The sequence below is a fragment of the Triticum aestivum genome, chromosome 7B (genome assembly GCF_018294505.1).
Source record: "Triticum aestivum cultivar Chinese Spring chromosome 7B, IWGSC CS RefSeq v2.1, whole genome shotgun sequence".
In the NCBI taxonomy this organism is placed as follows: domain Eukaryota; kingdom Viridiplantae; phylum Streptophyta; class Magnoliopsida; order Poales; family Poaceae; genus Triticum; species Triticum aestivum.
This window is the reverse complement of record NC_057813.1, coordinates 496471944-496544032: the sequence shown is the minus strand read 5'-3', so window position 1 is coordinate 496544032 and position 72089 is coordinate 496471944.

Below are 72089 nucleotides of genomic sequence, written 5' to 3'. Positions count from 1 at the left end.
ATTTGCACGCGCCTTGCGGACATGACTATCTTCGATCCCACAAAATTTCAGATTTTTTTGATTTTTTTGCTATTTTTTCTGGGTGGTCAAAGTTCTTTGACCAGGCGGTAACGTCGCAAAAGGGCATTTCTATAAGTGACACTAACGGCAGAGGGGCAAAACTGAGCATACCTAAAAATTAGGGGCAAAACTGAGTAGTGGGTTCGAGTTAAGGGCATAGATGTAAATGTCCCAATAAACTTTATATGTAAATGGGGTGAAAAAATGCCTAGTTCAACATGGTGCACTTTATGTTGCTATTTAACAACATTAAAATTGTGTTTAGGGTAGAACAGTAGCAAATTAAAAATATGGACATGAGGATTTTCCGGAATTGTTGTTTGTTGTTCCGGCCTCATTTAAACTTGTCTAAATAGTTAGTTTATTTATGCTTCACCCTCTTGCCATGTTTAATAATATTGAATATTGTTGGGTACATAAACGAGAGAGAACTAAATAATTGATGTGGTGTTTTGTCAATATGCAACTCGTTGCATATTGAGCTCCACTTATTTTGTAGTGTTGTTTGTTGCACTTTGCCATGCCATGCCTCATTAAACCGGACATGCATCATACTTGATTGTGCATCATGCCATGATTATGCTTGGTTGTTTACCATGATGTTTCCTTCTTTGCGGTTGTGCTTCTTCTCGTTAGTTCCTGTCTTGTTGTGATTGTGAGGATTCGTTCGACTACGCTTGGTTCGTCTTCGCCCGCTCGTCTTCTTCATGGACTTGTTCTTCTTCCTAGCGGGATTTCAGGCAAGATGACCGTCACCTTGGATCACATTACTATCATTGCCATGCTAGTTGCTTCGTTCTATTGCTATGCTGCACTACCTATCACTTGCTCTTCAAGCCTCCCAAATTGCCATGTCAGCCTCTAACCTTTTTCACCCTTCCTGGCAACCCGTTGCTTGGCTATGTTACCGCTTTGCTCAGCCCCTCTTATAACATTGTTAGTTGCAGGTGAAATTGAAGATTGCTCCATGATGGACAGGATTATGTTTGGATATCACAATATCTCTTATTTAATTAATGCATCTATATACTTGGTAAAGGGTGGAAGACTCGACCTTATGCCTAGTGTTTTGTTCCACTCTTGCCGCCCTAGTTTCCGTCATACCGGTGTTATGTTCCTTGATTTTTGTGTTCCTTAAGCGGTTGGGTGATTTATGGGACCCCCTTGACAGTTCGCTTTGAATAAAACTCCTCCAGCAAGGCCCAACCTTGGTTTTACCATTTGTCTCACCTAAGCCTTTTTCCCTTGGGTTTCCGGAGCCCGAGGGTCATATTTATTTACCCCCCCCCAGGCCAGTGCTCCTCCGAGTGTTGGTCCAACCGGAGCGATGTCCGGCGCCCCCTGGGCAACCAGGGTCTATGCCAACCCGACGTCTGGCTCATCCGGTGTGCCCTGAGAACGAGATATGTGCAGCTCCTATCGGGATTTGTCGGCACATCGGGCAGCCTTGCTGGTCTTGTTTTACCATTGTCAAAATGTCTTGTAAACCGGGTTTCCAAGACTGATCGGGTCTTCCTAGGAGAAGGAATATCCTTCATTGACCATGAGAGCTTGTGATGGGCTAAGTTGGGACACCCCTGCAGGGTTTAAACTTTCGAGAGTCGTGCCCGCGGTTATGTGGCAGATGGGAATTTGTTAATGTCCGGTTATAGATAACTTGACACTTGACTTAACTAAAACGCATCAACTGCGTGTGTAGCCATGATGGTCTCTTTTCGGCGGAGTCCGGGAAGTGAACACGGTTTTGGGTTATGTTTGACGCAAGTAGGAGTTCAGGATCACCACTTGATCATTGCTAGCTTCACGACCGTTCTGTTGCTTCTCTTCTCGCTCTTATTTGCGTATGTTAGCCACCATATCATGCTTAGTCGCTGCAACCTCACCACTTATCCATTCCTTTACCCATTAAGCTTTGCTAGTCTTGATACCCATGGTAATGGGATTGTTGAGTCCTCGTGGCTCATAGATTACTACAACAATAGTTGAAGGTGAAGGTTATGCGATGATCATGACGCGAGAGTGATGCTTGCTTATTTTGGAGTTCTTCTTCTGCTTCTTCTTTGATCAGGGGATAGGTTCTAGGTCGGCAGCCTGGGCTAGCAGGGTGGATGTCATTTGAGCTTCTGTTTGTGTTTCATCCGTAGCCGGATGTTGATGTTGTGTATGATGTATTATTGTATTCGTGTGGCATTGTATGCCTCTTGTTTGTAACCCCATATATTTATGTAATGTTGATGTAATGATATCCACCTTGCAAAAGCGTATCAATATGCGGTTCTATCCTTGGTGGGACCTTCGAGTCTCTTTAGGATAGTATTGTTGGAAATATGCCCTAGAGGCAATAATAAATTAATTATTATTATTATATTTCCTTGTTCATGATAATCGTTTATTATCCATGCTATAATTGTATTGATAGGAAACTCAGATACATGTGTGGGTACATAGACAACACCAAGTCCCTAGTAAGCCTCTAGATGACTAGCTCGTTGATCAATAGATGGTTACGGTTTCCTGACCATGGACATTGGATGTCGTTGATAACGGGATCACATCTTTAGGAGAATGATGTGATGGACAATACCCAATCCTAAGCCTAGCACAAAGATCGTAGTTCGTATGCTAAAGCTTTTCTAATGTCAAGTATCATTTCCTTAGACCATGAGATTGTGCAACTCCCGGATATCGTAGGAATGCTTTGGGTGTACCAAACGTCACAACGTAACTGGGTGGCTATAAAGGTGCACTACAGGTATCTCCGAAAGTGTCTGTTGGGTTGGCAGGAATCGAGACTGGGATTTGTCACTCCAGTTGATGGAGAGGTATCTCTGGGCCCACTCGGTAGGACATCATCATAATGTGCACAATGTGACCAAGGGGTTGATCACGGGATGATGTGTTACGGAACGAGTAAAGAGACTTGCCGGTAACGATATTGAACAAAGGTATCGGGATACCGACGATCGAATCTCGGGCAAGTATAATACAGCTGGACAAAGGGAATTGTATACGGGATCAATTGAGTCCTTGACGTCATGGTTCATCTGATGAGATCATCGTGGAACATATAGGAGCCAACACGGGTATCCAGATCCCGCTGTTGATTATTGACCGGAGAACGTCTCGGTCATGTCTGCATGGTTCCCGAACCCGTAGGGTCTACACACTTAAGGTTCGATGATGCTAGGGTTATAAAGGAAGTTTGTATGTGGTTACCGAATGTTGTTCGGAGTCCCGGATAGATCCCGGATGTCACGAGGAGTTCCGGAATGGTCCGGAGGTAAATATTTATATATGGGAAGTCCTATTTTGGTCACCGGAAAAGTTTCGGGTTTTATCGGTAACGTACCGGGACCACCGGGAGGGTCCCGGGGGTCCACCAAGTGGGGCCACCGGCCCCGGAGGGCTGCATGGGCCAAGTGTGGGAGGGGACCAGCCCCAGGTGGGCTGGTGCGCCCCCCCACAAGGGCCCAAGGTGCCTAGGATTGGGGGAGGGGGCGCACCCACCTAACTTGGGGGGCAAGTTTCCCCTCTCCCCCCCTTGGCCGCACCCTAGATGGGTTTTGGGGGCAGCCGTGTCGGTGTACTAGAATAGGGGTACCCTAGTACCCCGAACTTGTGCACAGGCAGTTGCAGCAACCCGCGGCAAAGGCTTGCCGGGCGAATGCCAAGATCCCCCAAGGTTCCCTTGGAGCCATCCAAGAACAAAGTATTTAAGCTAAGGAGACAAGACCCCGGCAAGAGGAGCTTGTCGGGAAGGCCAACCAAGGCGCTCCAAGGAACTTGCCGCGACGCGCCATGCGCTCCGGCAAGGCAACAAGGCCCCGGGAAGAGGAGCTTGCCGGGAAGACTAACCAAGGTACCTCGAAGCCCGGTGAGCGACAAGCCTCTGGGCCCGACAAGATAGTAGCAGCGGCAAGGCGCTTGCCGCGGCAGGCGGCCACTCTGCGCCCACGCTCCAGCGCATCCACCAACGTGTCGCTCTGGGGGCCTCTCCAGGCGCACATGGCGGGAGGCTGTGCAGCCAGTGGTGCGCAGTGGCAAGCGAAGCTGACAAGATCGCCATCGTGGCGAACGGTGGCGCCCCTAACGGTCCTTTTCTGCACTGTTCGGGCGACTCAGACGGGCATGTAATGCCCTTGTCCCCTGCCGTCAGAGTTAGGTAGGGTGCACTGTACAAGAAACTGTATCAACTACCTCGCTTTTTACGTTTTTACCCTCCTCTGCGATGCCACCTGTTGGTGACCCCTTTAGCATATAAAAGGAGGCCCATGCGCAACATAGAGGGGGTTCGGAGGTTCGGAAGTTCGATCACTTCGACTCATTTGTAAACCAGAAAGACACCACGCTCTCTGGAGGGCAAGAACACAAGATAACACAACCAGACAAGCAGCAATAGGAGTATTATCTCTCCGGAGAGCTCCGAAGCTGGGTAAATCGCTCGTGTGCCTCGCCTCGATCTGCTCTTCGTGCGACCTCCGCCCCCCGCCAAACCGAAAGGGGCCCGGTCCGCCGGCCCCATAGGTGTTCGTGGGTCAGTCTCCCCCGACATCTTTGGTACGCCAGGTAGGGGGCGTCGAGATTGTGTGAACCTGATCCAGTGTTCACACGAGCTAGATCTTCATTCCCTTCATCAACATGCCACCGAAGAAGAAGGCTTCGGAGGCAGCAGTTCCGTCCGCGTCGATTCCACCGCCACCGGAGCAAACGGGTGGTGGAGTGGACGCCGACGGAAGAACATGCGTCGATGAGGGTGCTCACAGTGCTGCCAAGTCCAAGGACAAGGCAGCACAGACCTCGGCGTCCGTACGCGCACCGCGCCCGTCTCAGGAGGCACGTGACCAACAGCATCATGGTGTTTGCAACACCATGCGCATGATAGACCAAGGCCAAGCTGGTGGATCTCGGGGCGCTCAAGACCAGCATGCACGCCAGCATGCTGGCACGAGTGGGGCACGGTCGCCTAGACGGGATACTGCTCCTTCTAACATAGTTAGAAGTTCGAGCACGTCTCGCTCCTCGCGCCGTCCGCCACTACCACCCACCACTCCAGCATAAGCTTTGGCGCGAGCTCAACTTCTCCTAGATTACCCTCCGACGTCGGACAAGATCGACGAATGGAGGGCCACCATTCAGAGTCTCATCGGCTATGCTAACGGCGACACTCCACGGCGGCCGAGCACGTCACCGCCGCAGCAGGGTTGCCAGGCGCGAGCCGGTGGCGATGAAACGGGTGGAGGTGCAACTACCATGCAATCACCGCCCCGAAGGCCAAGATCGCCGACTCGCCGGATCCACCTCGACAGTGACTCCACCGCATCATCGGATCCGCGAGCTCGTCGCGATCAGCGCCAAGTTCTTCATGATCGACAACAAGAAGACGCTCGAACCCGCATCGAGCGCCGAAGAGAAGCGCGACGTCAATCCGACAGGCGCGCTGGGCCCTCTGTTGACATGCATGCGCCAGGGGAACCAGGCGATCTGCCGTACGCGGTAGGTTGTCCTGCGTTCACTCGTGAGCTGCGGCAAGTCCAGTGGCCCAGCACAAAGAACTTCAAGCCAGACGTACCGGAGAGGTACGACGGCAAGACGCATCCGTCAGAGTTCCTCAGCATCTACACCATTGCGGTACAAGCTGCCGGGGACGAGATGACAAGATCCTTGCCAACTACTTCCTGCTGGTGCTCAAGCCCAACATCAGATCCTGGCTCATGCACTTGCCGGACAACTCCATATCCTCTTGGGCTGATCTGTGCCATCAGTTTGTCGGCGCCTTTACCGGCGGACACAAGCCTCATGGCCAGGAGAGTGATCTTCATTTGCTCGCCCAGAAGGAAGGAGAGCCCCTGCGCAAGTACATTCAGAGATTCAGCAGTGTGCAGCACAACATCCCAGATGTCCACCCTGCCATGGTGATCAGCGCGTTCCATCAGAATGTGCGAAACCGCAGGATGCGGGAAGAAATGGCGATGTGCAAGATCAGGGACGTCAGCGAGTTATATGCACTAGCCGACAAGTGTGCACGTGCTGAAGAAGGGAGGAGGCTCCCCGGAGAGAATGTAGGAGCGGGAGGATCTAACAGTGAAGATGCTGCCCCGTCGAGGAAAAACCGGCGGCGGAACAACAGAAGGAGAAAAGGTAAAGAGGTGCTAGTTGTTGAGTAGTCTGGCAACGGTGGTGGCGCCAAGGAGGCCAAAGCTGGTGACTCCGGCAAGGAGGTTGCCGCGGAGGTGGCGGTCGCCGACAAGCAGGACGGCACCAACAAGCAGTATTGCAAGATTCACCGCACCAAGGGCCATGATCTCCAGAACTGTAAGAAAGTCGAGAAGCTTGTTGAGCAACAGAAAGCTGAATATGAGCAGCGCGACAAGGAGAAGGCCCAGGAAGGAGCTGGTGGATCCGGCAAGAAACGTCCCGGCCGAGGAGGACGCCGCGGCAAGGCAAAGCAGCGGCAAGGGGACAGACCTCCTCGCGGCCGCGACAAGGATGAAGATGACGACGATGATGAAGACATGGATGATGAGGAGACTGATGAGCAGGAGTTCCAGAAAGCCACAGAGATCCTGTGCGTTGACGGTGGTGCTTCTCTGCATGCCTCACACCGCCAGCTCAAGCAGTGGGTGCGGGAAGTTAATGCAGCAGAACCACCCGTCGAGTCACGCAAGCCTCTGAAATGGTCCAGCACGCCTATCATCTTTGATATTGAGGACCACCCTGATCGCATAACCGCGGTCGGGTGTTTGCCGATGTTGGTTTCACCAACAATCCGCAACCTCAAGGTCACAAAGATGCTAGTTGACGGCGGGGCCGGCTTAAATCTGATCTCCTCCGCGGTGCTCCAGAAACTCCAAATCCCTGACAGCGAGCTCGAAGAGACCGGTACATTTCAAGGAATCAACCCGGGAAGGAGCAAGCCAAAGGGAAAGATCACGTTGCCGGTAACATTTGGTAGTGAGCTGAACTTCAGGACTGAGAGGGTCACGTTTGACGTTGCCGACTTTCCATTACCTTACAATGGAATCCTTGGCCGTCCAGCACTCGCCAGGTTCATGGCAGCCTCTCACTATGCGTACAACATACTGAAAATGCCAGGCCCAATAAGTGTCATCTCCGTCCCTGGCGACAAGAAGGATGCTCTTATCTGCGCCGACAAGATCTACCGGGAAGCAGCAGCCGCAGCAGAACACAAGACCCTTGCCGCTGGAGCTCCCAGGGGGAAGAAGAAGACCAAGTCCGGCAAGAGCTCTGATGCCCACTCCGGCAAGCGCACCTCTTCGGAGTGCTGCGCTACCATCGAGGATGCACCATCGAGCTCCACCGGCAAGTGTAAGAAGGCAATGGAAGCTCCACCTGAGACCAAGAAGGTGTCCGCCAAGGAGGATGGCACTGGTGGTACATTTACCACCAGCACCACTCTTGACCCCAATTAGGAAAGCGCGCTCGTTGCTTTCCTGCGGGCGAATGTCGACGTGTTTGCATGGCAACCGTCTGATATCCCCGGTGTTCCCAGGAAAGTAATTGAGCACCACCTTGCCGTCTGTCCTCATGCACGGCCCGTCAAGCAGAGAGTTAGGAAGCAAGCAGTGGAGCGCCAAGAATTCATAGCAAAAGAAATCAAGAAGTTGGAAGCAGCAGGCCTTGTCAGAGGAGTGCTCCATCCCACGTGGTTGGCCAATCCTGTTGTTGTGCGCAAGGCTAACGGGAAATGGAGACTTTGTATTGACTTCACTGATGTTAATAAAGCTTGTCCCAAAGACCCATTTCCCTTGCCGCGTATTGACCAGATTGTTGACTCCACAGCCGGATGTGATTTGCTTTCATTTCTTGATGCATACTCAGGATACCATCAGATCTTCATGGCAAAAGAAGATGAAGAGAAAACCGCATTTATCATCCCATGTGACACGTACTGCTTCGTACGGATGCCTTTCGGTTTGAAGAATGCTGGTTCAACATTCGCAAGGGTAGTCCACCACGCTTTTGAACCACAGATGCACAGAAATGTGGAAGCCTACATGGATGACATAGTGGTCAAGAGCAAGAACAGGGCGACCCTAATTCAAGATTTAGACGAGACATTTGCAAATCTGCGCAAGATCAACCTCAAGCTTAACCCCGAGAAGTGCGTGTTTGGAGTCCCCTCCGGCAAGCTTCTCGGGTTCTTCGTGTCTCAGCGGGGAATTGAAGCCAATCCCGACAAGATCAAGGCCATTGAGCAGATCGAAGCACCAAAGCGCGTCAAGGATGTACGAAGGCTTGCCGGTTGCGTGGCTGCTCTCAGCAGGTTTATCTCTAGATCTGCTGAACGCGCCCTGCCATTTTTCAAAATTTTGAAGAAGGCAGGTCCAATGAAATGGACTCCGGAGGCGGATGCTGCGCTGCAGGACTTGAAGAGATACCTGTCCTCCACTCCAACACTTGTCGCACCTAAGCCGCAAGAGAAGTTGCTGCTGTATATAGCGGCAACCAATCAAGTGGTTAGTGCTGCGTTAGTGGCAGAGAGGGAGGCAGACGATGAGCCAGCAACCCCGGCAGATGCATCCAGCGACAAGCAGGGGGTTTCGCCGACAAGCTCTGGTCCCGACAAGGATGGATCTGCGCAGGAGCACGACAAGATGCAGAAAAGAATGGTGCAGCGCCCAGTTTACTTTGTCAGTTCCCTTCTGCAGGGGGCTAGGTCAAGGTACTCCGGTGTGCAGAAACTGCTTTTCGGCCTTCTCATGGCCTCAAGAAAGCTGCGTCATTACTTCCAAGCACATGAGATCACAGTCGTCACTCGCTTTCCGCTGAAAAGGATACTACAGAATCCAGAAGCAGCGGGCAGGATTGTCGAGTGGGCGCTAGAATTGTCAAGCTTTGGCCTCAAGTTTGAGAGCACTTCAACTATCCAAAGCAGAGCATTGGCAGAGTTCATAGCAGAATGGACGCCAACCCCAGATGAAGAAATTCCAGAGACAAGCATCCCCGTCAAAGAAGCAAGTAAAGAGTGGCTGATGTACTTTGATGGTGCCTTTTCGCTTCAAGGCGCCGGTGCGGGCGTGCTGCTTGTCGCACCCACCGGAGAGCACCTCAAGTACGTAGTCCAGATGCACTTTCCCAAAGAGCAAGCAACCAACAATACTGCAGAGTATGAAGGATTGCTTGCCGGTCTCAGAATTGCAGCAGACCTTGGTATCAAGAAGCTTATTGTCAGGGGTGACTCACAGCTTGTCGTCCGACAAGTGAACAAGAACTACCAGAGTCCGTTGATGGAAGCATATGTCGATGAAGTGAGGAAGCTAGAAGAGCACTTTGACGGCCTACAAATGGAGTATATCCCAAGAGCTCAGAATGATATTGCTGACGGCCTGTCAAAGTGCGCCGCACTAAAGTTACCTGTGGAACCAGGGATCTTTGTGCTTAAGTTGACTCAACCATCCGTAACACCATCAACTGGACAAAGCAAGAAGAGGAAGTTGGTTTCTGGTGACTACTTTCCAGCAGAGCTCCCCGAAGCCGCTGGCAAGAAAGTCCCCAAGATCAACACCAAGGAAGCTGAGGGGCAGTCTGCTCCGGCAAGCCTTATGGTTTGTTCCGTTGAAGCAGACGCTCCCGACAAGTTTTGCTCCGGCAAGCTTGCCGGGGAACATCAAGCTCCGGCAGGACCACAAGTCCTTGCCGTGGAAGCGGATGTTCCCGCAGCAACAGATGTGCCTTTAGTCCTTGTTGTCGAGCCACAAGCTCCAGCATGGGCACAACAGATTGTCCACTTCCTTCAGACAGGAGAACTTCCTGAAGAGCAAGAAGAAGCGGAAAGGGTAGCCCGGCAGTCAAGTATGTACCAGTTTGTCGATAGCATACTGTACAGAAGAAGACTCAACGGTGTGAAATTGAAGTGTATTCACCGGGAAGATGGACAAAAGCTATTGGCGGAGATACATGGAGGCATATGTGGCCACCACATTGGCGTAAGAGCACTTGCCGGCAAAGCTTTCCGGCAAGGTTTCTTTTGGCCGACAGCCCTCCAGGATGCAACTGCACAAGTAACCAAGTGTGAAGCGTGCCAGTTCCACTCCAAACAGATACACCAGCCAACTCAAGCTCTTTAGACAATCCCTTTATCTTGGCCATTTTCGGTCTGGGGGCTCGATATCCTCGGCCCCTTCCCCCGAGCAGTCGGGGGCTTTGAGTACTTGTACGTTGCAATCGACAAGTTCACAAAGTGGCCGGAAGTGCAGCCAGTGAGGAAGGTGACAGCACAGTCAGCAGTCAAGTTCTTCAGGTCGATTGTTTGCCGCTTCGGGATCCCTAACAGGATCATCACCGACAACGGCACACAATTTATGAGCCGCACCTTCATGCAGTACGTCCAAGACCTTGGCGCCAAGGTCTGCTTCGCTTCTGTTGCTCATCCGAGAAGCAACGGTCAAGCAGAGAGGGCGAATGCTGAAGTGCTACGCGGGCTCAAGACCAGAACTTTCGACAGGCTGCGCAAGTGCGGAAGAAACTAGATCGAGGAGCTGGCGGTGGTTCTTTGGTCGATCAGAAGGACGCCAAATCGAGCCACTTGCCAGACACCTTTCGCTCTAGTCTATGGAGCAGAGGCAATTCTCCCCACGGAACTCGTATACGGATCACCTCGAGTGCTCGCTTATGATGAGCTTGAGCAAGAACAGCTGCGGCAAGACGACGTGCTGCTCCTTGAGGAAGATCGTCTTCAGGCTGCTGTACGAGCTGCTCGATACCAGCAAGCTTTGCGCCGCTATCATAGCCGCAAAGTTAAAGCCAGAAGCTTCGAGGAAGGCGACCTTGTTCTTCGGCGCGTTCAGTCCGCCAAGAATTCCAACAAGTTGACGCTAAAGTGGGAAGGCCCTTATCGGGTGAGACGAGTCACGAGGCCTGGTGCTGTCCGCCTTGAGACCGAAGATGGCATTCCGGTGAGCAACTCCTGGAACATAGAACATATTCGTAAGTTTTTCCCATAAGGCGCGGTTGCCGGAACCTGTTCCGGCAACCACCTTTTGTACAAGTCTTGCCGCTGTTGCATGTAATCCTTTGTACAAAGCCGGGCGCAGATCCCGTGCATAAGTAAAACCCCATGTGCTCCGCACAGCTTGTCCATTTCATGCATTAATTCCTTTCTTGCATGCGATTATCTGACACTTTGTGCAGCACCTACATCCGGTAAGCAGTAACGAGCCGAAGAGCTCCATATTATTATTTTCTCTCCTTTCTTTTTCTTTTAAAGGAAAAGAAGGTTCCCTCGCACACATGTTTGCCGGAGGGAAGGATAAGAGGTATGGACCAGGCGTCGTTCAAGTGAAGTCCTGCCTTGCCGGGAAGCAAACGACAGAAAAGCTAAGTTGCCAAAGTTTGAGCAATCAGTTTTTAAATTTTTGAGTTATCTTCCTCGAACGACCCTGCTTTGTATGGAAAACCTGTGCGCGGAGGAACCAACTCGTGGCTAGTTGCGCCCTTACTTTGTTTCGAGTCCGCTCAATAGCTTAAGTGTGCTGCATCTAGTCGCGACAAGGTTTCTTGTCGGAAGCAGCGCCGCCAGCAGGCTGCTGAAGTTCCGCACTCAGCGCTCGCGGCTCGGGTTCTTGCGCCGACAAGTTCCCTAGAAGCATAGGGTAATAATATACAAAGGAAGAAATCTAGTAGAGGAAATAACATAGCAATTGATAACAGAAATCAAGTTATATTACAAGATAACTTGTCGCAGCTCTAATAGAATGTTTTCATAACATGACTAGCAGCGACAAGGGAAAAGAAGAAATGGGCGGCCTAATCTATGCGTCCGCCCTCGACTCTCTTGATCTCGCTCACCTTGTCCACCATGGGTGCGACAAGGGCCTTGAGTGCATCCAGATCGGCGTCAGGCGGCAAGGACCTGAGGACGTTGGTGAAGCTGAGGCCTGGATTGCGGAAGGCTACCTTCATCAGCACCTTCTGGAGAACCACGACGCAGGTTTTGCGCGACTCGTCGGCCAGCTGCTTCGGGATCCTCTCCCGGAGCCGCTGGAGTGCCGTCGCCACGCCCTGGAAGAATAGGCTGAGCTTGGCGCTGGATTGAAGACTCTCGTCGGAAGGATACCCAAAGTCCTCCATCCCCAGCTGTGCCAGCTCCTCGTTGATGACTGCGGCAATGTTCACCAGACCCTCGGTCCAGTGCTCCACAGTGTCTCTGAACGAGTTCTGGGTAACTGCGATGCTCTTCAGCAACACCACGTCAGCCTTGACCTTCTCCAACAAGGTCTTCTCCCGCTCCTTGGCGGCCTCCAGCGTCTGCGTCAGCGTGGACAGCTTCAGCTCCAGGTCTGCTTTGGAATCCTTGGCGGCACAGAGCTCCTTGCCCCTCTCAGCGAGAAGACCTTGCAGCTCGCCGTGGGCGGCATCATCCTTCTCGCGCTCACGCTTGAGCGCGGCAAGCTCCTCGCCGCTCTTCCCAATATCGGCCTCCAGCTGCGCCACCTTCTCCTCCAGCTCTTTCTTGGCGGCCTCTGCAGTTGCCGCAGCATCCTTTGCCTCCTTGAGCACCCCGCCAAGTGCCTGCTCGTGCTCGGCAAGCTCTTCCTCGTAGCTGTCGAGGTTGTCCTTCTGCTGCACTAGTTCACCTTCCCGCGCGGACTGCTTCTCGGCGGCCAACCTTTGCTCCTCCTCAGCTTCGGCCTTCTCGAGAAGGAAGGCCATGCGCTCCTCGTCGAGTCGCTCTCGCTCCTGCGCTAGAGACTGGAGAGCTTCTTGATTTTGGCCCCGGAGCTCCTCCACGCGCTTCTCCATGTCCACTCCCGCCTTCGCGACAAGCGCTTCCCGGGAAGCCAGCTTGGCTTGCCGGGCGCGGTAGAGTGACAACAGCTTCCGCAGCAGCTGCTCCTCCTCGGGCTCGCCACTGCTGCTGCCGGGCGCGTCAATCAATGACAGCCCAGCAGAGGCGAGCACCTCCCCATCAAAAGCTTCCCCCTCGACTGGCGCCCTGGAGCTCAATGCCCAGGGTAGCTTGATGAAGATGTCGTCGCCGGCCTTCAAGTAGGCGCCGGACTGGGGCTCCTCGGAGCCCGGCTCCGCAGAAGCGGCAGAGGGTTCGGCGGTCGGCGCAGCGCCCGGCGCTCCTGCGGCCTCAGGGTCGTCAGTGCAATCGCCCGACCCCTCGCCGGCTTCCGCAGCAGCAGCCCCGGCGGCCTCCTCACCGGCGGTCTCATCAGCACCGGCACCTTCCTCGCCGGCGCCCTCTGTCTCCATTAGCTCAGCCATAGATGGGTCTGAAGAACGAAGAAGGGAGGAAAATCAATCAAAAATCCAAGAAAGGAAAAACGGAAGAAGCAGAACCCAAAGGAAAGTTTCTGGGCAAGTGGATTACCTGCGCCAAGATCCTCAGTTGCAGCCTCGGTCGCCGCAGGATCAGCAGTGCCGTCCCTTGCCGGAGAGTTCTCCCTTGCCGGAGAGCGCTCCCTTACCGGGAACTCCTCCCTTGGCGGCGCAGTCGAAGCAGGTGGCACTTCGGGACCAGCCTCCGGGCGCTCCTGATGAGACTGTTCTGCTCCTGCACAAGTCAACAAATAAGATATCAGCAAAGGAAAAAGCACTCAAGCGCGCCCGGCAGCAGAAGGCTAAACTATGAACTTACGCTGGGGGCTGCGCTGGGGGCTGCTTTGAGGAGTGATTGCCGGGTCCGTCAAGGTGATCTCGGACCCACCCCCTATCGACAAGGTGGGGTCATCTTCGATGATGATCACCGCGGCCTTGGCCCTCTTCGCCGCTCTCTGGGCCAGCGTTCTGAAAAGAAAGGAGTCCAGATTGGAGCAAGTCAGATACAAGATATAAACAGCAAGATTGAAGAACTACAAGAGCACCAAAGAAACTCACTCTTCTTCCTCCTCGTCGGAGCTGAGCGCGGAAAGATCAAAGTCCGGCCCTCCTCCGGTGCGGCGAGGTGGAGGAGTAGGATCCCTTGCCCGCTTGGCGGGGGCAGTGGCAGTGGCCCGGGAAGATCCCGCTCCAGTTGCGTGAGGCGCTCCCGCGGCAACATTGCTTGCCGCGGTAGAGCGCATCGCGCGGCTCGGTGGCTGTGGAGCCGGCTGCCGCCCCGCTGCGTCCCCGGCCCTGCGAAGGCGCCTCCTTGGCGGGGCCGGGGGCTCCGCCTGCGGCAAGTTCTCTGAAGGCTCAGCCTCCTCCTCGCCGGCCTTGCTCGGCTCGGCTTCGGAACCGGCAGGCTCCTCCTTGCCCATGAACTCCGCGCGTTCGGCAAGGTTTACTGCCTCTGCAGCCTCCGCCTCCTCCACGGTGAACCCGAATGCACCCGCGGCAGCTGCGGCCGCAGCCTCTTCCGCCCTAGTGGCGATGAGCTGCAGCTCCTCGTCGGTGGTGTCACAGGTGAGGCTCTTCTGCTCGTCATCGCGGACCGGCACTTCCTCCAAGGTGTCGAAGAACGCTCGCACAATGTCATCCGCAGGCTCTTGCCAAGTTGGGACGATGCCGTGTGAATCACACAACGGCATCATGGCGCGGATCCGGTCAAGCGAAGAGTTATTGCACAAAGGAACTACGCCCCTCGGCAGTGTGAATGGGTGCTGGGGGTCGCGTTTGAATAATTCCAAGAGCATTACATCCAACTCCAAGATGGTGAAGTTGTAGTTGAGGCCCGGCCGCAGCCTCATGATGTCCGCCAAATTCTTGAATTCCCAGGCGGGCCTCCCCCTCTCCTGCAGGGGGGCAATGCGGTGGCGGAGGAAATCTGCCCCGACAGCACCTACGGTGAGCCCGGCAAGCCTGAGGCGAAGAATCCTAGTGATGGCGATCTTCAGCCTCTCATCTTCCGGGGCCACGTTGCTCCAGTCATTGCCGCGCACTATTGGAGTTTGGCGCACGGCGGTGAAGGGCTGCGGATTCTCCTCGATGACCCAGCACCACTCCGCTCTCCACTCCTTCCACTTGCTGCGGAGCTCACCATCCAAGTACGCCTCCTTCTTGCCGACTCTCGAGACCTAGGAAATCCCTCCGGCAAGCGGCTGTCCTCTCTCTACCCGAGGAATGTAGTAGTGGCGGAAAAGGGCAACACTAGGGTGGACTCCGACAAAGTTTTCGCACAAATGTGCGAAAACTGCCATGGTCAGGACAGCGTTGGGGGTGAAATCAAGGAGGTGGAAGCCATATGTGTTCATAATGTCACAGAAGAACTCCGAGAAGGGCGGGCAGAGCCTGCAATAGAAGAATAGCGGGAAGAACGGGTACCCATTTGGAGCCAACTCCGAGGCAGTGGCCGGGAGTACCCTCGTGCGCGGATGCGCACGCGTCTCCGTCGCCCAAAAGAGGTAGAAGTACTCCCTCGGCTCCTGCACGCCGAGCTGGGGGGTGAAGATCGCCCGCTCCTTCCGCAGCGCCGCGAGCCGCTGCGCCTCGGCGGACTTCACACCCTTTCCCTTGTCGGCTTTTGGGGCCATGGCGGAGGTGGTGGGGAAGGTCGACGGCGTGGTGATACTGGTGGCAATGGGGGGCAGAGCGCTGCTCTCTCGGCTTCGAGAAGAAGGGGGGAGCGGCGGAGTTTGTGAAGAAGGAATAGCAGCAACCAGCGAGGGGGAACGAACTGCCCCTGTTTCCTCTGCTTATAAAGAGGGACGGGGCGGACGTTTTGCCCTTCCCAATAAACGACCACCCATGATCTCCTCCACGATGCCGCATTCAAGCGTGCCGTTATGGGGGAGCGCGGTGGATACGGAGCGAGATTTGGCGTGGCCCAGCCCGCGTGTGCCCGTGCCCTGTCTTGGTCCTGGCCCAACAGCGCTCGGCACCGTGTCTGGCCCAGGCCCGGGGGCTCCTGTCGGTGTACTAGAATAGGGGTACCCCGAACTTGTGCATGGGCAGTTGCAGCACCCCGCGGCAAAGGCTTGCCGGGCGAACGCCAAGATCCCCCAAGGTTCCCTTGGAGCCATCCAAGAACAAAGTATTTAAGCTAAGGAGACAAGACCCCGGCAAGAGGAGCTTGCCGGGAAGGCCAACCAAGGCGCTCCAAGGAACTTGCCGCGACGCGCCATGCGCTCCGGCAAGGCAACAAGGCCCCGGGAAGAGGAGCTTGCTGGGAAGACTAACCAAGGTACCTCGAAGCCCGGTGAGCGACAAGCCTCCGGGCCTGACAAGATAGCAGCAGCAGCAAGGCGCTTGCCGCGGCAGGCGGCCACTCTGCGCCCACGCTCCAGCGCATCCACCAACGTGTCGCTCTGGGGGCCTCTCCAGGCGCGTGTGGCGGGAGGCTGTGCAGCCAGCGGTGCGCAGTGGCATGCAAAGCTGACAAGATCGCCATCGTGGCGAATGGTGGCGCCCCTAACGGTCCTTTTCTGCACTGTTCGGGCGACTTAGACGGGCATTTAATGCCCTTGTCCCCTGCCGTCAGAGTTAGGTAGGGTGCACTGTACAAGCAACTGTATCAACTACCTCGCTTTTTACGTTTTTACCCTCCTCTGCGTTGCCACCTATCGGTGACCCCTTTAGCATATAAAAGGAGGCCCATGCGCAGCGTAGAGGGGGTTCGGAGGTTCGGAGGTTCGGAAGTTCGATCACTTCGACTCATTTGTAAACCAGAAAGACACCACGCTCTCTGGAGGGCAAGAACACAAGATAACACAACCAGACAAGCAACAGTAGGAGTATTATCTCTCCGGAGAGCTCCGAAGCTGGGTAAATCGCTCGTGTGCCTCGCCTCGATCTGCTCTTCGTGCGACCTCCGCCCCCCGCCGAACCGAAAGGGGCCCGGTCCGCCGGCCCCATAGGTGTTCGTGGGTCAGTCTCCCCCGACAAGCCGCACCCCTTGGGGTGGGAACCCTAGGGGAGGCGCAGCCCCCTCCCTCTCCCCTATATATAGTTGAGGTATTTGGGGATGCATACACATGAGTTTGACCTCTCCCTGGCACAGCCCTACCTCTCTCCCTTCTCCTCTCCCGCGGTGCTTGGCGAAGCCCTGCAGGATTGCCACACTCCTCCATCACCACTACGACGTTGTGCTGCTGCTGGACGGAGTCTCCCTCAACCTCTCACTCTCTCCTTGCTGGATCAAGGCATGGGAGACGTCACTGGGCTGTACGTGTGTTGAACGCGGAGGTGCCGTCCGTTCGGCACTTGGATCATCGGTGATTTGGATCACGACGAGTACGACTCCATCAACCCTGTTCACTTGAACGCTTCCGCTTAGCGATCTACAAGGGTATGTAGATGCACTCTCCTTCCCCTCGTTGCTGGTTTCTCCATAGATAGATCTTGGTGACAGGTAGATTTTTTTTGAATTTCTGCTACATTCCCCAACAGTGGCATCATGAGCTAGGTCTATTGCGTAGATTCTTTGCACGATTAGAACACAAAGTAGTTGTGGGTGTTGATTTTGTTCAATATGCTTACTGTTACTAGTCCAATCTTGTTTCGACGGTATTGTGGGATGAAGCGGCCCAGATCGACCTTACATGTACACTTACGTGAGACAGGTTCCACCGACTGACATGCACTTGGTGCATAAGGTGGCTAGCGGGTGCCAGTCTCTCCCATTTTAGTCGGAACAGATTCGATGAAAAGGGTCCTTATGAAGGGTAAATAGCAATTGGCATATCACGTTGTGGTTTTGCTAGGTAAGAAACGTTCTTGCTAGAAACCCATAGCAGCCACGTAAAACATGCAAACAACAATTAGAGGACGTCTAACTTGTTTTTGCAGGGTATGCTATGTGATGTGATATGGCCAAGAAGAATGTGATGAATGATATGTGAAGTATGAGATTGATCATGTTCTTGTAATAGGAATCATGACTTGCATGTCGATGAGTATGACAACCGCAGGAGCCATAGGAGTTGTCTTAATTTATTGTATGACCTGTGTGTCATTGAACAACGCCATGTAATTACTTTACTTTATTGCTAACCGGTAGCCATAGTAGTAGAAGTAATAGTTGGCGAGACAACTTCATGAAGACACGATGATGGAGATCATGATGATGGAGATCATGGTGTCATGTGGTGACGATGATGATCATGGAGCCCCGAAGATGGAGATCAAAAGGAGCAAAATGATATTGGCCATATCATGTCACTACTTTGATTGCATGTGATGTTTATCATGTTTATGCATCTTATTTGCTTAGAACGACGGTAGTAAATAAGATGATCCCTCATTAAAATTTCAAGAAAGTGTTCCCCCTAACTGTGCACCGTTGCAAAAGTTCGTCGTTTCGAAGCACCACGTTATGATCGGGTGTGATAGATTCTTATGTTCCATACAACGGGTGTAAGCCAGATTTACACACACGAAACACTTAGGTTGACTTGACGAGCCTAGCATGTACAGACATGGCCTCGGAACACAAGAGACCGAAAGGTCGAGCATGAGTCGTATAGTAGATGCGATCAACATAAAGATGTTCACCGATGATGACTAGTCCGTCTCACGTGATGATCGTACACGGCCTAGTTGACTCGGATCATGTAATCACTTAGATGACTAGAGGGAGGTCTATCTGAGTGGGAGTTCATTAGATGAACTTAATTATCATGAACAAGGTCAAAAGCCCTTTGCAAATTATGTCATAGCTCGCGCTATAGTTCTACTATTTTAGATATGATCCTAGAGAAAATATAGTTGAAAGTTGACAGTAGCGATTATGTGATCAGTAGATAGCTTATGTCCTTAATGCACCGCTCAGTGTGCAGAACCCCAAACATCGTCTGTGGATGTTGCGAACATCGGACATACACGTTTTGATAACTATGTGATAGTTCAGTTAAACGGTTTAGAGTTGAGGCACCAAAGACGTTTTCGAAACGTCGCGGAACATATGAGATGTTTCGAGGGCTGAAATTGGGATTTCAGGCTCGTGCCCACGTCAAGAGGTATAAGACCTCCGACGATTTTCTTAGCCAGCAAACTAAGGGAGAAAAGCTCAATCGTTGAGCTTGTGCTCAGATTGTCTGAGTGCAACAATCACTTGAATCGAGTGGGAGTTGATCTTCCAGATGAGATAATGATGTTTCTCCAAAGTCATTGCCACCAAGCTGCTAGAGCTTCGTGATGAACTATAACAAATCAGGGATAGATATGATGATCCTTGAGATATTCCCGATGTTTGACACCGCAAAAGTAGAAATCAAGGAGGAGCATCAATTGTTGATGGTTGGTGAAACCACTAGTTTCAAGAAGGGCAAGGGCAAGAAGGGATACTTCATGAAACGGCAAATCAGTTGCTGCTCCAGTGAAGAAACCCAAGGTTGAACCCAAACCCGAGACTAAGTGCTTCTGTAATAAGGGGAACAGCCACTGGAGCAGAATTACCCTAGATACTTGGTAGATGAGAAGGCTGGCGAGGTCGATAGAAGTATATTGGATATACATTATGTTAATGTGTACTTTACTAGTACTCCTAGTAGCACCAGGGTATTAGATACCGGTTCGGTTGCTAAGTGTTAGTAACTCGAAATAAAAGAGCTACGGAATAAACGGAGACTAGCTAAAGGTGAGATGACGATGTGTGTTGGAAGTGTTTCCAAGGTTGATGTGATCAAACATCGCACACTCCCTCTACCATCAAGATTAGTATTAAACCTGAATAATTGTCATTTGCTGTTTGCTTTGAGCATAGACATGATTGGATTATGTCTATCGCAATACTGTTATTTTTTAAGGAGAATAATGGTTACTCTATTTATTTGAATAATACCTTCAATGGTCTTGCACCTAAAGGAATGGTTTATTAAATCTCGATCGTAGTCGTACACATTTTCATGCCAAAAGATATAAGATAGTAATGATAGTACCACGTACTTGTGGCATTGCCATGTAATTCATATTGGTATAAAACGCACGAAGAAGCTCCATGTTGATGGATCTTTGGACTCACTCGTTTTTGAAAAGTTTGAGACATGCGAACCATGTCTATTGGTGTATACGCATGAAGAAACTCCATGCAGATGGATCGTTTGGACTCACTTGATTTTGAATCACTTGAGATATGCAAATCATACCACATGGGCAAGATGACTCAAAAGCCTTGTTCCCAGTAAGATGGAACAAGATAGCAACTTGTTGGAAGTAACACATTTTGATGTGTGCAGCCCAATGAGTGCTGAGGCATGCAATGAATATCGTTATGTTCTTACTTCACGGATGATTTAAGTAGATACTGAGTATATTTACTTGATGAAAAACAAGTCTGAATTATTGAATGGTTCAAGTAATTTCAGAGTGAAGTTGAAGATCATCGTGACAAGAGGATAAAATATCTATGATATGATCATAGAGATGAGTATCTGAGTTACGAGCTTTGGCACGCAATTAACACATTGTGGAAATTGTTTCACAATTAATACCGCCTGGAACACCATAGTGTGATGGTGTGTCCGAACATCATAGTTGCACCCTATTGGATATGGTGCGTACCATGATGTCTCTTATCGAATTACCACTATCGTTCATGGGTTAGGCATTAGAGACAACCACACTCACTTTAATAGGGCACCACGTAATTCCGTTGAGACAACACCATTTGAACTATGGTTTGGAGAAACCTAAGTTGTCGTTTCTTAAAAGTTTGGGGCTGCGATGCTTATGTGAAAAAAAAGTTTTAGGTTGATGAGCTCGAACCCAAAGCGGATAAAAATGATCTTCATAGGACACTTAAAACAGTTGGGTATACCTCCTATCTCAGATCCGGAAGCAAAAGTAATTGTTTCTAGAAACGGGTCCTTTCACGAGGAAAAGTTTCTCTCGAAAGAATTGAGTGGGAGGATGGTGGAGACTTGATGAGGTTATTGAACCATCACTTCAACCAGTGTGTAGCAGGGTACAGGAAGTTGTTCCCGTGGCGCCTGCACCAATTGAAGTAGAAGTTTATGATAGTGATCATGAAACTTCGGATCAAGTCACTACCAAACCTCGTAGGACGACAAGGACAGGTACTGCTTCAGAGTAGTACGGTGATCCTGTCTTGAAGGTCATGTTGCTGGACAACAATGGACCTACGAGCTATGGAGAAGCGATGGTGGGCCCGGATTCCGACGAATGGCTCGAGGCCATAAAATCCAAGAAAGGATCCATGACTTTGGAAGAAATACTTGATGGTCGTAAGGCCGTTGGGTACATATGGATTTTAAAAGGAAGACGGACAATGATGGTAACTATCACCATTAAGAAAGCTTGACTTGTCGTTAAGATGTTTTCCGACAAGTTCAAGGAGTTGACTATGATGAGACTTTCTCACTCGTAGCGATGCTAAGAGTCTGTTGGAATTATATTAGCAGTTACTGCATGATTTATGAAATCTTGCAGATAGGATGTCAAAACATTGTTTCCTTGACGATATCCTTGAGGAAAGGTTGTATGTGATACAACCAGAAGGTTTTGTCAATCCTGAAGAATGCTAACAAATATGCAAAGCTCTAGCAGTCCTTTTAAGGACTGGAGTAAGCATCTCGGAGTTGGAATGTACGCTTTGATGAGATGATCAAAGATTTTGGGTTTATACAAAGTTTATGAGAAACTTGTATTTCCAAAGAAGTGAGTGGGAGTACTATAGTATTTCTGATGAGTATATGTTGTTAACATATTGTTGATCGGAAATGATGCAGAATTTCTGGAAAGCATATAGGGTTGTTTGAAAGGTGTTTTTCAATAGAGAACCTGGATTAAGCTGCCTGAACATTGAGCATCAAGATCTATGAGGATAGATCAAAAACCGCTCAATGGTACTTTCAAATGAGCACATACCTTGACATGATCTTGAAGGTGTTCGAGATGGATCAGTCAAAGAAGGAGTTCTTGCCTGAGTAGTAAGGTATGAAGTTAAGAGTTAAAGCTCGACCACGGCAGAAGAGAGAGAAAGGACGAAGGTCGTCCCCTATGCTTTAGACGTAGGCTCTATAGTATGCTATGCTGTGTACCGCACCGGAAGTGTGCCTTGCCATCAGTCAGTCAAGGGGTACAAGAATGATCCAGGAATGGATCATTGGACAGCGGTCAAAGATTGTCCTTGGAGTAAATAAGGACATGTTGCTCGATTATGGAGGTGATAAAGAGTTCGGCGTAAAGGGTTACGTCGATGCAAGCTTTTACACCTATCCGAATAACTCTGAGTAGCAAACCGGATACGTATAGTGGAGCAACCATTTGGAATAGCTCCAAGTGGAGCGTGGAAGCAGCATTTACAATATGACCTAGAGATTTGCGAAGTACATACGGATCTGAATGTTGCAGACCCGTTGACTAAACATCTCTCAGAAGCAAAACATGATCAAACCCCAGAACTCATTGAGTCTTAATCACATGGTGATGTGAACTAGTTTAGTGACACTAGTAAACTCTTTGGATGTTGGTCACATGGCGATGTGACCTATCAGTGTTAATCACATGGCGATGTGAACTAGATTATTGGCTCTAGTGCAAGTGGGAGACTGTTGGAAATAAGCCCTAGAGGCAATAATAAATTAGTTATTATTATTATATTTCCTTGTTCATGATAATCGTTTATTATCCATGCTATAATTGTATTGATAGGAAACTCAGATACATGTGTGGGTACATAGACAACACCAAGTCCCTAGTAAGCCTCTAGATGACTAGCTCGTTGATCAATAGATGGTTACGGTTTCCTGACCATGGACATTGGATGTCGTTGATAACAATATCACATCATTAGGAGAATGATGTGATGGACAAGACCCAATCCTAAGCCTAGCACAAAGATCGTAGTTCGTATGCTAAAGCTTTTCTAATGTCAAGTATCATTTCCTTAGACCATGAGATTGTGCAACTCCCGGATACCGTAGGAATGCTTTGGGTGTACCAAACGTCACAACGTAACTAGGTGGCTATAAAGGTGCACTACGGGTATCTCCGAAAGTGTCTGTTGGGTTGGCACGAATCGAGACTGGGATTTGTCACTCCGGTTGACGGAGAGGTATCTCTGGGCCCACTCGGTAGGACATCATCATAATGTGCACAATGTGACCAAGGGGTTTATCACGGGATGATGTGTTACGGAACGAGTAAAGAGACTTGCCGGTAAAGAGATTGAACAAAGGTATCGGGATACCGACGATCGAATCTCAGGCAAGTATAATATCGCTGGACAAAGGGAATTGTATACGGGATCGATTGAGTCCTTGACATCGTGGTTCATCCGATGAGATCATTGTGGAACATGTGGGAGCCAACATGGGTATCCAGATCCCGCTGTTGGTTATTGACCGGAGAATGTCTCGGTCATGTCTGCATGGTTCCCGAACCCGTAGGGTCTACACACTTAAGGTTCGATGACACTAGGGTTATAAAGGAAGTTTGTATGTGGTTACCAAATGTTGTTAGCAGTCCCGGATGAGATCCCGGACATCACGAGGAGTTCCGGAATGGTCCGGAGGTAAAGATTTATATATGGGAAGTCCTGTTTTGGTCACCGGAAAAGTTTCGGGTTTTATCGGTAACGTACCGGGACCACCGGGAGGGTCCCGGGGGTCCACCAAGTGGGGCACCGGCCCCGGAGGGCTGCATGGGACAGTGTGGGAGGGGACCAGCCCCAGGTGGGCTGGTGCGCCCCCCCCACAAGGGCCCAATGCGCCTAGGGTTGGGGGAGGGGGTGCACCCACCTAACTTGGGGGGCAAGTTTACCCTCTCCCCCCCTTGGCCGCACCCTAGATGGGTTTTGGGGGCAGCCGCACCCCTTGGGGTGGGAACCCTAGGGGAGGCGCAGCCCCCTCCCTCTCCCCTATATATAGTTGAGGTATTTGGGGCTGCATACACATGAGTTTGACCTCTCCCTGGCGCAGCCCTACCTCTCTCCCTTCTCCTCTCCCGCGGTGCTTGGCGAAGCCCTGCAGGATTGCCACGCTCCTCCATCACCACCACGCCATTGTGCTGCTGCTGGACGGAGTCTCCCTCAACCTCTCCCTCTCTCCTTGCTTGATCAAGGCATGGGAGACGTCACCGGGCTGTACGTGTGTTGAACGCGGAGGTGCCGTCCGTTCGGCACTTGGATCATCGGTGATTTGGATCACGACGAGTACGACTCCATCAACCCCGTTCACTTGAATGCTTACGCTTAGCGATCTACAAGGGTATGTAGATGCAATATCCTTCCCCTCGTTGCTAGTTTCTCCATAGATAGATCTTGGTGACACGTAGGAATTTTTTTGAATTTCTGCTACGTTCCCCAACAAGTATCGCATATTGGGCGTGACTGTTAGTCATAAAAATAATATAAAAGTGTATGATAAAGCCCATTAAACATCCAAATCAGATAATATAATAGCATGGAACAATCAAAAATTATAGATACGTTGGAGACGTATCAAGCATCCCCAAGCTTAATTGCTGCTCGTCCTCGAGTAGGTAAATGATAAAAACAGAATTTTTGATGTGGAATGCTACCTAGAATATTTCTCAATGTAATTTTATTTATTGTGGCATGAATATTCAGATCCAAAAGATTCAAGATAAAAGTTTAATATCGACATAAAAATAATAATACTTCAAGCATACTAACTAAGCAATTATGTCTTCTCAAAATAACATGGCCAATGTAAGTTTATCCCTACAAAATCATATAGTTTGTCTATGTCCCATCTTCATCACACAAAATATTCAAATCATGCACAACCTTGGTTTCAGCCAAGCAATTGTTTCATACTTAAGAATTTTGAAACTTTTTCAACTTTCACGCAATACATGAGCGTGAGCCATGGACATAACACTATGGATGGAATAGAATATAATGATGGGGGTTGTGTGGAGAAGACAAAAAAGGAGAAAGTCTCACGTTGATGAGGCTAATCAACGGGCTATGGAGATTCCCATCAATTGATGTCAACGCAAGGAGTAGGGATTGCCATGCAACGGATGCACTAGAGCTATAAATGTATGAACGCTCAACAAATGAAACTAAGTGGGTGTGCATCCAACTTGCTTGCTCACGAAGACCTAAGGCATTTGAGGAAGCCCATTGTTGGAATATACAAGCCAAGTTCTATAATGAAAAATTCCCACTAGTATATGAAAGTGAAAAAACAAGAGACTCTCTATCATAAAGATCATGGTGCTAGTTTGAAGCACAAGTGTGGAAAAAGAGATAGTAGCATTGTCCCTTTTTTATTTCTTTTTTTGGGCCTTCCTTTTTTTTATTTGGCCTTTTTTTGGGGACAATTCTCTATGAATAATGATCATTCACACTTCTATTTATTTACAACTCAATGATTACAACTGATACTAGAACAAAATATGACTCTATATGAATGCCTCCGGCGGTGTACCGGCATGGGCAATGAATCAAGAGTGACATGTATGATAAATTATGCACGGTGGTTGAGGGAGTCCTGGATTAGGGGGTGTCCGGATGGCCGGACTATGACCTTTGGCCGGACTCCCGGACTATGAAGATACAAGATTGAAGACTTCGTCCCGTGTCCGGATAGGACTTTCCTTGGCGTGGAAGGCAAGCTTGGCGATACGATATGTAGATCTCCTCCCATTGTAACCGACTCTGTGTAACCCTAGCCCTCTCCGGTGTCTATATAAACCGGAGAGTTTTAGTCCGTAGGATGAACAACAATCATACCCAAGGTTGGAAAAAGCGGTAGGCGGAAGCGAGGCGGTTGGCCTTCGCCTAATGCCTAAGCGGTGCTTAAGCGCCCTAGGCGCAGCCTAGGCGATTATATAATTTTTACTATTAGGTTGTATGTGTTGTTATTATATGTGTATTAATTAATTAAGGGCATATAAGTATGTTAATGACGAGCTACTACGATTGGAATATGGCCCTTTTGGCATATCAGTGCAATATGGCATGATTTCCTTCTTGGGTAGACAATTTCTTACTTGCTCTGCCTAGACTTCTGCTTATGCCCTAGGCGAGGCGTTGGGTCATTGCCTAGCGCCTGGGCGTGCCTAAGCGCCTCCTAGGCACTGCCTTTTCCAACAGAGATCATACCATAGGCTAGCTTCTAGGGTTTAGCCTCTCTGTTCTCGTGGTAGATCAACTCTTGTACTGCCCATATCATCAATATTAATCAAGCAGGAGTAGGGTTTTATCTCCATCGAGAGGGCCCGAACCTGGGTAAAAACATCGTGTCCCTTGTCTCCTGTTACCATCTGCCTAGACGCACAGTTCGGGACCCCCTACCCGAGATCCGCCGGTTTTGACACCGACATTGGTGCTTTCATTGAGAGTTCCTCTGTGTCGTCACCTTTAGGCCCGATGGCTTCTTCGATCATCAACCACGACGTGGTCCAGGGTGAGACTTTTCTCCCCGGACAGATCTTCATATTCGGCGGCTTCGCACTACAGGCCAATTCGCTTGGCCATCTGGAGCAGATCGAAAGCTACGCCCCTGGCCATCAGGTCAGGTTTGGAAGCTTAAACTACATGGTCGACATCCGTGGGGACTTGATCTTCGACGGATTCGAGCCACGGCCGAGTGCACTGCACTGTCACGATGGGCATGATTTAGCTCTATCGTCGGACAACGCCCAGAGCGTCGCTCAGGTGCCCGCTCCGACCATTAGCTCGGAGCCGACTGCGCCAGTTGGGGGCGGACGGTTGGACCGCCCCAGGAGCCGCACTCTCTACAGCGATAGAGCCGAACACCAGCCTAGTCCTTTGTGAGGCCTATGACTTTGGGGTGCCGGACTCCATTCCGAACTCCGAATCTTCCGCACCTCTTCCGATCGAACCCGATTGGGCTCCGATCATGGAGTTCACCACCGCGAACGTCTTTCAGCACTCGCCCTTTGGTGATATCCTGAATTCACTAAAGTCTCTCTCTTTGTCAGGAGAGCCCTGGCCGGACTATGGTCAGCATGGTTGGGATGCGGACGACGAAGAAATTCGAAACCCACCCACCACCCACTTTATAGCCACTGTCGATGATTTAACCGACATGCTCGACTTCGACTCCGAAGACATCGACGGTATGGACGCCGATGAAGGAGACGACCAAGAACCAGCACCTATAGGGCACTGGAAAGCCACCTCGTCATATGACATATACATGGTGGACACCCCCAAAGCAGGGGATGGCGATGAAAAAACGGAGGATGATCCCTCCAAGAAGCAACCCAAGCGCCGACGTGAGCAGAGCCGCTCTAAATCCTGCCAAAGAAAAACAGCGAGTCTGGCACTAGAGACAACAACACCCCTTACAGTACCGAAGACAACCCCCTCCAGCAGGATTCAGCACAGGAGAACGAGGGAGCCAGCCCTCATGAGAGAGTTGCGGACAGGGAGGTCGAGGACGACAATTATATGCCTCCCTCCGAAGACGAGGCAAGCCTCGACGACGACGAATTCGTCGTGCCAGAGGATCCCGTCGAACAAGAGCGTTTCAAACACAGGATTATGGCCACGGCAAGCAGCCTCAAGAAAAAACAGCAGCAGCTTAGAGCTGACCAAGACTTGCTAGCTGACAGATGGACTGAAGTCCTGGCGGCCGAAGAGTATAAACTCAAACGCCCCTCCAAGAGCTACCCAAAGCGCAGGCTGCTACCCCAACTTGAGGAGGAAGCAACTAAACCTACATCACCAGCATACGATGCGCCCGATCGGCCACCCCGTGGCGGCGACAGAGAGGCCTTCCGGCCCTCGACCCAAGCCGCACCCCGGCACCGCTCAAAAAATACTAGAGCGCGGGGAGACGCAACAGAACCACGAGACATATTGGAGAATAAGGCAAGGCAAACAAGATCGATCTACGGATCGCGTGGGCGCCCCACGTCACGTGACGATAACCGTCACGCCGGATATGATAAATACGGCCAGGCCGAACACAAAAGACAAAGCTCATCCGAGCTGCGTCGCGATATAGCCCAGTACAGGGGCGCCGCACACCCACTATGCTTCACAGATGAAGTAATGGATCATCAAATCCCCGAGGGTTTTAAACCTGTAAACATCGAATCATATGATGGCACAACAGATCCTGCGGTATGGATCGAGGATTATCTCCTTCATATCCACATGGCCCGTGGTGATGATCTACACGCCATCAAATACCTCCCGCTCAAGCTTAAAGGACCAGCTCGGCATTGGCTTAACAGCCTGCCAGCAGAGTCAATTAGTTGCTGGGAGGACCTGGAATCCGCGTTCCTTGACAACTTCCAGGGCACTTATGTGCGACCACCAGACGCCGATGACCTAAGCCACATAATCCAGCAGCCAGAGGAATCGGCCAGACAATTCTGGACACGGTTCCTAACCAAGAAAAATCAAATAGTCGACTGTCCGGACGCCGAGGCCCTTGCAGCCTTCAGGCACAACATCCGAGACGAATGGCTTGCCCGACACCTAGGACAGGAAAAGCCGAAATCTATGGCAGCCCTCACGACACTCATGACCCGCTTTTGCGCGGGAGAAGACAGCTGGCTAGCTCGTAGCAATAACATAACCAAGAGCCCTGGCAATTCGGATACCAAGGACAACAACGGCAGGTCACGTCGCAACAAGCACAAGCGCCGCATTAACAGCGACAACACTGAGGATACGGCAGTTAATGCCGGATTCAGAGGCTCTAAACCCGGTCAGCGGAAGAAGCCATTCAAAAGAAACCCTCCGGGCCCATCCAGTTTAGACCGGATACTCGATCGCTCGTGCCAGATACACGGCACCCCCGAACAACCAGCCAACCACACCAACAGGGATTGTTGGGTGTTCAAGCAGGCAGGCAAGTTAAGTGCTGAAACCAGAGACAAGGGGCTGCATAGCAAGGACGAGGAGGGGCCCCGGCCGCCGAACAACAGAGGACAGAAGGGCTTCCCCCCGCAAGTGCGGACGGTGAACATGATATACGCAACCCATATCCCCAAAAGGGAGCGAAAGCGTGCTCTCAAGGACGTCTATGCGTTGGAGCCGGTCGCGCCAAAGTTCAACCCATGGTCCTCCTGCCTGATCACTTTTGATCGAAGGGACCACCCCACTAGCATCCGTCACGGCGGATTCGCTGCATTGGTCCTAGACCCAATCATTGACGGATTTCACCTCACTAGAGTCCTCATGGACGGCGGCAGCAGCCTGAACCTGCTTTATCAGGATACAGTGCGGAAAATGGGTATAGATCCCTCAAGGATTAAACCCACAAAGACAACCTTTAAAGGAGTCATACCAGGTGTAGAAGCCAGTTGTACAGGCTCGGTTACACTCGAAGTGGTCTTCGGATCCCTGGATAATTTCCGAAGCAAAGAGTTAATCTTCGACATAGTCCCATTCCACAGTAGCTATCATGCCCTGCTCAGACGAACCACATTTGCAAAATTCAATGTGGTGCCGCACTATGCATATCTCAAGCTCAAGATGCCAGGCCCTCGCAGAGTCATTACGGTAAATGGAAACACCGAACGCTCCCTCCGAACGGAGGAGCACACGGCAGCCCTGGCGGCGGAAGTTCAAAGTAGCCTATCAAGACAATTCCCCAATCCGGGTGTTAAGTGTCCGGACAACGTCAAGCGCGCTCGAAGTAACCTACAACAAAACCGGCTGGCACGCTCAGAGCAAGCATAGCAGTGCGGCCCCAACCCCAGCCCTCGCCAGATGGCGATAGCGGTACCACACGTACATAATTACGCTTTGGAAATACCATGGGCATAAGGGGAGGGGCACAACTACGACACTCCTAGAATGCGGCTTAACCGCACTAGGGGCTCCCTATTCTGCCGTTTCCTTTTTTTATTACTTTCAGGACCCAATTATTCGGAAAGCCTATCCGGCAATACAGTCGCCGAACACACGATGCAACAGCCAAGGAGAGCACAAGCCACGTCAAATGTACAGGTGGTCTATATAACGAGCTAAATACCCGTTTTACTTAAAAGTCTCACAGCTTGCCCATGGAGGGGGATATGTCAAATAATCCCATCTCTTGCCTACCGCACTATTTGTATCGTTCTGCTTTCATAGCAGCCCCCTTTAATAAACAACATATAGCTCTTATCTATTATTGTATTCATCTTTTTTTTACAAATATGTCCAGTCATGACATTTCGCAACCATACACTTTGGTACGGCCAATACACCAGGGGCTTCAGTACCCCATAACACGGTGTGAGAAGACTGAACACTCTGATGACTGCGGCACCCCGAACTTATAGCACTATTGCATCGGCTCCGAATCATGTCTTGGGTCAATAGTTGGGTTTGCCCGGCTCCCATGTTTTGGTACCTTATGTTCCGCAATGTTGGCTAAGGTAGCGCTAGGAGAACTACTGCGATTGTGCCCCAGTTGAGCTGGGTTAACACCTCAGTAGAGAAAGCTAAAACCGACCGTCATGATAATGCGAGAGACCGGTCGCTGTTCGCGAGGTTTTTCGAGTCCCTAAAGACTTATGCCGCTTCGAGCGATGAGCCGGATTTATCTAGCCCAGGCATGGATAGCGCCCCGAACTCGGTCTTCCGAATACTAGGGGCTTTGCTGAAATTTAAAATTATAGAATTCTATGGCTAAGTGAGAGTGATAAAGCACTATAAGCCCGATGGCCTTGTTCATTGTGCTGAGCGCCTCCCTAGATGGACCCAAGAATGGGAACAAGAGCGCTCAGGTTTATCCCGAACACCCCAACACTCGTGGCATGGGGGCAGAAGCCGACGGCTTGCATCTCTCAGATTTGATAAACAGCCACACAGAAGGTAATATTTTAAATTAACAAGCGTTGCTTAGCGCATATGAACAAAGTTTCCACCGTACAGGATAACAGATGTGAGTCTACTAAAAAATTACATCTTTGGAGCATTCACCCGCTATAATACGGGCACCCTTCAGGACGCCCTCATAATACATCTCGGGCTTGCGATACTCCTTGCCCAGCGGTGGCGGGTCCGTCACAAGCTTCTTGGCGTCCATCTTCCCCCAGTGCACTTAAGCACGGGCAAGGGCCCGACGGGCACCTTGAATGCAGACAGAGCGCTTGATGACTTCAATCCAGGGACACACGTCCACCAGCCGCCACACCAAACCGAAGTATCTCCCAGGCATGGCTTCACCTGGCCACAGCGGAACTATGAGGCCCTTCATGGCCTGTTCGGCCACCTTGTGGAGCTCGACCAGCTGCTTCAGCTGGTCGCTCAGGGGCACCGAATGTCCGGCCTTAGCATATTGAGACCAGAACACCTTTTCCGTCGAGCTCCCCTCCTCGGTGCGGTAGAACGCGGCAGCATCAGACACACTACAGGGCAGATCGGCGAATGCTCCTGGAGAGCTCCGGATTCGCGTAAGTAATAGATATTTCACTTTTATATGCTTGCTTTGCATAAAGAAAGCCTTACCCGCCGCTATCTTCTTTATCGCCTCGATCTCTTGCAGGGCCTTCTGGGCTTCGGCCTTAGTGGTTTTGGCACTCTCAAGAGCCAAGGCAAGCTCGGACTCTCGAGTCTTTGAGTCACGCTCCAAACTCTCGTGTTTCTCCACGAGAGCCTGGAGCTCTAGCCGCACCTCCGCCACCCGCGCCTCCTGTTTCTCTCGCTCGGTGCGCTCCAAGACCGCACTGTTTTCAGCCTTGGACACCACTTCCTTCAGGGTCACCACCTCGGTCGTGGTCCCTGCAACATTCATGTTGGTCCTGTTATTATTTGCAACCAAGTATTTCTATATACATTTACATACGGTATTACATACCCTCCTTGTCCTCGAGCTGCTTCTTGGCACGGCCGAGCTCGTTCTCGGACCGCTCGAGGCTCTTCTTCAATGTATCGACCTCCACAGTCAGTGCGGCAGAGGTCAGCAGCGCAGCCTGCATTCCCATATCGACACATTTATGTTAGACTCCTGTGTTTATCTTTTTAGATCCTCAGCTCGGCTTTTCTTTTCGAATGCCGAACTAAGCATCAGGGGCTACTGTCTATGCGGTAACATTTTTATATGTTTTACATACCTCGAAGCCTGTTAGCAGGCTGGTACAGGCTTCTGTCAGTCCGCTCTTAGCAGACTGAACCTTCTGAATCACCACACTCATAACAGTGCGGTGCTCCTCGTCGATGGAGGCGCAGTTAAGCACCTCCAGCAAATTGTCCGGCGTCTCCGGTTGGACGGAGGCCGCCGGAGTTGTAGCCACGCCTTTCTTATGAAGGCGCCGCCTGCCGGACTCTGGAACCATTGTCGGTTCCGGAGCGGTGTCCGGCCCAGGGCCGGACTTAGATCCCTCTGGGGTTTTACCCCCTTTGGGCCTGGAGTCCAGGAGGCCGCCTTGTGGCGCCTCCAGGACCACCTCCTCCTGGTTTAGCCCCTTTTGGGACTCCACCTCAGCGTCGCCTGTAGGGAGAGGGGAGGAGGCCGTCGGAAGTGAAGCTCTATTCACATCCGACGAGTCCAGGGAGCCACTCGACGAATCGCTGAGCTGAGCCCGGGGCGGACTGCATAATTGAATTCGGCGTGAGAAGGTACCATGCATCAGGGGAGCACCGTAAGTTATTCTGGTATCCGGATACTTACGATTTTGCTAGGGGCTTGACCCTAGATGGCCATCCCTCCCTGCCGTCTTCGGCATCGGAGGCGTAGTCCGGCAGAAGGGTCCTCCCCTTCTTGGACCCTCCGGCCCCCTAGTCGGGGCGGCCTTCCTTTTCTTTCCTCCCCTTGCTGGAGGGGGAGAGGCTTCTTCTTCTTCTTCTTCTTCTTCCTGCTCGTCCTCAGAGGCGGAGGGTGCTTCGGGTTTGTCAGGCGATGAATCCGACACCACCAGGCGCCGGGAACTCTTTCGGGTCCCCGTGGCCTTCTTCTTGGCCTTCTTTTTGGCACCACGTGAGGTGCCGGAACCAGCAGCTTCATCAAACACGCGTCTGCTGGGCCTTCGGGCAAAGGGGCCGGGCAGTCAAACTGCCCGGATGTCCTCTTCCAGTCCTGTCAAAGGAGCAGGAGTTTAGATCCTCCATGGAATCAAACCATGAAAATCAAGTGTCCCGAGGAATACTAAAGGCAAGCTTACTTCGGTGGCTTGGCGCTTGGCGCAAAATCCGCGATCCTTGCTGACGGGTGGGGAGACCTCGGAGCTCTTGAATAGCACCTTCCAAGCATCCTCGTGCTTTGTGTTGAAAAGCCGGGACAAAGTCTGGTGCTGGGCCGGGTCGAACTCCCACAGGGTGAAGGCCCGTCGTTGACACGGGAGAATCTGGCGGAAGAGCATGACCTGGACTACGTTGACAAGCTTAACCTTATTGTTCACCAGGTCTCGGACGCACGTTTGGAGTCCGGTCACCTCTTCCGGACTACCCCACAACAAGCCCGTCTCCTTCCAAGATGTGAGCCGAGTGGGGATGCCGGATCGAAATTCGGGGGCCGCTGCCCATTCAGGGTCACGCGGCTCGGTGATATAGAACCACCCCGATTGCCATCCTTTGATGGTCTCTACGAAGGCGCCCTCGAGCCATGTGACATTGGCTATCTTGCCCACCATGGCCCCTCCGCACTCCGCTTGACATCCGCCCACGACCTTCGGCTTGACGCTGAAGATCTTCAGCCGTAGGCCAAAGTGAGGCCGGATGCGGAGGAAGGCCTCACATACGATGATGAACACCAAAATGTTGAGGATGATGTTCGGGGCAAGATCGTGGAAGTCCAGGCCGTAGTAGAACATGAGCCCCCGGACGAACGGGTGAAGAGGAAAGCCCAGTCCATGAAGGAAATGGGGGAGAAACACGACCCTCTTATGGGGCCTAGGGGTGGGGACGAGTAGCCCCTCCTCGGGAAGCCGGTGCGCGATGTCATCAGACAAGTATCCGACCTTCCTCAACTTTTTGATTTGCCCCTCCGTGACGGAGGAGGCCATCCATCTGCCTCCCGCTCCGGACATGATTAGAGAAGGGTCGAGGTAGGAAGTGCGGACTTGGGCGCTGGAGTTCGAGTGCGCGGGGATGGACAAGCAAGGGAGGAAGAAGGCATGAATGGAAAGGGTGGATCCTTATCCCCTTATATGGGCGGCCGAGACTATGAGCCCCCACCAGCCCAATAAAACTCGCTTATCTCCCAAGCGCCACGGTTAATGCCGCGGTTGGGTTACCCACACCCGTATTGATGAGAATCCCGGAATAAGGGGACACGATCTCTGCTTTGACAAGACGTGCCAAGGAAACCGCCTCGCTAAACACGCTGAGGTGGAATAGTAAAGCGATTCGAATAAAGGCCTGGCCGTGGCATGATGTCACGCTGCGGAACACGTCAGCAGATTAGATTTGTGCAGATATTATTCTCTCTACGGTGGCATGTGGAACTTATTTTACAGAGCCGGACACTATCCTTGTGTTCAACATCTTCTATGAGGTATTCGGAGGAGGAACCCGCCTTGCAATGCCGAAGACAAATTTGCGCGCCGGACTCGTCGTCATTGAAGCCTGGTTCAGGGGCTACTGAGGGAGTCCTGGATTAGGGGGTGTCCGGATGGCCGGACTATGACCTTTGGCCGGACTCCCGGACTATGAAGATACAAGATTGAAGACTTCGTCCCGTGTCCGGATAGGACTTTCCTTGGCGTGGAAGGCAAGCTTGGCGATACGATATGTAGATCTCCTCCCATTGTAACCGACTCTGTGTAACCCTATCCGGCTATCCCTCTCCGATATCTATATAAACCGGAGAGTTTTAGTCCGTAGGACGAACAACAATCATACCATAGGCTAGCTTCTAGGGTTTAGCCTCTCTGATCTCATGGTAGATCAACTCTTGTACTACCCATATCATCAATATTAATCAAGCAGGAGTAGGGTTTTATCTCCATCGAGAGGGCCCGAACCTGGGTAAAAACATCGTGTCCCTTGTCTCCTGTTACCATCTGCCTAGACGCACAGTTCGGGACCCCCTACCTGAGATCCGCCGGTTTTGACACCGACATTGGTGCTTTCATTAAGAGTTCCTCTGTGTCGTCACCTTTAGGCCCGATGGCTTCTTCGATCATCAACCACGACGCGGTCCAGGGTGAGACTTTTCTCCCCGGACAGATCTTCATATTCGGCGGCTTCGCACTGCGGGCCAATTCGCTTGGCCATCTGGAGCAGATCGAAAGCTACGCCCCTGGCCATTAGGTCAGGTTTGGAAGTTTAAACTACACGGCCGGCATCCGCGAGGACTTGATCTTCGACGGATTCGAGCCATGGCCGAGCACGCCGCACTGTCACGATGGGCATGATTTAGCTCTGCCTCCGGACAACGCCTAGAGCGTCGCTCAGGTGCCCGCTCCGACCATTAGCGCGGAGACGACTGCGCCGGTTGGGGCCGGACAGCTGGACGCCGCCCCAGGAGCCGCAATCTCTACGGCGATAGAGCCAAACACCAGCCTAGTCCTTTGCGAGGCCTATGACTCCAGGGTGCCGGACTCCATTCCGAATTCCGAACCTTCCGCACCTCTTCCGATCGAACCCGATTGTGATCCGATCAAGGAGTTCACCGCCGAGGATATCTTTCAGCACTCGCCCTTTGGCGATATCCTGAATTCACTAAAGTCTCTCTCTTTGTCAGGAGAGCCCTGGCCGGACTATGGTCAGCATGGTTGGGATGCGGACGACGAAGAAATTCAAAGCCCACCCACCACCCACTTCGTAGCCACTGTCGACGATTTAACCGACATGCTCGACTTCGACTCCGAAGACATCGTCGGTATGGACGCCGATGAAGGAGACGACCAAGAACCAGCACCCATAGGGCACTGGAAAGCCACCTCGTCATATGACATATACATGGTGGACACCCCCAAAGCAGGGGATGGCGATGAAAAAATGGAGGATGATCCCTCCAAGAAGCAACCCAAGCGCCGACGTCAGCGGCACCGCTCTAAATCCCGCCAAAGCAAAAACGGCGAGTCCGGCACCGGAGACAACAACATCCCGGACAGTGCCGAAGACAACCCCCTCCAGCAGGATTAAGCGCATGAGAACGACGGAGCCAGCCCTCATGAGAGAGCTGCGGACAGGGAGGTCGAGGACGACAATTATATGCCTCCCTCCAAAGACGAGGCAAGCCTCGACGACGACGAATTCGTCGTGCCAGAGGATCCCGTCGAACAAGAGTGTTTCAAACGCAGGCTTATGGCCACGGCAAGCAGCCTCAAGAAAAACAGCAGCAGCTTAGAGCTGACCAAGACTTGCTAGCCAACAGATGGACTGAAGTCCTGGCGGCCGAAGAGTATAAACTCGAACGCCCCTCCAAGAGTTACCCAAAGCGCAGGCTGCTACCCCAACTTGAGGAGGAAGCAACCAAACCTACATCACCAGCGTACGACTCGCCTGATCAGTCACCCCGTGGCCGTGACAAAGAGGCCTTCCGGCCCTCGACTCAAGCCGCACCCCGGCACCGCTCAAAAAATACCAGAGCGCGGGGAGACACAACAGACCTGCGAGACATATTGGAGAATAAGGCAAGGCAAACAAGATCAATCTACGGATCGCGTGGGCGCCCCACGTCACGTGACGATAACCGTCACGCCGGATATGATAAATACGGCCAGGCCGAACACAAAAGACAAAGCTCATCCGAGCTGCGTCGCGATATAGCCCTGTACAGGGGCGCCACACACCCACTATGCTTCACAGGCGAAGTAATGGATCATCAAATCCTCGAGAGTGCATGAGAGATCAATAATTTCTATAATATAAGTGAAACATGAGAGATCAATAATTTCTATAAAATAAAACCACCACCATGCTGTAAAAAGATATAAGCGAAGCACTAGAGCAAAATTATCTAGCTCAAAAGATATAAGTGAAGCACACAGAGTATTCTAATAAATTCTGAATCATGTGCATCTCTCCCAAAAGGTGTTTACAGCAAGGATGATTGTGGTAAACTAAAAATAAAAGACTTGAATCATACAAGTCGCTCCAAGCAAAACACATATCATGTGGTGAATAAAAATATAGCATCAAGTAAAGTTACCGATGGACGAAGACGAAAGAGGGATGCCTTCCAGGGCATCCCCAAGCTTAGGCTTTTGGTTTTCCTTGAATTTTACCTTGGGGTGCCTTGGGCATCCCCAATCCTAGGCTCTTGCCACTCCTTATTTCATAATCCATCAAATCTTTACCCAAAAACTTGAAAACTTCACAACACAAAACTCAACAGAAAATCTCATGAGCCCCGTTAGCGAAATAAAACAAACCACCACTTTAAGGTACTGTAATGAACTCATTATTTATTTATATTGGTGTTAAACCTACTGTATTCCAACTTATCTATGGTTCATAACCTCCGATACTAGCCATAGATTCATCAAAATAAGCAAACAACACACAAAAAACAGAATATGTCAAAAACAGAACAGTCTGTAGCAATCTGTAACAAAAGCAAACTTCTGGAATCCCAAAAATTCTACAAAATTAGGAAGTCCTATATAAGTTGTTTATTAATCTACTTCAAAACGAATCAACTGAAAATCATGTTCCTTTAATTTATGAAAACTAATCCCGTGCGCTCAAAGTTTCTGTTTTTTACAGCAAGATCAAATAACTATCACCATAGGTTATCCTAAAGGTTTTACTTGGCACAAACACTAATTAAAACACAAAAAACACAATCATAGCAGTAGCATGATGTATTATTTATTACTAAACAGAACCAAAAAGAAAGAAACAAAAATAAAATTGGGTTGCCTCCCAACAAGCGCTATTGTTTAACGCCCCTAGCTAGGCATAAAAACAAAGATAGATCTAGGTATCATCATCTTTACAATCCATACGTGGCTATCATAATAGATTCATCAGGTAATTTAATTTTCTTCCTAGGAAAGTGTTCCATGCCTTTCCTTAACAGAAATTGGAATCTAATATTCCCTTCCTTCATATCAATAATTGCACCAATCATTCTAAGGAAGGGTCTACCAAGAATAATAGGACATGTAAGATTACAATCTATATCAAGAACAATAAAATCTACGGGCACATAATTCCTATTGGCAACAATAATAACATCATTAATCCTTCCCATAGTATTCTTAATGGTGGAATCCGCAAGGTGCAAGTTTAAAGAACAATCATCAAAATCACGGAAACCTAACACATCACACAAAGTTTTTGGAATCGTGGAAACACTAGCACCCAAATCACATAAAGCATAACATTCATGATATTTAATCTTAATTTTAATAGTAGGTTCCCACTCATCATAAAGTTTTCTAGGTATAGAAACTTCTAATTCAAGCTTTGCTTCATAAGATTGCATTAAAGCATCAACAATATGTTTGGTAAAAGCTTTATTTTGACTATAAGCATGAGGAGAATTTAGGACGGATTGGAACAAGAAAATACAATCTATTAAAGAAAAATTATCATAATTAAATTCCTTGAAATCCAAAATAGTGGGTTCATTGCTATGTAAAGTTTTGACCTCTTCAATCCCACTTTTACCAATTTTTGCATCAAGATCTAAAAACTCCGAATTGGGACGCCTTTTAACTAAAGTTGACTCATCTCCAGTCCCATCATTATAAAGATTCATATTGGAAAACAAAGATTTAATAGGAGACACATCAATCACTTTTAGATCTTCATCCCGATTATCATGAAAACTAGAAGAACATGCTTTTACAAAGCAATCTTTCTTAGCATGCATCCTAGCGGTTCTTTCTTTGCATTCATCAATGGAAATTATCATAGCTTTGAGAGACTCATTGATCTCATGCTTAGGTGGAATAGATCTAAGTTTCAAAGAATCAACATCAAGAGAAATTCTATCCATGTTCCTAGCCAATTCATCAACCTTAAGCAATTTTTCTTCAAGCAAAGCATTGAAATTCTTTTGTGAATTCATAAACTCTTTAACACTTGTCTCAAAATCAGAAGGCATGTTATTAAAATTTCCATAAGAGTTGTTGGAGGAATTACCATAATTATTAGATGAATCACTAGGAAACAGCCTAGGATTAAAGTTTCCTCTATACGCGTTGTTACCAAAATTGTTCCTACCAACAAATTTCACATCCATAGAATCATTATTATTCTCAATCAAAGTAGATGAAGGCATATCATTAGGATAAATAGGAGCACTCTTATTAGCAAACAACTTCATAAGTTCATCCATATTTCCACTCAAAACATTTATTTCTTCTATCGCATGAACCTTTTTACTAGTAGATCTTTCGGTGTGCCATTGAGAATAATTAACCATAGTGTTGTCTAGGAGTTTAGTAGCTTCTCCTAAAGTGATTTCCATAAAAGTGCCTCCCACGACCGAATCTAAAAGATTTCTAGAAGCAAAATTCAATCCGGCATAATTTTTTTGTATAATCATCAATAAATTCAATCCATGTGTAGGGCAATTACGTATCACCAATTTCATCCTCTCCCAAGATTGTGCAACATGCTCATGATCAAGTTGCTTAAAATTCATAATATCGTTTCTAAGAGAGATAATCTTAGCGGGAGGAAAATACTTAGAGATAAAAGCATCTTTGCACTTATTCCAAGAATCAATACTATTTTTAGGCAAAGACGAAAACCAAGTTTTAGCACGATCTCTAAGCGAAAACGGAAATAGCTTCAATTTAACAATATCATTATCCACATCTTTCTTCTTTTGCATATCACACAAATCAACAAAGTTGTTTAGATGGGTAGCGACATCTTCAGTAGGAAGGCCAAAGAATTGATCTTTCATAACAAGATTCAGCAAAGCAGCATTAATGTCACAAGATTCGGCATCGGTAAGAGGAGCAATCGGAGTGCTAAGGAAATCATTGTTATTGGTATTGGAAAAGTCACACAATTTAGTATTGTCTTGAGCCACCGTGACAAACAAGCAATCCAACATGCAAGCACACAAGAAGAAGGCGAAAAAGAGGCGAACAGAAAAGAGGGCGAATAAAACGGCAAGGGTGAAGTGGGGGAGAGGAAAACGAGAGGCAAATGGCAAATAATGTAATGTGAGGGATAAGAGTTGTGATGGGTACTTGGTATGTCTTGACTTGTGCGTAGACTCCCCGGTAATGGCGCCAGAAATCCTTCTTGCTACCTCTTGAGCACAGTGTTGTTTTTCCCTTGAAGAGGAAAGGGTGATGCAGCAAAGTAGCGTAAGTATTTCCCTCAGTTTTTTAGAACCAAGGTATCAATCCAGTAGGAGGCCACACGCAAGTCCCTCGTACCTACACAAAAAAATAAGAACCTTGCAACCAATGCAATAAAGGGGTTGTCAATCCCTTCATGGCCACTTGCTAAAGTGAGATCTAAAAGAGATAATAAGATAAATATTTTTGGTATTTTTGTTTTATAGATTGGAAAGTAAAGACTGCAAAATAAAATAGATCGGAAACTTATATGATGGAAAATAGAGCCGGGGGACATAGGTTTCACTAGCGGCTTCTCTCAAGATAGCATAAGTATTATGGTGGGTAAACAAATTACTGTCGAGCAATTGATAGAAAAGTGCATAATTATGAGAATATCTAGGCATGATCATGTATATAGGCATCACGTCCGCGAGAAGTAGATTGAAACGATTCTATATCTACTACTATTACTCCACACATCGACCGCTATCTAGCATGCATCTAGAGTATTAAGTTCATAAGAACAGAGTAACGCATTAGGCAAGATGATATGATGTAGAGGGATAAACTCAAGCAAATGATATAAACCCCATCTTTTTATCCTCGATGGCAGCAATACAACACATATAGGTTCCCTTTCTGTCACTAGGATCAAACACCGCAAGATTGAACGCACATCTAAGCACTTCTCCCATTGCAAGAAAGATCAATCTAGTAGGCCAAACCAAACTGATAATTCGAAGAGACTTGCAAAGATAACAAATCATACATAAAAGAATTCAGAGAAGATTCAAATATTGTTCATAGATAATCTTGATCATAAACCCACAATTCATCGGATCTTGACAAACACACCGCAAAAAGAATTACATCGAATAGATCTCCAAAAGAATCGAGGAGAACTTTGTATTGAGATCCAAAGAGAGAGAAGAAGCCATGTAGCTAATAACTATGGACCCGAAGGTCTGAGGTAAACTACTCACACATCACCGGAGAGGCTATGGTGTTGATGTAGAAGCCCTCCGTGATCAATGCCCTCTCCGGCGAAGCGTCGGAAAAGGCCCGAAGATGGGATCTCATGGGTACAGAAGGTTGCGGCAGTGGAAATAGGGTTTCATGGTGCTCTCGGATGTTTTCAAGGTACGTGGATATATATAGGAGAAAGAAGTAGGTCCGTGGAGCTGCGAGGGGCACACGAGGGTGGGGGCGCGCCTCCCTGCCTCGTGGCCTCCTCGCTTCTTTCTTGACGTCCACTCCAAGTCCCCTGGATTGTGTTTATTCCAAAAATCACTCTCCCGAAGGTTTCATTCCGTTTGGATTCCGTTTGATATTCCTTTTCTGTGAAACACTGAAATAGGCAAAAAAACAGCAATTTGGGCTGGGCCTCCGGTTAGTAGGTTGTCCCAAAAATAATATAAAAGTGTATAATAAAGCCCATTAAACATCCAAATCAGATAATATAATAGCATGGAACAATAAAAAATATAGATATGTTGGAGACGTATCATGCCACATGCTTGGTATAAGAGCTGGTCTGGTTGTAGGACGCCCTAGCCCGCACAAGCGTTAGAATGCGTTAGTATAGAGCCTAGTTGGTTTGTTGCACTTGATTGCTGCATTTGTTTGTTGCATAGCATGCATATAGATTTTATCTGGTCGCTGATAGTGATCTTGTGAGTATAGGTGATATCGGTTTTGATCCACTACCTGCACCATCCCTCTTTGCACACCCGCTCAACGGTGTTTGGCGTCACCTCTGTCCCAACAGAGTGATGCCCTGGTACTGAGTGTTCCGAACACATTTGCACGAGTTATGCTCGGATATCATGCCGATATCTTTCCACCACCCACCCATATCATTTCGGTGGTAGACTTGTCTCTATCACAAATCGTGCCTTTCATGTCACCACTTTGGCAACCCTTCCTGATCCTTGTCATCAGAAAAGGGCAATGCTAGCAAGCCCTGCTTTCCACCGCTATCTTGCTCTATCATCCAATTCTTTGGACGTGTACGGTTCCTGTCTGTCCGCTCGATGATGATGTGGTCATGACTTCCGTGTCTCGCTACATGATCACCAAGTTCGTCCTCACCTGTGTATCCGTCCAGTTGCATCCGGTGTTCAGTCAGTGCTTGGTGTAGCCTTGGCTACATCAACCCCTTCCACACGAGAATTCACTTTCGTGCACACCGCCACAACATAATAGGTTGCAATATCGGAGTTTTTGCGAGATTTGTGTGCTTAGGTGTGCATGCATATTATTGTTGTGAGTAGCAGTAATATGCGATGTTGCTTTATTGTTTATATTATTTGTATGCTTTGGGTGCTTTGTTTTTCGTCATTTCTTTTGCTTCTTTCTTTGGGCCCTCGGTGTTACATATTTTCCCCTTATTGAAGTTGCTCGTCAACCGACACTGACCCAAAGAATCAGCAAGGAGTTCAAATATTTGGAAACTCGGCAAAAACAGAATGGACTTCTCAGCCGACCGCAGTGCAATGTGGAATATCTGATCTTGATGCTGATAAATCAAGTTTGCATTAATGTGCACTCCTCACAACAGTATAGATAATCAAGTCTCCCTCAGTGTGCACTCATCATAGCAGAAATGATCAAATCAGCAAGGAGATAAATTGTGTGCAAGATCGACAGTATATTATCTGTCAAAGGTATTGTTCAGATGCAAGGTTTGATTCCTATTTGAGGATGATTATGAAACATGATATACCTGTAAGAAAGCAAGAATGTGCCATGTATTCAATACTCAAAAAGGAGGATAGTCCAAGAAACCCTGTTTCATGCAAGTAATCAACAACAGAAATATTAAGATGGTATGCATATGTGGTAATCGGTCGATATATCACAATGAGAAGCTTCTGGTGTAAGCAACCCAGTCTTCCCTTGCAAGCTACCAGAGAAGCTTCCAAGGCAAGATTCATTTATCTTCCTCAGTATGATACCTGGATGACTTCCCGTGCAAGATACTCTGTCTTCTTCAGTAAGAAGTCGCAAAAGCTTCCGGCATAAGCATAAGCCATCCAATCGTCCTCAGTACAGCATTGGTGCAAGATTACAGTGTGAATTGACAACATTCAACAGTGAATCCCAAGAATCAGATCCACAAAAGTTTGTTCAGAAGCAAGAATCAGTCAGAACACAAGTCTGCCTCAGGAATCAGATTCTCTTATATATGCGGTGAGCATACCACCAAGGTCTTGCAAGTCACTCGAACAATGATGAATCTGACCACCACAGGAGTATTGTTAAAAGAAGGAAGCCAGATATGCACCTCAGTGTGACAAAGGACTATGAAGATTGACGACAACAGTGAGCTCTGTACAAGTACCTGTGAACCTGGAATATGATCCTGATGACCCCTTGTCTACTTTTCTTTAGTGACGGCACCATGCCTGTGATCTGAGGTGTTTTTGGCCATACGAGGTGGATGCTGACTTTATTTCTCTCTATTCAACAACTGTCACAAGTTCTGAGCTGCTTTCCGGCCGCCTCGTACAATTGTTGAGTTTCTTTTTGCGACAGTGGCCCTTTGCTCCGAGATTCTTTTCGGTCGTCTTAGGGAACTGCCACTTTCTTCTTATCAACACGGTCTCATGCTCTAAGCCGCTTTTCGGCCGCCTTGAGCCGTGGTTGAGTTATTTCAGTAATGTCCCAGATCTGAGTTTAAAGACTGTTCTTGTGGCTACTGATTTATTTGTCGATTTCTTGCAAGGGTTCGGATGATCATTTCCCTATGGTTAACACTTGAGAGATGATAAACCTGGCATTTAAAGGATGTTACTATGTTAGGAGATCAGGATAAAAGTACTCCTGCTAGAATATTGCACCCGACAGTACCAATGGTCACATAAAGAAGCAATATGACCAAGCTCTTTCAACAAAATAACCAGACAAAGAGAACAATAATGAAGGAGCAAGACCGGTGATGTAGGTATAAAAATTGTTGCATGAGCCACATGGTGTAGATACCCCGGACAATCAGAGTTAGCATCGATCACCATGAATATTCACCTAAGGGGTCTGCTCAATTTTGGTAAGGACCCCATATCTAGACAACCCGCTCAGTTAACAGTTTATGCTCCGATTTGTCAGTATCAAATATCCGAGTCTGTCAAGTCAGACCAAAGGCCAATTCAACAGTTGACCTCAGTGACCTTGGTAAAGCATTGCACGGCCTCCTATCCCCATGGACACACTGGCAGAATGAATAATCAGGATGATGAATAACTGTCTTGAGGCATGTGTCCTCACTTATGACACTACTGCAGGATGCTGCTAGCGCGACACTACAATCAGAGACCCTTCAACGAAACTGTGTGCGATGCCATAATCGCAAATGGTGGTGTAAAATAACCGTCAAAACATGTGCAAAACATTTGCGATGGAGGATGCATCAAACACAGTTCAGATTTTAGTTGCATGTGCGATGCAGGGCATACGGTTCAATTCAATCAACCGTTTGCGATGAGGAGGAACAAAAGAAACGGGCAGACAGATGAAGGTGTGTGTGATGTACATCATATGGTTCACTCGGATGAACTGTATGTGATTAGGCAACACAAAAGAAACGGTCAGCAAGATCAAAGGCGTGTGCGATATACGGCATGCGGTTCACTCGGATGAACTGTTTGCGTTGAGACATGAGAACAGAAACAGTTCAAATGAACAAGATGTGTGTGATACGAGGCAAACATGTCTGTAATCAGAAACGTGTGCGAAGACCGATAAGAACACAGACGATTACTGCTAACAAGCTGTGTGTGTTGTGAGCAAACGATTGCTGGTATACAATTGTGAGTGATTGATGAAAACATCACCGACGGGTTCCATTGTTTAGTCCGTGCGCGATGTGAGTTTCTTTGTACGCACACCATCTATGCTCTGTCTACAGAGCATCAACATATATACATAAAAATGCAGCATTGCATAACCAAATTAAGCATACAATTACACAAGTGACTACTCACATAACATTTCCACACACCAAAGTAAGCAATTACATGCATACTGAAGTAGGAGAAATGAGGATCTAATCATCTACTTATTGTTGTGACGATGCTTGCGATTGCTCTACTTCTGGCTAGATCCCTGTCCGTTTAGGGGAAGAAGGCACTTCCTCATGTCAACGATCCGCATGTACATGTCGTAGCTCGTGTACGCCTCCTTGGACGCGTACACGACGTGAGCTTTCTCGAGTTTCTCCATCCAGGCTGAGTTCCAGGCATGCTTTTCCTTGTTCCACGAATCCTTCATGTCTCTGTAGTAGGGGTCGATGATGGCCTCGGTGAGGTGAACCAATGAGTCCTTCTCATGCTCCTTGCTACCCCAGATCTTGTATTGGTCCTGGATGTCGACAAGATTCTGGCAGGCGATGCCCGAACTCTCGAGCGCCTTTACATTGTTGGTGATGTCCACCGTAGAGAACATGTAGTGGGGGTTGTTCACAAACCTGGATAAACGCTCGCAAGGCCTTGTGTCCAGGCAGTAGTGGTAGACGAGGACGTGGTGGCGCACGAACATCTGGGCGACGGCAACCTAGGGACAAGACCCGGCACGAGCGCGGGTGTACTCGAGGTTGAACCGTCCACCTTGTACTTCTCCTTGACAAGCAACAACTCCATGATGTGGATGGAGTGCTCCACCCACACCGGATCATTGGTGTACAGCACCGAGAGGTTCATGAACCTTTTGTGGGTGTCCACCACGTCATGCATGGTGAACTGTTGCTTGTCGTCGGCAGCCGCTCGGAGCGCCATTGGAGCCGTGCAGTATACCCTCTAAGAATCTCGCATGGTGGGTGTGCTTCTTGCAATGGTGGGGCGCGATCGAAAGGTTGAAGAGACACAAGGGTAGGTTAAATGGCCGCTGTAATAAATGGGGGCCGGCCGACCTGTAATCGTCACGTCTTGTCACGACTTTCATAGCGGAGGATTCTTGAATCCAGTGCACGCTTGACAACACCGCACCCCAGGCTTGGGTCGAAGAGGCGCCAAATGTATCGTCGATGAGCCTGTTCCCGCGGTACCGCACTGTTAACCGCGCAAGCTTCCTGCCCGGCTAATTTGGCCACGCGTCGGCTAGAAGAGGGACAACTCATGGACGTTTATTGGCAAAAAGCTTGGTAAAAACGAAGTGTGTGGAATGACTCTGGTCATAAGTTTACCCTTGGGTGATGAGGTCAAAGTAACACAGAAGGGTGATGACGATGGACACTCGAGTGCGATAATTAATTCTGCGCTCTACAGTGCACACGGTGGAAGAAACCAATTGTGTGCAATAATGTCGAAGATCGCAGTCGAGTTAGCTATACAGATCGTGTGCTGTGAGATCGACAAGGTAAACTGATTCGAGAATGGTTAATAAAATCTAAGACCATTGCATATTAATGTCAAAATAGTGCTAGCAATCTACGAGTCTCGTACGATGCCATTTCAATGATTCTACCACAAAATCTCGAACTATTACAAGGTTCAAATTCCTGAGTTATATGGCTCAAATTCGAAGATTACATGGTTCAAACTGATATTAGAACTGAAATTCAGCTCATCAGCTGCAAACGCTCGCGCTGATGCGTTGAACATGGATATCATAGAGGTTCAAGCTAATATCACCGCCTCTAAGTCTGGCTTCGAAACCTCACAATTTTTGCAAACGGGTCAGCCACTGAGAAGTCATGTATGGGGTTGACCCGATGACTTCTGATTACTCTGTCATCTGAAGTTCCAAAATGAAATTCAACATTTTTGGAGCCTACTCCACTCTACCGTAGGCGCCAGCGCTGATCAACAGACCATTCATTTTTGCGATCTAAATGTAGGGCAAACCTCATTTCCTTCAACACCCTTGCTCTGAGAACAAAGAACCTGGCGAATATAATGTCCGGTAAGGTCCCTTGGTAGGAGTTCAAAGTAATTTCTGAGAGATACAGATCTAGGCATTCGACGTGATTGTTATATTGTATCACATTATCCACCACTGGACCTAATCTTATCTGCAAAATAAAAAATGTGTTAGTGCCTACATGCAGTTTTGAACATTACTATAGGCCTAGCTATTTGGTTTGTAAGATTTGTAAAATGCACTAACATGCCATCTTTGATCTGACATGATTAACTTGGGCATTTTATGACATTCTAGAAAAATGTAGCCTTCTTCACAAGAGGTTGGAGTGGATGAAAAGTTCCCTAAGAAAACTAGTACAAATGAATCAAAGGAGAAATGCTTATTGATTGTAACCATATGGATCAAGCAACCGATATGGGGGGGGCATGTATGTACTGAAATCCTCCAAAAGAACCTTCAGAAATCGTAGTACATTGTCATTGTAAACTTGGAAAAAGGTGTCACAAATTGAACTCCTTATGGCTAACACTTAACAGGAAAGGAATATCACCTCGATATATAGCTTCTCTAGGCACGGAAAGCATTTCAGGAAACTGACAACATGCTCCAGGTCGGGCCCGATAGATTCTAGTGCCAAGACCTTCACAGCACAGTTTCAGGATCAAGCTTATTAGAATCATTTTCTGAATGACACACGAACAAACATCTTCAAAATTAGAAATAATGTTAATTTGTAGAAGGAGAGGTAGAAGGCGGTTGTTGTACCTGAACGGGTGTGGATCCAATAACAAGTTCGGCGTGTTTTTCGGACGAGTAGCCCACCACTGTCAATTTCGATGCAGAAATGACATTGATTATTGTTGGACCTTCTTGATCAACTACAAGTAATCTCTCAAGTGCAGGTGTGTCCTGGATGACCATACCGTGGTCCACCTTTTGTGATGTCTTCCTGCCGCACCACCAACACACATAAATAGTCCATAGAGTCATGGAGGTGATGTGGAAGGTACTCAACCCATTGACCGCCTGAAGACAAAGGTACTCGAGTGCAGTACAGCCACGGAGCAGGCACTCCATGTCACCCTTTGAGAGGCAGACGACGACGAGCTCGAGGTGCTTCAGTCGTCGTAGAATAAGAGCGGGCGCGTCATTAAGGGGCGGGAAATGGCAGTTCCTGAACTTGGCGACGCGCAGCGAGGGTGCGAGGCGGAGTGCGGACGTTGGCAGCAACCGCATATGCCCATCATCAAAAGTGAGCTCCTCGAGATGATCTAGGGCGGGGGATCGGAACCAGTCATCACGCTTGGCTCGGTCCTTGCCGTTGGAACAGAACTTGCCCATTCTAAGGCCTTTGGTTGGGCCAAGGTGACTGCCGAGGATCTTGGAGAACGATCCAAGATTTTGCAATAGCCATGGCAGAGCTTGTGGGTGTCGATGAGGCCGAGAGGGCTGGAGTTCCATAGGGGGCACCACCACCGAAAAGGAGGGTTGTCTGTGCCCCATATTTGATTGGGAGGAGGGAGATGATGACTCTCAACATATCATCGGGAGGCTGCTGATTAAGTCTAGGCCTGCTGGAGTCGCTTGCGGTTCTAGCTCGCCCCGCATCCGCTTGTTGGCAGCCCCGTTCTCCACCTCTGGAGTCTCCTTGTCAGTGGCGCTTTCTGATAGAAATGGGAGTACATGGAATATTTAGTTAAAACAGGGTAATAGAAAAGTGTATTGGTAACTAGAAGTTATTAGGTAGGAATATAGTAAGATAAGGGAATAACAATTGGTTGCTTAAATACTACACAATTCATTTGACATTGCTGGGTAAGTCAACATATGCAGATAGTTGAAAAGAAAACTTACTTCGAACAAAGTCTGGACGGATGATTTTGTCGGGGAAGTTAGCATATATCTCATGACCAGGCCCTTCTATGTGCAGTGCAATTTTAGTGCTAGCTTTCAGTACATAAAACTTTGCAATTTCATTCCAAAAGCCAGTGCCAAAATAGGAGTCACCATGTTCATGAAGTCTTACAGTAGCAACGATTGTAAATCCATGGTTTGTGTGCATTATGACATTCGTGGAACCTTGATGTATGTAAAGGGAAAAATTGTGCACTACATAATCTGTTGCATAGCGAGGGATGTCCTGCAGAAAATGGTAGGATTGTTAAAGGAAATATGGTAACATGCAAATATGGGCCCAAATTGAAAGAATTGTACAACAGTTGAAATCGAAGGACAAAAATCTATAATTGAATAGATAAGGTAAACATGATGACATGGAAATATGAGAATAATCGAAAGAACAATACATTATTAATTTGCCTAATATAGAAAGAAGAGGGGGAAAATCCCCTTTCACGTATATGGTGCATGTGGCACCTTTTATCCAAATGTAGCAATATTTAGAATATGTTCAGGAAAGTAGGCCATGCCAACCGATTTAGGGTGAGATTGAACATACCGCGCGCGTCCTCAAGTTATCTGGTATGATGAGATGGAATCTCTGGCGGCGGTCACCAAGTCCTGAAGTGTCGGCGCACTGTACATTCTATGAATGAAAGAAGACCCTCAAATCAGCTCGAATAAAAATGAATTCACAGCGATTTCCGCCGGGTGATTAAAGGAGGCAGATGAACTGGGATAAGAGATGAGATAATATCTCATTAAATTAGTTACTTTGTCATCCATGAGAAAGAACCCTCAGTACGGCAGATTCCCCAACCGAGCAGAGCTGGGTCGACCGCGGGCAGCATCGAGAAAGTCGATGGCGATAGGCGGCGGCAAGCGGAAGTGGCAAAATGCGGTGGGCTTTGCCGGCAGCCTGGTGGCGGCGGCAAGCGGCGAGCTAAGTGTTTACCACCGTGATAGGCGGTGCCATGGCATAGACGCGGAGGAGCTTGTGCAGGTGTGAATGGGGAACATACTGGAGGGGCCGAGGGGGTGACGTGTGGATGGTGAGGGTTTTCTTTTTTCTTTTTTGAATTGGGTGGTTAGGGTTTTCTGTCCCACAAAGAATTTTGGGGGCGACGGTTTGCTAGAGCGAACCGTGTGTGATTGACGCAGCAGGCAAAATGATAGCCATTGCACACGGTTCCAATTTTGGGAACCGTGTGTGATTGACGTACTACCTCCGTCCTGGTTTATTGGTCCCCCGTTGTAATTTTTAGCGAAATTTGGCGAAATATTTAACATACTCAGACATAGATAATAAGCGTACACGTACATAAGCATAGTTCAACCGTCATTAAGCATACTCAAGCGTACATAGTTCGATCCATCCCACATCTCATCTCACATGTGGCCGGCATGATCCTGAAGCTTTTCCAGGTACTCGGTGTACACGTTGTGCGCCACCCTGCGAGAATACTTTTGCTTGAAGGAGCCAACGACCCGTCCTCTCGCATGCGCCAGAATACTTAGATACGCGTCATGAATCTTGTGGTTGCAAAATGGGCATCCATAGCCGTCGTTCCAGGTCCTAATACGCCTGTTATGCATTCCCGCATAAAGCTCCCTCGGGATTCGCCTCTTGTACCTCCTCTTGGCATCTTCATCCTCACTGTCCACATCGTCAGACATCACCTATACAAATAGTAAAACAAATTTGGCATCAAATCACTAATTACATGCCGTGAAGTAGGATTAGGAATTTATGGCTATTTATTTATACATATCCAGAGATTATGGTTTGATTTTTAAGCACAATCATCTATGTGCAGACCAATCTTGATGAAAATAGTGGCACAAACATACATAGGTCATTCAAAATCAATTGTCAAGTCCTCGCTAGGAATTATTAGCACGAACACTAACCCTAGTCGGATTACTAGCAGAAATCATTTGCATAGATGAAACAACTAATCACTTATCACCTGTACCATTCAAACAATCAATACACTACACGGATCTAACAAAACTTACTCGGATTTCATGGATTGGGAGGACATAACCACATGATTTCTGTTCCAAAAAGGGGGAGGCAGGAGTAACCAGAGAAACCCTATGATCTATTTGACACATAAATGGGTATAGATGACTAACCAGCTGTCCGCCGTCATCGGAGTCGTCATCGGAGTGGTCGTCGGAGTCGTCGCCGGAGTGGTCGTCGGAGTCGGTGTGGAACTCCGCCTCCGGCTGTGGAAGCTCGACACCGTCAACAATGTCAGGGTGCAGCGATAACTTGCCGGCGGTGACGGAAACCTCTGTCTCCATCTCCACGCCGTTCTCCGGTGCTTTAGCAGCCCCGACGTCGCCACTCTCTCCGATGGGGCGCTTCGGCGGCATCCTCATACACTGACGGCTTTGAGGACTGAGAGAGGCGTCGAGGATGCAAGCGGAGAGAGCGGATTGTGTGTGCGTAGTGAGGATGGGGGGTACAGCCGCTCGGGCGCACCATTAATTTGGAGTAGTGGGAGTTGTGGGAGAGAGGCGAGCAGCGGTAAAACCGATGGCTCGCCTCCCGGTGAGCCTGCGCACCGGACTACTGTCATGCCTACCAAAGTTTCACACAGCTACTCGCACGCCTCCCAATGACACTATGCAGCGAGCATGCCTCCGTCAATTCACACACCTGCACGTACGCCTCCCTGTCTGCCTGCGCGGCGGACTAGTCGCATGCGTCCCGTCAACTCACGCCTGCTCGCATGCCACACGGGTCGCGCGGCGGCACGTATATTATTTTTCTATTTGGATGATTAATGCTGTCGCTTTATTGCTTAACCGAAGCATGGCACGTATCCATTGTTGGTCTAACGCTCACGGTTCGAATAAATAATCCGTTTGGGATATTGGTTCCCAATTATTAATAATCTCCCGTCTGTAATTAGATAAAGATTACATCAAAACTGGTCTCAAATTTGACCAAAAAAGTATAATGCCACTTTGTATTGGTGTCCATATGACAACACGATAAGTATCATGAACTTCAAATAAGTTTTGGATGTACTAGAATTTAAAAATTAAGATTCTCAATGTTTGAAATTTGTTGCACGAGGAGTAAACATGCACCCAGTGAGACACATGTGTTTTTGCAATCCATTTAGGTGCACTGTCACATGTGCATGTAGCTCCAATTTGATTTTTGCACATTATACCCATAGAAAATCAATCAATAAATGTACTAAAACGTCTTAATGATCTCTATGATTTTTTTTGAAATTAAAATGTCCCTCCTTTGGTAGCATGTATGTTCACCGCGGGATAATTAATTTAACGTGCATCTTAGTTGCAGTGGATTCGCGGTGTGTGTGTGTGTGTGTGGGTGTGTGCGTCTAGGGGTGGCGGGTGGCTCGCAGTACACTACGAGTTGTGAGCCACCGTGTGGGTTGGCCGTTTTGTTAGGCAGGCTGGTGCCATGGGAGAGTGAGAGGCTGGTGTAGTTGGTTTGATTGATTTGTTTATAGATGTGGGTCTATGTGCACAGCGGTGCCAACTCTCTCACATCGCGAGAGAGGTGCCAAAATCTTTTGATTTGACATCAATGCGTATTATGTGGCATACTTTTGCGAAATATGGCATCGGCCACATAGTGGAAGGCAACAAATGCCCAAGCTCTTCACGTACTCCTAGGTAAATGAGAGGAAAGAGAGAGAGAGAGAGAGAGAGAGAGAGAGAGAGAGAATATCACTAGCCAGCCAATCCTATTGTATGAACGAATGATATTGGTACCTCTTGATGACATGGCAATCTTATACATCCAGCTGCTCTAATATGTTCTCTTCTTTTGCAGATAAAAAAGACCCGAAAGTGAAAAATGTGTTGTACTATAACAATCTCATCGAATGCCTTGATCTCCATCTTACAGAAATTGATTTGATCGACTATCGAGGCAGCACATCTGAGATTAAATTGGCTAGGTTCTTTGTTCTAGAGGCAAGTGTGCTCAAGGTAATGAGGTTTGGCGTTTTCTGGTGCAACAATGAATGGCGTGTCAATCACTGCAAGCGTCTAAGACTAAATGACAAAGTCTCCGCAGAAGCTGAATTTGTTTTTGAAACATCAAGTGGCCAGAGACTTGGAAACTTATTTGCCCATTAGTGACTTGTCAGGGCGGTGGATTTTAGTTTGTATGATAATGCTGCATCCACCTAAAGTAACCAAAGTTCTTACGTAAACTTCCTAGTAATTCCCTCTTCGTAGGTGTAGCATTACTCCTAACATTTGTAATATCAGTTTGAAACTTGTAATATTGCCTTGTCCTATTCCTGCGTTTTCAAAATCCTGCGAATCAAACAGGTCCTGAGTTGGTGATGATGTTGTGCCTGCCATCTTTCACCAATAGACATCGGATCTAGATATGATGCATACAAACCAAACTTCTCCAGTTTTGCAAAAAGATGCCTACACTTGTTCCCTATTTACAAACAACTCCTTGTCTCTCACAATCAGCCTTATCTCCTCCCCACCACATCTAGAAGGCCATGGAAAAATGTGGCGCGATGGCCGCAGCCGGCGCCATCCACCCCCCCAATCTTGGTGTTCTGTGCAATGCATGGGCATCTACGCACGGGAAATTATGTCGAACACGGCTAGTTGTAAGCAGGCTAGGTCTACAGCCATGATGATAGTGACTGCAGACAGTGAGGCTGACTATGGTATGCCGAACACGACGCATATACTCAGGTGTGATCTCCGGCGTAGGGTCTTGTCACTTCACTGTGAGGAGTAGCACGTAATAATTTGACCAACGGGTAGTACAGTGCTACTACATTGGTAGTACTACTAGTACTAGTAGTAGCACCACCGTCTGGATTTAGTAGTACTACCACGTCCATCTGGATTTAGTATTTTACTAGCAATATCTAGTAATGCATGTCACAAAAAATGTACTACTCCCTCTGTAAATAAATACATGGTGTATTGTTTTATTCCTATCGGCGAGATAACTTAATGTCTTTTTGCTACCTAATAGGATTACATGCAATGAACTAACCACTGCATGTGATGTTCGGTAGTCTCAAGTCATTGAAAGCATGCACGGGCACAGAGGAGGACGCAACTTCATTGACTTTCTGCACCTGCCTTTGGGTGTATGACACGTGGGCCCATCGGGTGGCTAGCCAACCTGTCATACAGCCAAAGGCAGGTGCAGTAGAGGGGCGAGGAGTAGATGGCCAACACGCACGTGAATTCAACGCAGTCTGCACTTCTCATATAAAGGCTCCCGCCAGTCCAATCTATGAAATCCTACGTACCTACGCACCCAAGGGCAAGAGTGATCACTCCAATCGCAAGATCAGTTGACTAGAAGCTAGACCCATGGAGGCGATCAGCATGAGCATCAGCATGCTGTGCCAGATGGTCCACGACACCGGCCTACAGCCCGGCACCGAGGAACATCTCCAGGTAGTGCTTGAGGCTGCTAGGGCGAGGGGCCGCTTGGATGACAGCTTCATCTCCTTATTCGACGAGGTCCTCGTCGGCTTCCTCGACAAGTTCACCATTGTTAAGAAGCTCGCGGACAACCTTGACGTACGCCTCTAGCCCACGTGCCCAGGCTCTGCGATGCCTACCACCCTCAACGGCCTCTATGGTGACAACCTCTTCGATGCACTGGTGGCCTTGCGACTGCCCGCCGTCGTGCCGGAGAATGTCCACCTCGAGGTCGCGCTCGCCGCGCAGCACCTGGCGCAGCAAGACACCATTGACATAATCACCCACATCTACGCGCAAATCGTCCACAAGGACTACTACATGCAAGAGGAGGACGATAGGACGCTGGCCTTCTTGGACCGCAGGGCAACCTTGGACGACATTGTTCAGAAGCACGTTGAGCTTGCCGCCAATGCCGCTGCTCCTTACACGTCGGTTGGTGACTCGGTGCACTAGGGCGTGAGGATGTCGTTGATGGATCCGTATGTATCTTTATCTTTCTGTCAAATCCATGTAGTAGTATATGGTACTACTAGTAATTATCTTACCTTTCGCATCAACTTCATAATTTTCCTATGTACTCCATGCATGAACCGCGCCAGAACCAAACTTCTCATTACTCTAGGGAAAATCGTTATTTCTATCTATCGGTCGCGCCATGGAGCAGAACCAAATTTTACAAGTTACAAGTTCAAAAGGAAAAGCCTGCCGTGTTCGTGTCGCACCCCCACACGGTTGGTCCAGCACGCCGCTCAAGGGGGAATGCGTGCTGTGTTGCATTTTCACTTACAAGTGGGACCGCAATTGAGAAAACCAACTATCGGCAAACCCCCACCCCGCCCACCGCGCGATGGCTGAGAAAACAGGAGGGAGAAGAGATGGTTGGAGCATGGACTCCAAGAAAATTGGTGTCGGGTGGGACTCGTGTGGGTGGCGTGTGCTGTACTGCTAGACATGAATGCTAGTTATGGCCCATGCCACCCCACTATATCGAGGTGCTGATTAGGTAGAACAAATTTCCTGGAGTTCGTGCTCAACCCTCCTCTATCTCTATTTGCAGCTAGCCAGCAGATGTGCGGAGCCCATCGTCTGTTTGCTCATATGTGGTCCCACATGTCAGTGAAAACGCAAGAGGACCCACTGAACCTGCACATCTTTCACCTCGGCGTGCTGGTGATGAAAAACAAATCCAATAAAGATCTTTGGTGGCCGCTTTTGGAGTTACTCAAGAGTAGTAAGATTCTATTTACAGTTTAACCCAAGATGCACATCACGTGGCTTCAACTACCACTCTATTTTCTTGCATGACATGACCTGGATGCTGGATGTCCCACGTGTCGGCAAAAGGAGGAAGAACTCGACCAAATCTTCGGTTGTGCTCTTGGATTAGACTAGTTGTGCTAACTTAAAATTTTATTGTGTAGATTGGATGCAAGTTTTGGTATTGGGAAGAAGAGTACAACGATATATTGATAGAGCGCAATTTAGTAGATGTTCTAGCACTTTTAGCTAGCATAGAGGCTAGAGATGAGACTGGTGCACTTGTTTATAGAATAGAGGCTAGACACGTCTACTTCTTTACACTCGAAGAAGAAAGAAGCACGTAGGATCGAGCCTCCGCAGATCAACAATGAATGTATCGAGAAGGCACTAATCCAACTTACAGGAGCAGTTATGGAAGTTGGATATCTTCTAAAATGTATTCTTGTGGTTCTTGTTTTTCTAGTCAAAATTTTGGTGATGTATTTCCATGTACCAAAAAATCAATGATGAAAAAAGATATGTGTTTGCAAAAAAAATGTACGCGGACGGGATGCGTCCGCGCGTTCGGCGCACGGCCACCGCATCCGAGAAATGGCCCGGACACGACCCCATTGCCCTACCCAAACGGACAGAATCCGGGCAAAACGGAGGTCCGTTTGGGGTCGTGCGTTGGAGTTGGCCTTACAAGTGGGACCGCAGTTGAGGAAACCGACTATCGGCAAACCCCCACCTCGCCCGCCGCGCGATGGCTGAGTTAGAGAAACGACGAGGTTGAAGAGATTGTTGTAGCACGGACTCCAAGAAATATGGTGTCAGATGGAAGTCGTGCTGGTGGCGTGTGCCGTACTCCTGGACGTGAATGCTTGTTCTGGCCCATGCCACCCTACTACTCCTACTACTTATAGTAGTAGTATCGAGGATTCGAGGTGCTGGTTACGTACATCGAACATATTAACATATGGCCCACCTCACACTATGGCCAAATTTCCTGGAGTCTGTGCTAGGATAAAAAGTGTTCTTTGAGAGGATGGGTGGCTGGTCCCAAGTTTAAAACTTGTTGTATTACGTACGTAGACGTAGAGATAGTGCAGCATGTGAAGCTAGTACAAATAGTGTACTATTGTTGATTGGCCTCATCCGATAACCTATTGCAATGCACGTACAATTATGTATTCGGAAAATATTTTTTTGCCTCGTCGCAGCACCCACTCAGAGAAGCGACTCGAAAGCCATTCATAAATTTAGTAAGTTTATCACAGACATATCATTTTATTACCTACAATAAGTCCTCAACCCACAACGACAACGAGGATACATTATAAATACCAAAGTTTTCATCACACAACAAATAACAAGCAATGAAATGAACTTCAACTCAACCAATCCTCGGCGTTGGAAACGCTTGCTTTGAACCACAAGTGATTCTCTGGGAAGGGCCAGCTACAGTCAATCTCGAGACCAACGCAGGACTGATCATCTAGGCAGAAGCGGCCTACTATATCACGACCAGGGTAGGGAACCACCACAATGTCCGACATATAGATACAGTTGCTTCTCATAAATGGTAGTAATGTTGTGTCAACAGCAGTTGAATTGCCTTTCACCATCATTGGATAGTTTTGTCCAAGGACGAGCGAGTTTGCTCGAAGACTATCAATACTGTACCAGGGAGAAGGTGTTGGCGCTAGCACACTAGTATCCATTCTGAATACCATGCAACGGGTGTTGGAATAGGTCTAGAGAGTGCTACCATGGGAGACAACACGTGCTCCCTCAGTAGTAACATCAGCAGTGGGCTATATACAGACAAGAAGTGGTGATCCATTGGAATTAGTTGCCAGCCGCTAGTGAGCATATGGGCCCTGCTCGTCCTCATGCTCGTGATCATCACCATCATCATCTCCCCCTTGGTTATAAAAAATTTCAAGTATAGGTGGTGGAATGTTCACAGGACCTTGGAAACACAAGAAGAAGGTTAATTAGTAGAGAAGGGAAACTTGCTAACTCGCATGCATGTGGATGAAACAATTATAATTCCGGTGGAAGACAAATGTACCTAAACTACGAGGATCCCATGCAAAAACAGTGCCACGAGTGGTGGCAGCAAACACAAGACCCTCGTATTCAATTGCATCACAGTACACATCCGTGTATAGAAACTGATTTTTGAGCAATATCCATCCAGTCGAACCACGAAGGACGGCAACAAAATTGTCGAAGATAGTAACAACTTGATAGTTCTTGTAATTCCAAGAGCGGTTGGGAACTCAAGAAATTGCTATCTTCCATAGACGACATTCACCATGATCATATTTGAACGTACGTAGATCATCTATGTGCTCAACCTCAGGGCACTCGGAGATTTTTGGAAGTGGAATCCGCTGACGAGTGTACACATTCACAAGTTCCCACTCACAATTGTACCCAATATAAACAACCCAATCTCCATTTGCGTCTGCACAAGCCTTTCCCTCAAGCGATGGCATCTTAACATCATACGTATCATTAACAAGCGGCATCACCTTGCACAAGGCGAGGCTTCCCTCGTCCCCGCTCCAGTTAGCAGGGTCATAGCAAAGAAGATAGGGGAGATCAAACCGCTCCTGGACCCTTGGGTTCCTTGTAATGATGTTATTACTTGAGTCGAGAATGTTCTTGAATGAACCTGCCATGCTAGCCGAGGTGATGATGTCGCACCGATCAATGAGTTCCCCCACCACGTCATCTTTCAGATCAGGGCAAGAATAATGGGGTTGTTTCTGACTTGTTCCCTCCATGGAGAACACGATCAAACAATGCCAGAAGGAAGGGTGAAGGCAAATGGAGGAGGGAGGAAGAGCGTGCGACAACAGTTCCATATGGAGAGGGAAAGGCGAAGAGTCGGTGGACGGTTGCTAGTTTGCCACGGTACACGAAGAGGCGCCCCGACCTACATGTCCTTTCGGAAATTGTACAAAAGGACTCGCCGTCGTCTCACTGAGATGTTGGAACGGGACCACATGTCAACGAAACATGGTGTGTAATTTCTCGTGCAAAATGTGATCTTGCCACATTGGCCCGAGGTGCCACATTAGTTATCGACCTTTATTTTTTTAACATACAATCTGAGTGGATAGCTCCTGTGGTCATCACACGTGAGCGGATATATAGGTGGGCTAGGTGGGCAGGTGGTAAGTGCTAAAAGAGTTGATCTCGAAAAAAGAGTTGATCCAATGCTTGGTTTTGTTTGGATTTTCCAACTATGACCATTGAATAGAGTGAATCAATGGCTTACGTTCAAAGTTATTCTCATACTATAGAATGGTATAGGAACGTGGAGAGATTTGGTTGATTTTATATCACTGAATAATATAAAATATTATGAGTGCAGACGCTCCACCCCGAGGTTTGTTGCTCCTTTTTGGTCATCGAGAATCTATGTTCTTCCACTCTTTCGTTTAAGACATGAGCTTTGTTCATCCTTTTGCCGACATGCGGGACATCTATAAACCTCCATTTTACAAAATCATACTATATGCCTCCATGACACGCGGGACATCTAGCATCAAGGTGGCGTGTCATGCAAGAAAATGGAGATATGCAGTGCGTAAGTGAGTCATGCACTTCAATGGCACCTATTGCTACGCAATATTTTTTCTCCTCGATGGCATGTGAATAGTGCATGTACTCAATGACAGAGCACGGGATGGTAGCCATGGACATGGTCGGCCCTTTTTGAAGAGAGTACTAATAAATAACTTTGATGTGTCCCGTCAACTCGCATAATGACGAGAAGCTTGCTTACTATGCCTTGTCCCTCGCCAACGCGTGCGTGGTGGCTCGCAACACGAGGAGAAACTTTTGCTTACAAGCGGTGGACGTGCAGCAGTTCATTTGGTGTCACATTGCCAGAAGTAGTACTGTAGTACCATCGTTATTGTTCGACTTCTGGAAGAGGAGAAGAGCCAAGCGCAAGGTCACCTACTAACCTAGTACAGTACTACTATAGCCAAAGTTGGACCACCTTTTTAGAGCATGGTTAATTAATGTAGGCGGCTCTTGCATCGGCACATCATTTAGAGCAAGTACTCTCTTCGTAGGATCAAAGGAAGTGAAACAAAAGTTGGAGTGAATGCTATATTGCCAATTAAAACATGATTACATAGGAAAAAAATCCTATAGCATTCTTCCTATGAATCAAATGACCAATATAGGAAAATTATGAGGGGGGTCTCTCCAACAGTGTTCCTTGGCTCACACCTAGCATCACGGTGGTCGAACTTGGAGTAATTCGTCTGGTACACGTGGCATCTCAGATCTGGACACAAGGTGACGCGACCTCTCACTTCCTCCGCCATTTGAAGCGGCGCGCCGGTGGAGGGCTAGCATACTCCAATATTAGGTTGGCTCTATGTGATGTGGCAACTTCATATACTAACCGGATGCTGGCTATACTACTAGGGTACTCACACTCCAAGAAGTGACTCGAAAACCATTCATAAATTAAGTCTATGACATGCATTTGCAAATGTAACATTCATTACATACAACAAGTCATCAACACACAACGACAACGAGGATACATGTTGGATTATAGATTATTTCCAACAAAACATTCTAGCAAATACTAAAGTTTTCATCACACAACAAATAACAAGCAATGAAATGAACTTCAACTCAACCAATCCTCTGCGTTGGAAGCGCTTGCTTTGAACCATATGTGCTCTGGGAAGGGCCAGCTATTGTCAATATCGAGGGCAACGCAGGACTGATCATCCAGGTTGAAGCGGCATATATCAGACCAGGGTATGGAACCACCGAAATGTCCGAGGTATAGATACAGTTGCTTCTCATAAATGGTAGTAACGTTGTGTCAACAGCAGCTGGATCGCCTTTCACCATCATTGGATAGTTTGGTCCAAGGAAGAGCGAGTTTTCTCCAAGACTATCAATACTGAACCAGGGAGAAGGTGTTGGCGCTAGCACACTAGTATCCATCCTGAATACCATGCAACGGGTGTTGGAATAGGTCCGGAGAGGGAGACCATCGGAGACAACACCTGCTTCCTCAGTAGTAACAATCTGAGTGCACTTTATACAGACAAGAAGAGGTGATCCATCAGAATTAGTTGCCAGGCGCCGCTGAGTATATAAGTTCTTCTCCTCCTCATGCTCGTGATCATCACCATCATCATATCCCCCTTGCATGTAAATTTTTTCAAGTATAGGTGGTGGAATGTTCACAGGACCTTGGAAACACAAGAAGAAGGTTAATTAGTAAAGGGAAACTTGCTAACCCGCATGCATGTGGATGAAACAATTATAATTACGGTGGAAGATAAATGTACCGAAACTACGAGGATCCCATGCAAAAACACTGCCATGAGTGGTGGCAGCAAACACAAGATCCTCGTATTCAATTGCATCACAGTACTCATCCGTGTACAGAAACTAATTTTTGAGCAATATCCATGGACGATGAACCACGGAATGAGTAAGGATGGCAACAAGCTTCTCGAAGATAGCAAAAACTTCATAGATCTTGTAATTCCAAGAGCGGTTGGGAACTCGACAAATTGCTATCTTCAGTAGACGATAGTCACCATGATCGTATTTGAACATACGTAGATCATTTGTGTGCTCAACCTCAGGGCACTATGAGATTTTTGGAAGTGGAATCTGCTGACGAGTGTACACATTCACAAGTTCCCACTCGCAATTGTACCCAATATAATCAACCCAATCTCCATTTGCGCCAGCCCAGGTCTTACCCTTAAGTGATGGCATCTTGACATCACACGTATCATTATCAAGCGGCATCAACTTGCACAAGGCGAGGCCTCCGTCATTCGCGCCCATGCGAACAGGCTTATAGCGAAGAAGATAAGGGAGATCAAACCGCTCCTGGACCCTTGGGTTCCTTGTAATGATGTTTTTAGTTGAGTCGAGAATGGGCTTGAACGAACCTGCCATGCTAGCCGAGGTGATGACATCGCACCGATCAATGAGTTCCTCCACCACGTCATCTTTCAGATCAGGGCAAGAATAACGGGGTCGTTTCCGGCTTTTTCCCTCCATGGAGAAGACAATCGAACAATGGCAGAAGGAAGGGTGAAGGCAAATGGAGGAGGGAGGAAGAGCGTGCGACAACAGTTCCAAATTGAGAGGGAAAGGCGAAGAGTCGATGGACGGTTGCCAGTTTGCCACGGTACATGAAGAGGCGCCCCGGCCTACACGTCCTTTCAGAAATTGTACAAAAGGACTCGCCGTCGTCTCACTGACATGTTGGAACGGGACCACATGTCAACGAAACATGGTGTGTAATTTCTCGTGCAAAATGTGATCTGGCCGCATTGGCCCGAAGTGTCGCATTATTTCTCGACTTTATTTTTTTAATGGCATGCTGTTCAGTTTTGAAGCACGACTAACTGGTACTGTTTGCAGAGAAAATATAAACTACTCTACCACTACTCCACCTCTAGTACTAGTAGTATAAAAAAGATATATAGGCTGGAGCTTCAGAGCTTTCTTGCTAAGGGCTGCCCACTTGCTTCTCACACTATCACCCTCTCTCCAGATCTAAAAAGATGTCCTCTCTCTCCCTCCTCACCGGTGGTCACAGATCCACCGGGGAAGAAAAGCACGTGCAACATTGACGCACTCATCATCGGCGAGTGAGGTCACGCACTGACGACAAGGCCGTCCTCTCAGACCTAGCGCCCGCGCGGGATGGCCTCCGTCCCCAAGCTCCCTGCCGTAGTGCGTGCGGAGGACGACGACCACGATCGAAGCCACTTCCCGCTGACCCTCAGGTATGCTACCTCTTTTCGAACCATACCCTTGTTCTATTGCCCCATCTGCCACGTCGCTGCATGTGGATCTTTTTCCACTCCACCATCTTCCCAATTTCCTGTCCTCTGCTCTGCTGGTCACGCAGACGAAAACCTTAATTTGCACTATTAGAGGAAACCCTACTTCATGTAGACTAATCCATGTCTGGGTTGAATAAGGAAAGGAAGGGAGACTATACTGTCCAAGAGAGTAGGCATCGAACCGCATCTAGGTTGAAAAGGGGGAAATCAGTAGGTAAGGAACGAGTCTCGTGTCTCTTGGTTGAAGAAGGGTAGAAAGGCATGACAACACAATAGATAATGACCAGGTTGATCGGTTTGTTGTCCTCAGATAGGAAAAAGGTGGCTAAAGAGAACAAAAATGGGACGTAATCCACATATGCTGCCTGAATATTTGTTGCTCTGGGCAACCATACCTCCCTCACCACTCTATGCGTCCGTGGAGGTACATCGTACTGGTGCGCCCACTGTTTGAATGGGCCTAACATGTCCCTTAAACCAAACACATCCTTATTGTCACTTTTTTGCTGTTAGTATAACGCCAACAGTCAAGTCAAGCAATGCTACTGCTAAAGTGATGCCACATTTAACTAATGTTGCACTCAGTCTAATGCCACCGATAATTTTTTTTTGGCGAAAAGGCAGGGCCGCTGCTTTTCATTGCGTATAGAAGAAATAAACAGTTACCAAAACAAGATTAGAGAAAGGGGATTGGGGTTAGAGATACATCAGAAGTACATCAGTCTGGTTCTAGGGGCGCTCTACAAGAGCCATTGCACGCTTACGCCCAGCGTCAACCCAGTCCTTTGCTTCGACCTGAATCTTCAGAAACAGTTGTGTGGGGTGACAAGAAATATTATTGAATGTTCTATCATTTCTTTCTTTCTAGAGGTTCCACCAAACCAGGGCCAAAATTGATCCCCAAGATTTCGCTCTTTCCTTTCCCATGGAAGCATTTGTTCGCTGCCACCAGCTAACTAGGGAATCGTCATGAACTGCCGCCATAGCCGGCCTCATATTCAGCTTGCAAAGTGTCAGGTGCCAAACTTCCTTCGCAAAATAGCAACAAGTAAGCAGGTGGGCAGCAGTTTCAGGCTCTTGTAGACATAGCAGACACAGCGGATTATGAGGCCACCCTTGGAGGTACATGGTTTGCAATTTTTCTATACTGTCATTAGTTAATAATGCTAGTTACCTTTAGACTTTTGTATTTGGTTTAATGCTCATGCACAGCTAGTATACCAATGCTGAAACTTGTTACCTTTACATTTTGTATTGTTAATTCTTATAGAAATCTTCTAGTGCTAGAGTTTATTAAAATCTGTTCAGTAAAACCATTGTACTATACCCTGTAATAAAATAACTACTCTACTGTTGCACTAGCCACTGGATTAGTGTATATTTGTAGTGTTTGAATGGTGTTGCATTAGCGTATGGACATAAATAAAGTGTGGCAAGCTTTCCCAGATGTGTGCTCAAGGAAACTACTACCTCTTTTTCTAAATACTAGACGTTTGGGTACTTTAAATTGAACCATGAAAACCTCTTATATTAAGGAACAGAGGCTGTAGATTTCACTCAAATTATCCCGGTAAAGCTAGTCACACCTTTGTTAAAATTAATGTTCATTATGTTATCGGAGGAGGTCTGTAAGTTTGTCTCTAATGCATGTCGACTACATACCTGACATCATGATGTAATGTTAAGTCATTTCCTTTTGTATAGTGTCACTAAATTGTCAAGGCGGTGATGGCATTTTATTTTAGTTGAACTACACAAAATATGCTTAAAAGAAGAGGAAAGGTCAGGAATCGATCATTCTTTCAGAAAGAACTATATATGCCTTTCTGACATCAGCCAATGTTGCCTTATTTATTCCTTCAAACAGGTGGTTAGAAACAGTCTTGCTACCTTTTCCCATTAAGAAATTGGAATTCTTATATTTGTGAGTCTATGCTTCAACTAGTGCCACTTTTATAGTAATCACACTTTCAATATCTATGCAAACAGGGATGCTCGATTTTACTGGAACTGCACAAAAAGTCCAACTGGTTCAACATTAGGAGCATGTTTTCTTCCAAGCCTTTATATCCAATTGGTGGCACTATGAGCTGTTCATTAAGAAGGTACATGGTTTGCTACTATCTTGCTACTATTTTTGTACTGTCATTAGATAGTAATACTAATGGTTTGCATGTGAATTTATTGGCAGGGTGGACCTACATTGGAGGTGCAGGACAGGATTCAATGATTGGATGCTCAATTTCAGTTGTATCAATTTCACCTCTTCCATCACTGCGAACATGGATATCCTTGGTCTGATGAAGAATAGGCACTATATTTCTGCTCTGAACAAGCAAATCAATTCATTATGAAATTGTCTAGGGAAAAACATGACTGTATCAAATTGTCTAGTGCAAAACATGACAGATGCTAAGCGGAAGAGACATGTTTAAACCGAAAATACAAGGTGGGGTATATGTTTACTAGCTGCTTGATATTTGTGCAGACAGAGATGTCTGCCCGTTGCTATTTGGCAAACACACAAAGTGACCGCAATTTTGATTGAACTGCACAAGAGAATAGTATAGTCACTGCATGCAGTGCCATTTTAAAATAGACACAGAAAGATTGGATAGTCACTTCATGGATTGCAGAAAAGTAGTACTGTACTATTTATTGGCCAACACTAGGTGCTTCATTGCTTTGGTCTGATTATACAATGGGCATCATTTTGCCTAAGTTAAAGTATGTATTCCGAAAATAGTCTTGCCGTGTGATCGAGAGAAGACCAAATCATATTGCAGTGGATGTTTCTCCATCATGTGTGGTTCATTCTCATGGTTCCAGCTGTTGGTGAAACCACTTATATTTGCAAGAGGAATTGTAGACTTCACAAACAAATTTGTCTTTCAGTCTGTACTGAATGTTGGCCAAGAGAAGCATCCATGATAGTAGGAAGAACATATGTTTTTTCTAGATCTTTGCTTTTGGAGCTACATATTTTTATATGATCTGTGAATCATTGAGATGCAATAACATGTTGATCTTATGTATGGGAATCATACTAGTTGGTTTTAATTGTGGTTGATCTTTGCTTTTGGAGCTACATATTTGTATATGATTTGTGAATCATTGAGATGCATTAACAGTTCCTTATATCTATTCGCTTAGTGTTTACAAGTTACTGATCGATCACTAGCTAGCCTACTAATGCGCTCCTGGCAGTTTTAGTTGCGACGCAAGATCCAAAGTGGCAGTTTTTTGAATAAAAATGCCTACCTCTAAAGAAACTGACAAGCTACTCCGAAGAAAATGCCATGCGAATCTGAAGAAACTGCCAGCGAAAACGTTCGCAAATGCCTTATCTCCTAGCTAAAGTTCATCAACTAATGCGCTCGGCTGCGACTCGTTGCATGTTGCTCCGCGTACTAGTTGCGAGCGATTTTGAGTGCCTGCATGCAGCCGGCCGTAATTAAGGCAGCTAACTGATGTGAAAAAAGATGAGCTTTAATTGTTGCGGGCCTTTTAAATCCGTGGAATCATCATTGACAAGGAGGGAGATGATTTGAGTGCACTCGTTTGACTGTCACACCGGCGTGCGAACCAGCACGGATGGGACGGGACTGCATAGTCAGAATTTCAGTTTCTCTAGTTTTCCACGGCAAGCTGGCACACTAAGCCATGCCTGCTTAATTATAAGTAATGTTTCCCGGCCTTCTATGGTGGCACCATGACCCAACTCGCCCTATCCTCATAAGCCCCCACCGGTCCGACGTCGCTCGCCACTTATCCTCACTCTCGCCACGTCCGCCATGCCCCTGCCCGTCCGTGATAGGCGAGGCCGGAGGCGGTCACTGCCGGAACTAGTGTTCAGTTTTTCACCGGAAGGCAGACGGAGGGAGGAGGCATTCTATCGGTCTTTAGATGGCAATGCGGAGATCGAGGACTTGTTGGAGCGCGACCGCCTGGCGGAGGAGCAGGAGTTGTTGGAGCGCGACCGCTTGGCAGAGGAGCAGCGTATCGTCGATATGCACCGCCAGCGGGACATGAAGTAGTAGCGCACCGACGCTCTGAGTCGCGAGCAGAGCGCCCGCAACTGGGCCGACTACTTGGAGGCCGGCCCCCGGTAAGTAGCCCTGGAGGCTGTCGAGCACGCACGCATTCGCGACCCCGTTTTTTACTACCAGCTCGTCAAGTGGGTTTCCCGCTTAGAAGCCAAAGCTTCGGTGGACCACGCCGGCATGGAAAGGGCCAACGCGCGCGAGCAACGCGCCCTATCGCACCTCTGGCAAGTCCGAGGTGAGGCGGAGAACGCCAGTGCCGGCGTTTAGCGTGTACCACAGATGGCGCCCAGCATCGTCTAGTTAGCTAAGAGTAAGTTAGTACTTGTACGCTACTAGAATATTAGTGGGAGTAGATAGTTAACTTGGCTATGATGGTTGTCAATATCGAAGTTCAGTACTCTATATGTGGATCAGACTTGTTACTTTGCTCTGAATGTTGAACTTTCCGTTTGAACATATGGAATGGGCTGTTATTTTTTTAAATGGGTTGTATTTGTCCTCCACGGGTTTAGATGCTGACTTGTGGGCCTACCAAGTTGATGCGTACACAATCAGGAGATGATTGTACGTGGAGAGGATGACAGCAGGGACCTGCCAAGGTCATGGCAGTATGCAAGCAAGTGCCTCCTTATTTCAAGCCAATAAAAAATGGCTCCTCCTAATGGATTTCTGACATCTGGGTCCCATGCCATTGTCAACGTAGTCAATAAACGAGAGAATTGCACAACGAGCGGCTGACACCAGGGACCCAGCAGCTCGCCGAGTTATTTTAATTTTGGGTTAATTTGATAAATGCCACTCCATATCTGGTGTTTCTGAGAAATGCCACTCAAATTTCCAAACTTTGAAAAATGCCATTCCATGCCATTTCCAGTGGCATTTTTCGAAGTCTGGAGTGGCGTTTTTCAAAGTTTGTAAATTGCAGTGGCGTTTTCTAAAGTTTGCAGAAATTGCAGTGCCATTTTTCAAAGTTTGGAAATTGCAGTGGCATTTTATGAATGGCCATAATTGGAGTGGAATTTATCTAATTTGTTTTTGAGACGGAAGCAGGGTGTCAACTGGGCTGTGCGGAGCACTCTGGCCTGTCTAGACAGCCTTCTCTTTTATGTTTACCACAGACCAGCCGAGTAGTTTTTTTTCTTTCTGAAAATGGCTAGCCCAGTTTTTTTGTGATTTTCCAAGTAAGTCGCTTTGTCAGGCCTGTTGGGCTGCAAATCTTTCAAGACAAGGAGAGCTTCATTTGGCTAGACGAGAAAATGGCATATCAGTAATGAGAAATGGGCTGTACATTTTTAAAACACATCAAACCGGCAATTAGTTTCAAATTTCTTTTTTTCATTTCAAGATTTTAAATTGCATTAATTTTTATGCGTGGACAATTTGTTGGATTTTATATTGATATACATTTATTTTGAAAATTAGTTTGAATGTGACTCGAAATTTCGGGATTAAAAACAGTTCGGACCGCACTGAAATATGCAAAATTTCGTATAATTTTTTAACCGTGGCCACAATATGGGCTGTAATGCTAACAAAAAGAATATGGGCTCCAAAAAACCTTAAGAAATAGCAAATGGGCTGTAAATTATTAGAAATAATGGCAAATGGGATGTATGCTATTTTCCACAGATTTGAGGCTTTTATAAAAAAAGGTTGACGCACAAGCAGTGACTGTTGGATGTCCATCCAACGGCCGTCGTGCTTCTTCAATCTCTGCTCTTCATGCTCCAGCCGCTCAAATAAGCACCAGTGGGACTGCCTGCTCCCTCCTCCCCGCGGCCAGCTGTGCTATCGCACAGGCCTCACCACCCCACCGTACTCCCATCGCTGGCCTAGCCATCCCTCTACTCACCCACACCTGCTGTTATTCTCCGGCGACGGCAGACAAACCAGTAAACCCTCATACAGTCGTACTCCCCTCCGCGTGGGAAACAACTGTCGAGTCTTCCCTGCCTCCGTGTCGTTCCCTTCCTGGGCCTCGTCGTCATCCACCGCCCTGGTGCACTCAGCGCGGCCTGGTTAACGTGGTCAATGACCGACATGCATGCATCTGAAGTGGACTCTACGTGGAGAGGCTGACAGCTGGGTCCACCGAAAGGGCCTCTGTATTTCACAAAAAAAACGTTACCGCTGCTGACAGCTCGGACTCACCAGCTATATCTTCGCACGCAAGGAAATGCGTCCTTATTACGCACAAAAAAATGAATACTCCCCCTGCTAGCTGGGACCCAGTATAGTGGCAGGCTGACTTGTGGGCCTACTAAGTTGACGGGGACGGAGGGCTTTGCCAACTTAGTCAATATGCATGATTCTAGCTCCAGTGACCGTATGATGTCCATCCAATGGCCGTATGTAGTGCTTCTTCAACCTCTGGTCTTCTTGCTCCAGCCGCCCAAACCAGCGCCGGTCGTGCCTCGTGCTCCTGCCTCCCATGGCCGGCTGTGATGCGGCGAAGGCCTCACCGCCCCCTACTACTCCCACCGCTGGCCAGGCCATCCCTCTACTCACCCACAGCCTCTATTATTCTGCGGCAATGGCAGCCTCACACCGCAGCGAACCAGTGAACCCTCATACTCCTCTGCGCGTGGGCATCCAGTGTCGCGTCTTCCCCGGCTCCGTGTCGTCCCCTTCCTAGGCCTCGCCGTCGTCCACCGTCCTGGTGCTCTCGGCACGGTGTGGTCAACATGGTCAAGGAAACGACTTCCATCGGAAGAGTACTATACGTGGAGAGGCTGACAGCTGGGTCCATGGCAGCCGCAAGGAAGTGCCTCCCTATTACACGGAAAATAATTATTCCTCCACCTGACAGTAGGGACCCACCGGACGGGCCACCGTATTTGGCGAAAAAACCTTTCCCCGCTGACTGCTGGGACCCACCAGACGGGCCACCGTATTTCACGAAAAAAATGTCCCCCCCCCCCGCTATCAGCTCGGACCCACCGGAAGTGCAGCCTTATTATGCACAAAAAAATTAATACTCCCCCTACTAGCTGGGACCCACCTTGGTGGTGGCTGACTTGTGGGCCTACTAAGTTGAGGGGGACGGAGTGCTTTGTCAACTTAGTCAATATGAATGATTCTAGCTCCAATGACCGTACGATGTCCATCCAACGGACGTAGTGCTTCTTCAACCTCTGGTCTTCTTGCTCCAGCCGCCCAAAGCAGCGCCGGTCGTGTCCCATGCTCCTGCCTCCCGTGGCCGGCTGTGCTGCCGCGGAGGCCTCACCACCCCCTACTATTCCCACCGCTGGCCAGGCCCTGCGGCGACGGCAGCCTCATAGCGCAGCCGAACCAGTGAACCCTCGTACTCCTCTCCGCGTGGGCTTCCACTTCCTCGTCTTCCCCGGCTCCACGTCGCCCCCTTCCTAGGCCTCGCCGTTGTCCACCGCCCTGGTGCTCTCGGCGCGGCGTGGTCAACATGGTCAAGGAACGACTTCCATCGAAAGAGTATTGTACGTGGAGAGGCTGACAGCTGGGTCCACGGCCGCAGCAAGGAAGTGCCTCCTTATTACGTGCAAAATAATTATTCCTCCACCTGACAGCGGGGACCCACCGGATGGGCCACCGTATTTCGCGAAAAAACATTTCCCCTTGACTGCTAGGACCCACCAGCTACATCTTCGCACGCAAGTGCATCCGGGCAAAAAAAAATGATTCGCTCCCCGTACAGCTGGGACCCACCAGCTACATCTTCGCACGCAAGGAAGTGCCTGATAGTCGGGACCCACCTGGTCGAAGCGTGTGTAGCGTTGTCATTCTGGTCACGAACGTGTACGTACATACTGGTCGATGTAGAGGCGCGCACGTGTCGTAGTAGAGGCGCGCACGTAGCATGTACAAGTACGTACAGCGGCCAGGGTGCAAGAAAGTAAATATGGCCATGTACGTACATACGGGCGGGGTCTCGAACGCCTACTCGCGTGTACGTACGGTCAGGGCTCGTGTACATGGCTGGGTCGGAACGGAGAAACCGTGTCGTCGTCGTGTTCATGGGGAGGCAACGGAATGCGTCATGTTCATCGGGAGGCAACGGAACGCGTGGGAGCCAACCGGCCTGGACGGAATAGCCGATGGAAACAAGGTCTGGCGTACCGCAGAACAGAGGAAACGGCCTTGTGTTCGACCGGCCACGTTCAAAACGGGACACTGTTCATTGGGAGGGGTCTGGCATGCCACAAAATGCAGGAAACGGACCTACTATGATCGAAATGGGGGTCCTGTTGATCGGGAGGGGTGTGGCGTACCGCAAAACGAAGGAAACGGACTTGTGTTGGAGCGTTATGGTCAAAACGGGGGTCATGTTCATCAGGAGGGGTGTGGCGTACCGCAAAATGGGACTCCATGAGATACTGTTCATCTCCACCGTCGACCCCCTCTAGCCTCCACGGGCTACTGTTCATCCACCGTTGACCTCCTCCAGCCTCCACCTACGACTGTTCATCCACGGGCTCCTGTTCATCCAGCCTCTACCACGCGCTACTCCACCGGCTACTATTGAACCAGCCCTCTCCACGGGCTCCTGTTCAACCACCCCTCCACGGGCTATTGTTCATCCAGCCCTCCACCATCTACTGTTCATCCTGCCCTCCACGGGGTGGTCCTGTTCATCCTGCCCTCCACGGGGTCCTATTCATCCAACCCCAACCGACTCGATCGATCGGGGTCCTGTTCATCCAGAGGCAACACCACGGGGTCCTGTTCATCCACCCCCACCGGGAACTGTTCATCCAAACCCCGCCAGCAACGCTCATTGTTCATCCAGAGGCAGCATCGGTCGGCTTTAGTTAGCAACAGTAGCAAAGGAATCACTCGATCGAGTTCAGTTAACAGCCATCGATCGATCGCTCGTGTTCAGTTACTCGTAGCTTGCAGTGCAATTGCTCGGGTTCAGTTAGAGCCCAACGCCTCGCACCCACGCGCGTTCGTGTACGAGAGAAACACGCATCGCTCGTCCCACCCACCCTAACCGGGAACACCCTGATATTTTCCTCGCCCTCGCTTCTACCATGGTTTTTCCCGTCATGGACGGCCCAAAGAATGTCATGCAGCTACGTATCCGGCCCGCCCAGGACGAAAAGCCCATTTTCTGTCATGATTTTTTGTCATAGAAGTAGGACCCCACCACATCTATGATGATATCGGGTTTTGTCACAATTATCGTCATAGAAGTGTCATAAGTATGACAGGAAAAAATTCGTTCGACCCAAAATGTCACGGATGTGTCTTTTTTTGTAGTGATTTCATCAATCCAGTTTTAAACATACTGATAGGAATGCATATATTTGCTTGTTGTTAAGCCTGTTATAGCTAGCATATGCCTCTTTTAAAGTTTTTTGATCGTTCGGTTGTTTATAGTTAGCATATGTTCAGTTTCAAATGCTATCCTTGGTTGTTTGTAGTATGCCTTGTTTATTCCAGTTATTCACAACGTGATGTTCTATATGTGCAAGTATGAACTACGCAGTTCAATTTCATCAGTACCAGTTTCAACAATACCACTATGAATGACTACATTTGGTTGCTGCATCTTGTAGTTAACACACCTTTCCATTTTTATTTAACCATAACTAGTGTACTTAGACCGGCACAATACCAGTTTCAATGACCATGTTTGCTTGTTGTTAAATGTGAAGCATGTTGCAGTTAGCACACCTTTCCACTTGTTTTGCTTTACTAGCATGCTTAAACCTGCACACTGAAGCTATCTTTTGGA